Here is a 72,089-nt window from a genome sequence, read left to right on the forward strand (position 1 = left end):
TGTTATGGTGTCTTACGCATTGTTACTTTGCAAATTCCCATCATGATCTAAAATACGCACATGAGAAGCTGTATCTAAGCCTTGCGTAAATTGCATTTTCCCTCATTAATTGCACCTAACATGCCCAAATCTGGTCTGTGTGTTTTTCTGGGTTGCCACTGGAGAGCAGTGTTGGCTAAAACAATGGTGTTCGTTTTATGATTCTATATCTATGTGCAGAGGTTTTGGGGTTGAACATTTCAAACGTTCGTCCTAATTTCCATGTTCCTTTTCTTGGAATTTAGCTACACAATCTACAAAATAATAATACAGATAAATCTACATTCCTAGGTTTTCACCTACGCTAAGAAGTGGGTTTGTCAATGCTTTAGAATTCTCAAAAGAACCCAGGAGTACTCCTGGAAGCTGTGGCTGTCACTACTTTCCAAGAGACCGAACACATGCAAGTATTACTCACATGTGAATGTACATGGTGTATTTTCATGCGTTTGTAACTTTTAATAAAAGTGCCCTTGCACATGCTACGTTTTTTTCCACAGGAAAATATTGTTCGCTCCGAGTTCTATTTCTGTAAACAGATTCACTTTTGCCCTTGCAGGAGCAGATCTCAGTTCATATTCAGGGCGGAATTCAGACCTTGCAAAAGTTTGTGACTGCTCAAGTGTTATACCTCAGTAGAAGTTCACATATTTTACAAGACATTCACAACCTGGAACTTAGATGTGCTTAGTATCTAGTGACTCAGAAAATTGGTCCTTTGGTCCTTTGTGCTGGATGCATTCATTCACTGTGGTCAGGAAGGCTTCTTCAAAGGGGGGGGGCTACTTATCAAAGTTTTGCATCGCATGCAAGGGCGACGCAATACCTAGATCAGATTTACCAACCCACGCAAGGTCACCTTGGTGCTTGGTAAAACTGGAGTAACGCAAACCATCTTCCACCAGCTTTGAGTAGGTGGAAAATGACAGCTAAATTTACGCCCAGAATTGATGAAAAATGCATGGAATTGGATGCAGAATTCCTGGATCTGTGTAATTGTTCCCCATTGCAGGCATAACTCATATTTGCCAGTTTTAATGAAATCGGGGCAGTTTATCTTTTTATATATTAAGCTACATTCTGATTCCAGAGGGTGTTTGAAGGAAATAAGTTACAAATTGTAAATTTTAAAGCATGCTAGTCAAACCTGAAGATAATTGAAGGAGAGTTGAAGGGTTATGCCAGATAAGTTCTCTGAAGAGTGGGAAAATAAAAATATCAGGCATCTCACAATCTCATGCATACATAGCAGAGACACGTGATTGACAGGCTCATACACAGTACTAATAAATACCCAAGCTCTTACAGGTCTAAAGAACACATTGTCAAAAAAAATTCTGAGATGGTACCAGCTATTGCTTCTAAAGAAAGTGAAACTGTTCCTTTCAGAATGCAACTTTATAACTGCTGTTCAAGCACCCACACACCTGCGTCTGGACAGTGGTAATGCCCTGCTCCGTGGCTTCCCTTACCCCACATTGGCACTCCCATCCCACATGCTGCAGCACATCTCATCCAAGGCCTGAAGATATATGATCACATCATCTCCAAAATGATGGTACTCCACTGGCTCCCTTTACTGGCCTGCATCATCTTTAAAACTAGATGCAGCGTTTACAAAGTCATCATTGCCACCACCCCCACTAATCTCGCAGAGCAACTCACCATCTCTCTGGTGGTTCTCAGCCATTGCAACCCAAACACGACCAGGCTTCAGACTAAGAAAGGTCAAAAAGAAACAAAAAATATCAGGGCTTTTCCATCTATGCACCTTGGATCTAGAAGTTCCCCTTATCCTCGCTAACCTCTGGCACGTTGCTTCAATTTAGGAAAGAGTTGAAGACTCACCCCTTAAACTTACATCACAATGTGTTAACCATCCACAACCCACCTATCACTCATATCACTCATTGAGTTTATGGTTGTCTTTGGTCCCTGACATCACTTTGCTGCTTATTGGCTAGGTTTGCACTACAGAAATATCATACACGTGCATACGTAAAAGTTACATCAGTCATTCAGCCTATGTTCTTAGAATGCAGTGGTGATTGTTACTTAAATATTAGTTTTAAATGTATCATTGACAATACAAACACCCTATCCCCACACCTCAGTTTTCAAAGTTTATATAAAATATGCACACTTTTCCTATTAACCCCTTCGCTGCCAGGCCTTTTCCCTCTTCCTGTACTGAGCCTTTTTTTGGCTATTTAGGGTAGTTCGTGCTTAGGCCTTCATAACTTTTTGTCCACACAAGTTATCCATGTCATGTTTGCGTCCTTTTTTTTCAACATCATAGGGATTCTGAAGGGTACCTAGAGTTTGTGGGTTCCCCTAGAGGAGACCAAGAAATTAGCCAAAATACAGCAAAATGTTCTTTTCGGAAAAATGGCAAAAAGGGCTGCAGAAGAAAGCATGTGTTTTTTCCCCTGTAAATAGAATCAACAAAGGATTTCTTTTGCTAAAATTACCATCCTCCCAGCTTTCAGGAACAGGCAGACTTGAATCAGAAAAACTAATTTTTCAAAAAAAGGGGAAAAGGGCTGCAGAAGAAAGCTTGTGTTTTTTCCCCTTAAAATGGCATCAACAAAATGTTTGCTGTGCTACAATCACCATCTTCCCAGATTTCAGACACACTTGAATTAGAAAACCATATTTTTCAACACAATTTTGGCATTTTACTGGGACATACCCCATTTTTCCAATTTTTTGTGCTTTCAGTCTCCTTCCAGTTAGTGACAGAAATGGGTGTAAAACCAATGGTGGATCCCGGACAGCTAAACATTTCTGAAAAGTAGACAAAAATCTGAATTCAGCAAGGGTTCATTTAGGTAGATTCTACAAGGTTTTCCTACAGAAAATAACAGCTGAAATCAAAAATATTGAAATTGAGCTGAAAAAAACAACCATTTCTGTCCACATTTTCTTCTGTAACTTTTTCCTGCTATGGCAGATTTTTAAAAGCAATATACCGTTACATCTACTGGATTCTTCTGGTTGCGGGTATATATAGGGTTTGTAGGTTCATCAAGAACAGTATGTACACAGAGCCAATAAATGAGGTGCAGCTTGCAATGGGTTTTCATTGTAAACCTGGTATACAGCATTTCATTTGGTAAAATATAAAGAGTGAAAAATAGGTATCAGGGAAACCTTTGTATTTCCAAAATGGGCACAAGATAAGGTGTTGAGAAGCAGTGGTTATTTGGACATATCAGAATTCAGCAGTCCCCAGACTAGCATGTGAATTACAGGGCATTTCTCAAATACACTTCTTTCTTACACACTGCCTTACATTTGGAAGGAAAAAATAGAGAAAGACAAGGGGCAATAACACTTGTTCTTCTATCCTGTGTTCCCCCAAGTCTCCTCATAAAAATGGTACCTCACTTGTGTGGGCGGGTCTTGTGCCCCATGGCAGGAAACACCCCCTAAAAAAACAAGGACACATCACATTTTTACATAGAAATCTAACGTGTTTTTTGAAAAGTGACTGGCTGTGGATTTTAACCTCTAGCTCAGCCAGCACCTAAGGAAACCTAGCAAACCTGGGCATTTCTGAACACTAGACACCTTGGGGAACCCAGGATGAGGTAACATGTGGTGCTCTCTCCAGGTTCTGTTACCCAGAGTCCTTTGCAAACCACACAATTTGGCACAAAACACTTTTCCTCACATTTTGGTGCTGCAAAGTTATGGAATCTGAGGGGAGCCACAAACCTCCTTCTACCCAGCATTCCCCTAAGTCTCCTAATAAATATGGTACCTCACTTGTGTGGGTAGGCCTATTGCCCACGACAGGAAATGTCCCAAAACACAACGTGGACACATCACATTTTCCCAAAGAAAACAGACCTGTTTTTTGCAAAGTGCCTGGCTATGGATTTTGGCCTCTAGCTCAGCCTGCACCTAGGGAAACCTAGCAAACCTATACATTTTTCAAAACTAGATACCTAGGGGAATTTAGAATGGGGTGACTTGTGGGGCTTTCACCCAGAATCCTTTGCAAACCTCAACATTTGTCTCAAAAAACACTTTTCCCTCCCATTTCGGTGCTGCAAAGTTCTGGAATCTGAGAGAAGCCACACACTTCCTTCCACCCAGCATTCCTCCAAGTCTCCCAATAAAAATGGTACCTCACTTGTGTTGGTAGGCCTAGTGCCAGCGACAGGAATTGCCCTAAAAGGCAACATCAACACATCAAATGTTTACATTAAAAACTGATGTGTTTTTTGGAAGGTGCCTAGCTGTGGATTTTGGCCTCTAGCTCAGCCGGCACCTAGGAAAACCTACCAAACCGGTGCATTTTTTAAAATTAGACACCTACGGGAACACAGAATGGGGTCACTTGTGGTGCTCTCACCAGGGTATGTTACCCAGAATCCTTTGTAAACCTCAAATTTAGCAAAAATAAATCACTTTTTCTTCACATTTTGGTGATGGAAAGTTCTGGAATCTGAGAGGAGCCACCAATTTCCTTCCACCCAGCATTCCCCCAAGTCTCTGAATAAAAATGGTGCCTCGCTTGTGTGGGTAGGCCTAGTGCCCACGACAGGGAAGGGTCCACAATACAACATGGACACATCACATGTTTCTTATGAAAACTGATCTATTTTTTGCAGAGCGGCTAGCTTTGGATTTTGGCATCTAGCTCAGTCGGCACCTAGGAAAACCTACCCAGAATCCTTTGAAAATATCAATATTTGGGAAAAAAATACTTTTTCCTCACAATTCAGTGCTGCAAAGTTCTGGAATCTGAGAGGAGCCACAAACTTCCTGCTACACAGTATTCCCCCACATCTCCCAATAAAAATGGTACCTGACCTGTGTGGGTAGGCCTAGTGCCTGCAACAAGAAATGCCCCAAAACACTACGTGGACACATCAAAATTATCAATTACAAAACTACCTGTTTTTGCAGTGGTGGCACCTGCGTTTTTGGTCCTGGGCTCAGCAGCCATGTAGGCAACCTACCAAACCCAGACATTTCTGTAAACTAGACACCAAAGGGAGTCCAGGGAGGTGTGATTTGCGTGGATCCCCCAGTGTTTTCCTTCCCAGAATCCTAAGCAAACCTCAAACTTAGCTAAAAAAAAAATCACATTTTCCCCACATTTCTGTGTGGGATCACCGCACCAGCACAAATTTCCTACCACCCAACGTTCCTCTCAGTCTCCTGATAAAAATGATAACTCACTTGTGTAAGTGGGCCAAGTGCCTGTGACAGGGAAGAGCCAAAAACCTTTTGAAATTAAGGGGTAACCAAAGAGGGTCCAAAAGGGCAGTTTGAAAAAAATCATTTTAAGGCTGACAAATGGGGAAGAATTTTTATCGGTATAGATTCGACAATGCTGGGTGGTAGGAATTTTGTTGATTCCTGCAGATTCCGAATTATTCCATCTCCAAAATGTGGGGAAAATGTGTGATTTTAAGTAAAGTTGAGGCTTTCAGGGCATTGTGGGTAAGAAAATGGTGCAGGGTGCATGGGAAGCACACCACCCAGGATGTTTAGTTTTCAGATGTGTCTAGGACTCGTAGGTTTTTCTAGATGGCAGCGTCCCAAGTTCAAAAAGTGTAGCCCTCACCATTCCAAGTGGGACAATTTTGAGAGTTAGCCAAGCTCTCATGGCCCAAATGTAAAATCAAACCCAAAATAATAAAATGCCATTGGGATAAGATATTTTAGTGTGCAGGGTGAGAACTAAAAGACTGTTACCCCCTTCAGTTGGGGTGGAGGCATAACCATGCCCATACTGGTTGGTAGCCACCAACCCATAATTTATTTTTATTTTTTTATTTTATTTCCTGGCATCTAGTAGGCTTTCTGCACCCCTGGGAAGTGGATCAGGGGTATTTGCCCCTTCTGCCCACTGGTGGGCAGAATAACGTTGTCCCCATTTATTTGGGGTGGGGGAATGGCCATACCGCCACCCTCTTTTAAAAAAAAAATCTTCCCTGGTGTCTAATGGGCTTTCTGACCCCCTTGGGTGAAGATGGGCCTTACAAAAATAGGCCAATCTGCCCCCAAATGGGGCAGATTGGCCAACAGTAGTCTGCCCACATAGGGAGCAACCCTTACCCAAGGGGCTGCCCCCCAAAACAAAACGCACACGCACAAATCCCTGTTGCCTAAGTGGTTTCTGAACCCCTGGGGGGCAGGTGGACCTAATAGAAATTGGCTGATCTGCCCCCAAGTGGGAAGAAATGGCCTAAAATATTTTGCCCCCATGAGGGACGGCCCTTGACCCGGGAGCCGCTCCTCTTACGTAAAATAGTAAAGAAAAAAAAATCCCTGGTGTCTAGTGGTTTCTGCCCCCCTTGGAGGCAGATTGGCCTAATAAAAGTAGGCCGATCTGTCCCCAAGGGGGGCAGGAATGGCCTCAAATAAAATTACCCCCAGGGGAGCGACCCTTGCCTAAGGGGTTGCTCCTCTTGCGTGAAATTGGCAGAAAAAAAATCCTTGTGTCTAGTGATTTCTGCCCCCCTTGGGGCAGATTGGCCTAATGAAAATAGGCCAATTTGCCCCGTAGGTGGGCAGAAATGGCCTAAAATAAAATTGCCCCCCAGGGGAACAACCATTGCCTAAGGGGGCACTCCCCATCTGTAACAAATAATTTAAAAAAACATCCCTGGTGCCTAGTGGTTTCAGCCCGCTTGGGGCCAGCTCGTGCTAAATAAAATATGCTGATCTGTCCTCAAGGGGGCAGAAAAGGCCTTTAAAAAATGCCCCTCCCCCAGGGCAGCGACCCTTGCTTAAGGGGTCGCTCACCTGGTGTGAAATTGGCATTAAACAAATCCCTGGTGTCTAGTGGTTTCTGCCCCCCTTAGGGGCAGATTGGCCTAATTAAAATAGGCCGATCTGCCCCCAAGGTAGGTAGAAATGGAATAAAATACATTTTCCACTCAGGGGAATGGCCCTTGCCTAAGGGGTCGCTTCCCACCTGTAAAAAAAAAAAACAATGTATCTCTGGTGCCAAGTGGCTTCTGGGCAAATTAAAATAGGCCGATCCGCCTCCAAGGGGGCAGAAATGGCCTTATAAGAAAATGCCCCACTTGGGGAGTGACCCTTGCCCAAGGGGCCGCTCCCCTCATGTCACTTTAGAAATAAAAAATAAACTCTCTGGTGTCTAGTGAGCATTTCTGCAGCATGATCGCTATGCAATATCCGCTATGCTATCGGAGGAAAGGAAAGGCATTTCCTTTCCTCCAATGCCTCTCTGACCTGCCCCTTCCCCTGTTCGGAAGAAAAATACTTTTGTTTCTCTTCCGATCTTGTTGGAAGCTGAGCTTCCAGCGCGATAGGGGTGACCTCCGATGAGGTCAGCACCCGATTGCACGCTGATATCATCAATCGCTTCCCCTGCCATCCCTGACTGGGGGGTGTGGGTGGGCCACAGGGGGAGCACTAGCGCTCCCCCCATGGGCCAGGTGCAGGACGAACTGGTCTCGTCCTCAGCACAAGGCGACTGTGGCCAAAGACGAGACCAGCTCATCACCCGGCACAGAAGGGGTTAATAACATGCTTTTCATTGTAGGAAAATATACTCAATCACTCAAAACAAAGGTTTATACGTGTTATGAAAAACACGTTTTTTTTTGTCCCAAAGTACTAGTCTTTTATTTTTAGCAATTGTATGTTTAGTGTCTCATCACTGGTTTGTCATTTTGATCAATTCCTCACATATACTAGTGTCACACATGGATAGATTATAAATGCCACATCCACTAATCATCCTGTCATGCCATGTCTGCACATAATATGTCAAGAATCAAGAATGTATGCCAGGACTATTATTACACTAGGTAGGTACAGCACAAAATCACCCTTACACATACTTGCAAGCACTCATACTCACCCCAAACATCATGCACACACTTACACAGACAGACACACACCGACCATTCAAGACATATACATATGGAAATTAGTTTACGGTTCCCCGTGAAATATGGATTTCAGCATCATATTGACAAGCCCCAAACCACTCTGCAGAGTTTTAACACTGTCAGCACGACTAGGATTATATGGAAAGGTTATATAAATTATGCTACAATGCAATCCAAATTATGCTACACACATTTTAAATTATGTGGCATATTCTCTGCCAACATTTGTCATCTGTTGAAGCTAGAAATATTTTTTGAGAGAAATCTCCAAATCATGCATATCGTGGGGCAAATTACATGGCTAGTCATATAAAGCTACCAACCCCCATTATTGCCCATTGCTTTATCAACAACTAATTAAAGATAAACAAAACCTAAACATTCTATTTCCAATCAGTACCCACTGTTAGCTGCATTTTGAATAAAATGGCTCAATAAATAAAAAGCTAAATCCTGCCAAAATAATAAGCACGTAATATAAAAACAACACATGAAGGGAAACATTTAAAATGGCCAAATATTGCCATCTCCAGATGCCAGTCAGCCATCAAATCTGTGGTTTATGATGTCACACGATATCTTTTGATGGCAATATTGGACTAAGTCACAATTTGCCCTATTATATATTCTCTCTCTTTTTCTCTCTCTCTTTCTCTCTCACATACACAGACACACACATATACACTGTGACACATAATAAACCACCCAGCTGAAGGATGAGTAGTTTGTAAATTTTCTCCAGAACCCCCAAGATAACAGCATAGGAACATATTACACGTTATCCGTTATGCATTTGTTATTATCATCTTTATTTTGGGGTAGTAAGTTTGAAATTTGAAAAAAATGTGTTTTCAAAGAGAAAAATTTTGAAAATAGTAAGTGAAATACTAAACCTTAATTGTTTGGTTAATTCCACATCTGATTCACTGATTGATGTCTCCGGAGATTGCATCTTCTTCTCTAAAACATTAGGATTTTGCTGTTTCAATGTAGTAAATCTTTTAGCAAAGGTTAGAATTCTCCCAGTTTCATAGTCAATCTCCTCTCTTCTAAGCTTCCTTTGCTTACGTTCCTCAATCATCTTTTCATACTGCCTTGGACTTGGAGATATTTCAATATTTAATCATTCAACTTCTTTTTTGATGTTTAGTAGTAATAGTGAAGTTTAGTGAATTCTGATTATATTATAATTGTTATAAGTTTTTATAGGGGACTACGTGTCCCATAATGCACTTGGGTGGTGGTAGGAAAACAAACTATAAATAGAGACTCATGGGAAGGCTTTTTTGTAAACTGTGATCAAGACCGAGAGGTTGAAACGCGTTGGTGGTGTCTTCTTACACTTTTCTTGAATAGAAGCAATAAAACTCTCCTGGAGTGCATACGAATCAATTGTTTTTCAATTGTTGGTGTTGGAGATATATATATATATATATATATATATATATATATATATATATAGTGTGTGTCTGGACAAAGTTACACCTCGCTGATAAGCTCTAATATTAGTAAAACACGTGTCAGGGGTTGCTTTTTTCCTATCAATTTTTTCCTTACCAATCCAAATTTGTAATACTGTGCCTGGAGTAGGTAAAGGGTTTTGCCATTTTCAGCTCAGCATGGATGGCACTAGCTAATTCTTGCTTAAAGCCTTTGCCACAAAAATGGCAACGCCTTTGTCACTTTCTACTTTGGCCTAAATGGCACAGCTTAAAAACTTTGCCTGAAAAACAGACTTTTGATGTAAGTGTCAGTGGTCTTGTAGGATTCTCTGCATAGGAGTTGCTCTCCACCAAAATTTGGGGGCTACCCAGAGTTCCCTGCTTTCGTTTTTGCATAATTTATACTCTATTTAGCACTCTAAGCCTGAAAGGGTATTGTTTGGAGTAATACTGGGTGCTCCCTAGTGTCTGGACAAAGTTATACCTCTCTGAAGAGCTCCAATAGGAGTGAAACTTATGTCGGGGTTCTTTTGTTCATTCCTGGTTGCCTTGGATGGTATTTACTAATCCAAAGGGATAATTCTGTTCCTTGAGTGGTAAAAGGCTTTTGTTATTTTTCACCTCCGCATGGATGGCACTAGCTAATCCTGGGCTTAAAGATTTTGCTGTAAAAATAGCAAAATGCTTTATCAGTTTCTAGCTCAGCGTGGATGACCCTCCCATAATCACCTGGCTAAAATCTTTGCTAGAAAACCAGACATTTGAGGTGAAGATATTCAGTGTCAGTGGTGTAGTAGGGAGCTTTATATAGGAGCTGCTCTCCATCAAAACTTGAGAATTACTCAGATTATTCTGCTTCCTTTTTGCATAGTTTTGTGGCGCTCTCAGCCTTAAAATCCATGTTAAGAGTCCTGCTCTGAATGCCTCATGGTTCCCACTTGGCTCCTGTTCATGCCATGTGGGACCCCCTGTATTATTTACAGTGTGACCGACAGTGACAGGGCCTATAAAACAGCCAGCCACATACATGTGGCTTGAGCTGCAGGGTGAATGGCTGTGTAACATGCCCTACGCTGGTAATCACCCTGTAAACATGATGCAGAGTTTGTAATTGGCTTTCAATTGCTGTCACACAGTGCTCTCCTCGAGTGCTGCAGGCTGCGATTGCAGGCCCCTGATCGCTAACAGAGTGCAAGTGGGTCAGTGATCTATGCAACACAAATAAGGCTTGTGTGATAGACTGAGCATAAACTGTCAACCATTCACACATTCCCTTTTTATTCTTTCTTCTCACTCTGAGGGTCTTGTGTTGTGGTGCTGAAGCAATTTTACAGAAAATTAGACAATAGAATAAAATGGGAAGAATTCTAATGATGCACTGCATGAACTCCCATGAAGCGAGCCATCTCTGTGTTAGAACCTGTGGCTGGAGTATCTCAACAAGGACAGTGTGGAAATATCTGCTTTGCAAAGTGTGCAACCTCTCCCAAAGTTGTCTCTTGATGCTTATTGCAAGGTGTACTGTTAATGAACTGAGGGGTGCTCATTTTATAGACTTGGGAGAGATAAATGTTAGGCCTGGGCAAAATATAGTTTATGAAGGTGTAATCTCACAGATTTTCCAGCATTTCACTGTAAATTTTTTACACAAAATGCCTAAGAGTACAGTATTATACAGAGTTGTGTAATTCAGATTTAATTTATGTAAAAATGTGATTGTAGGAGCATGGGAACAATGAGAACGAATAGAACATAAGTAGCTGTTTTTAAGTCTCATACAATTGTTAACTTTGATTTTGTGAAATGGACTCTCATTTTCAAATTTAATTTATGTACCCATTTCATGCTAAAAATAGCACAAAATGCCGGATCAACACTTTAGATAATTTTGTTTAAATTCCGCAAAGACAATTATGCGAATTTCACACAGGCCTACTGACTCCCTGGAACGTGGCCACATAACTAGACAGAGGCTCTAATAGTGGTCAAATTACTGCATTGAACTACCGACTGAAGAATGTTTCCAAGATAATATTTTTTTACATAGGGCCTCTTACCACAGTCTGCAATTTAGAAGGATTGTGAAAAAGAGGTGATTTAATAATACCCAATTTATCAAGCTCAGAAAGCTTAAAGGTTGAAATGGCCCTGCCAGGGATTCAACACTATGACCTGAAGCTCCCAGAACTCTTGAAGTGCTCAAGAAATACTGCTTTATAGAAAGGGCAATAAAGACATAGGAATGTCTGCCTCGAGAATTATCATATCAAATATAGCCTATTTAATTAGAAAATCTTGCGCCCTTTCACTTGCCTCCCCCTTTCTATTGCTCTCATTCATTCCATTAGCTTCTTCCTTTTCTTTCATCCCACTAGTTTATAAATATGAAACTTGAATCTGTGGGAACAGGTGATCTTGGGGCTGGCCTTGATTCACTGACCAAGGATTCCACATTTACGAAATAAGAGTCCTTACGCTGTAAAGCAAAGGAAGAAGCACCTTCATAACGTGTTAAAGGCAAAGAGGGACCCTAAAGTAAATGAAAATAATGAGTGGAAAAGTAAACTAGAACTAAGGCTGGAGAGGGCTGAAAGAGAGCAAAAAGCAGACGAAACACCTAAAACTGAACTGGTGACAGGAGGGTGGGATTAAATCAGATGTAAAGCTTGGGGTACTGTCAAATAGATCAACCAGCTTCGGAAAGGTATACAGATTAAAATTCTTTATAGATTTGCAGGGAATTCAAACGAGTGTAGTGTTTGAGCTCAGAGGTCTTTCAAAGGGCCACTAAAACAGATTAATAAATGGGATTAAATGGAGTATTCTTCAACAATGTATTGTTTAAAAGCAAGTTGATATTAACGGAAGTTGTAAAATATTCTGAATACTCCTCCACTCCTCATCATAGTTGACTGCAGGTGGCCTTACCACTCACCTCAGAGACATTAAAGGATTTTTGTTGCCCCATGCTAGCAATATGTTGGGGCTATCTCTTGGCAAAAATTTATTTATTACCATTTCAGCTACCTCAAAGCCTGATGATACCAAAACATACTGAATGGTATCTTAACTTTCAGAAAAGGAGGTATGCAAACATAGCCAAAAACAGAAGGTGACAGGAAACCATCATCTCAATATAACCAAAGGAAACATGCTTTGATAAAGGCATTCAGTTTTGTGCTTGGAATTACATTTTTGTGTCACAATAACATTTTACATGAGATTTACTAGCAAACCAACAATCTCTTCCTCTCATTATAGGGAACACACAATAAATGTTGATGTGGAGGATATTTAGGAGCATCGTGAACATTATTATACTAAGACATATGCACAAGCATATGTGCTGGATATACATAATCACAATTAAATCCACCCCCTCAATTGGCATTTTCGCTGCAACTGATTAAGTATTTTCCCTATTCCATGCAATGAAATCTGATAACATAATCCTTAATTCTCTTCCCTGCCTGTCCTCTTTCTCTCTGTTACTGTTTAGCTAGCCAGTGACCTTCGACTCTGGTGAAGAGGGGAAATGAAAGGGGATGGTAGATAGGAAAAGATCGAGAGGTAGAGAGAATGGTGTAGTAAAAGAGGCAAAGTAAAGGGAGGAAGAGACTGAGAAAGAGATGATAGAGAGTAGTAGGTGAGGTGGTGAGGAATGTAAGGTAAAAAGAGAAAGGCTGGGTAGCCAGAAAGAGGTGGGTACATAATGTACAAAATGAGAGGTGGAGCGACAGGCATGGTTTTCAATGAGGTGTTGAGGTAGCTAGAGATGAAGAAAGGGAAAATTGGAGAGAGGAAGAGGGGTGGCTCACACCAAGGGGTGACATAGAGAGTGACGTAAGGAAGAAAGAAAGGTAAGTTACACATAAAGGAAAAGAGAGATAACGGTAGATAATAGATGAGGTAGTGAGAGGTGTATGAAGAGGCACAAGGTAGAGAGAGTGGTGAGAAAGGGAGCGTGACAAAATTAGAAGAGGTATATGGAAAGGCAGGTCAAGTAAAGAAAGCAGTAAGAAAGAGAGAGAAGGGAAGAAAGGAAAGGCGTGAAGGGTGGAAAGTGAGGTGTTGCAATATAAGACGTAAAGTAGGGATACATAAGTGAGGCACAGAAAGAGAGGTGAGGTTGATACAGCGATAGGGGAGAGAGTGAGAGAAACGGAGGGTGAGAAATGGAGTGTGTTGTGTGAGAAAGAAAGAAGTAGAGACAGATGTGAGTCATAGATATATACATAGAGGGTGGTAGAGAGAGTGAGGTGAGGTAGGAAGGGTGAACTGAAAAAGAGAGGGAGATGCAGAGAAAGATGAGGTTCTGAGGTGGTACTGATAGAGACAAAAGATAGAGAAGGAAGGGTAGCAAGACAGAGTAAAATATTGAAGGCACAGGGCTAGGAAGAAAAAGAGGAGAGGTGGAGAAGTTGTGTAGCAAACAAATGGTAGAGGTTTAGTAGTGATAGATCATGGGAATTTACATAGAGATAAACGAGATTGTGAGAGAGATGTGAGACAGAGAAATTAGGTGGAGTCAAAGGTGTGAGAACGATAGAGGGTTAAGATTGAAGACAAAAGAGGTTTCGTATATAGAAACTGAGTGAGCATCAGAGGTGAGGTTAAGGGATTGATACAGTTCAGAGAGACGTCAAGTATGGAGGAGAAACACAAGGTGTGAGATAGAAACAGAACAGTACGTGCAGAGAGGTGGTTCAGATAGAAAGTTGTGTAAGATAGAGGGGTAAGGAGGTACAGATGTGGAGGTAGGGGTAGAGACTAGTGGAGAGGTAGAGGTGAGGTCTTGAGAGAAAGCTAGCCAGACATATGGGGTGAAAGAGGTGTATTTATAATGAGGTTGGGTAAATCTAGGTGATGGGGTGAGTTCAAATAGATTGAGAACTGAGATACGTGCATACAGTTATAGACAATGGTAGAGAGGTAAAGAGAGATTGATTAGAAAGAAGAGGTTAGGTGATACTGGAAAAGGCAGAAATTGTATTCTTCAATGTAATTGTCACAAAGAGCCTGAAAGCGTGAGGGTTAAAGTTGGGCAGGACTTTGCCCATGCCTTAAAACGGTTCTGCAACAAGTACCACAAATCCAAGAGAGATCAGATTGCTCTCACAATGACATGGAGCATGAGTGCACCCAAGAGTACTGGCGATAGGCAACATGAGCCTCAAAGATGATATGCAGCAAGGCACTACATGGAGTTTGGCAGGATGGAAGTGTAAGATAATGTGCTTCAGTTTAAGGACCTACAGGCTGATGTACACTGGGAGCATTGAATGTTTTGCATCTGGGAGGGCAGGGTGATATACAGCTAGAGGCATGAGTGGTGTACAGAGGGATACTTCACTTTATGCATTAGAGGACATTGTGTGATGTGCAGCTGCGAGCACAGACTGATTTGCACATTCTTGATGCCCATTACTAGATGAGCACATGGTGATGTCAAAGTCCTCTGTAGTACAAGACTATGTATGAGTGTTGTTCTGTGCACACGGGAATCTGTGTGTCTGCTCGCCTGTGTGTATGAGTGTCTGTATGTTTGTTGATCAACAGCAAGCAAAATAACCACCTCTCATTGACAGCAAAGACCTCACCTCCCATCCATGACATCTGTTCGATTTTCACAGAGGAGATAATTTATCTCTAGGTGTTTGTAAAATCTAAATCAGTAGATAGGCAAAGTGACCTCTAACTGTAATATAACACTTCCTTTCACTAGTAGGGCATTCTTTCAAAACAAAAGTTCCATATGTTTATTACAACAACAAGGTTTGTAAATATTACTTCCAGCTCCAGAAAGAATTGCCTGTGTACAGAGATTACTAACAGAGGCACACAACATGCAGCCACTCTGGCACAAATTGCTCACACTGTTAGCTGGTGTGCATGGGTGCCTGTATGTGTTAGTCTGTATGCACGGGTGGTAATGTTGACCATATACACTGCATGTTGAGCCTTGTGCATGGATGCCTTTATGTTCGTGGTTCTGTCTGGATGGGTGTCTCTATGTCTGTGCGCATATTTGCCTATATGTCTGTTTTCCTATGTGTGTGAGTGCCTGTATTAACTCGTGTCTCTAGGGATGTAATTAACTCTATGTGGGTTTGTGAGCTCTATATGTGGGTGAGTCCCCATATACTGTAGTCTACTGTGTACATATGTTATGTAAACCAGGCCTCTTGGCTTTGCCACACTTGTTATGAGAAGAAAACAGATGCCATTGGTGTATTCTTCTTGGCTCTCCTTTCTTACAATTAAAAAAAAACATAACTGCAAAAGCATTGTTAATCGTAGGTTCACGTCTCATGATTTCACCCAGGCCTGAATTCACCCTGGCGATGGGGGCAGCAGACTGGAACAAAATGCTGTGGAGGAAGTTTCAAGAAAGGCATCATAGAAAGACAATCAGGATATGCTGGGAACGTAGAGAGATTACAGTTATTACCGGATTTGTCATTACAGGATTATGAAAGAAGGCCAGCACCCAGATTGATATCTTCTTTTTCCATATCATTCTTTTGCACGATAAGGAAGTAGCATTAACAAATGTCAGGCACAGCTCCTGGTCAAGCTGGCATAGCATGTTGAGCTGAGGCCTGTGCCCCTACCCAACAGCCTGACTGGGACCCTACTGCTACTGCTGCCCCCTGATGCCCTGTCGCATCAATCAGAATGAAACTAATATCCCAAACTGTTAACGCTTACAGCACTCTTGCAACAAGACAAGGGCCAGGCTGCGAATATCAGCCACAAAATGTTGTTTGGTTTTGTTTTAAAAGCACATAAAAAATAAAAAAAAGCACAGCTGTTAAATAGAAAACTGGTGCTGTGGGACTGTCGCGATCATATATCAGGTGACCTGGGGAAGGTGTGGGCTCTGGGCATGTGCCCATTTTGCCCGTGCCTTACAATGCCTCTGACTCACCTACTATCCGTGTCTTTGCAGTCAGTACTTCTATCCCGCACAGATACGCTGGCGGAGAGCCCCAAAAGCAGGGCGTTCACGCTTCATGTGATCTTGCTGGAGTGTCCACATGGATGGTAGTGAGGCTTTGGCTTGTAACTATTGATTCCAACTCCATGCACTCATGAGTCATATTAGTATCTTTCTGTGCGCCCGGGTGTGCACAGTGACCTCAGCCCTGCCCGCTTGCTTCAGTCTCTTCGCTTCCCTCAATTCTATGTCAGGACTAGAGGCTCCGATTATGCTTCTCTTTCTTCAGTTTTTATTTCCAGCAGCCAATCAAGTGAAGTTTAAAAACACTGCCTATCCCACGAACATAACAGTCACATGACCAACCACAGAGCCCTAGCCCTATATAATCCTGCTGCAATAACACCACTTCCTCTTTCTTTGCTGCTTCACAGTGAGTTAAGTGCAGTGCATGTCTCTTACTCTTTCAATATTACCCTGTTACACTGTTTCGCTTTGTCTGAAATCATACACATGTGCTTCATATTTACTTGCTTTGTTGCATATTGTTTGTTATTTCAGAATTGTGCATTTTTTTCTTGGGAGCATTTTTCCACTGTGCGCGGTGATTTCCACTGTGCGCGGTGATTTCCACCTCCCTGGTTGCTGACTTTGTGGAGCAGGAACTGGGGAGCAAGGACGCGTGGCGCCTGCTGCACCTTTTTTCTATTTTTAATTCTTCAGGGCCAGCGTGCATGCATGTGCAATTCGGCTTCCTTCTGGACTCGAATCGCCAGGAGTGAGATGCATGCCTGTTGTTTCAGCCCTTCAAGCCTCTAATCTCCCCGTCTACACCCAGGTTAACCCTATTTCCAGGGCTGCAATAATTTCTATAGGTTTTGCCTAGAGTATTATGCCGGTCTCCATTCACGTTTGAAGTTTGTGCTGAGCCTTTGGTTCTTGCTTTACCTGCCTTGAGGTTTTGTTATCTTACTCCCCCTTATTAGCTCCTGGATTGGATTGGCCCTGCCTTTCCTTGTTTTGTCTGGTCCTTATCCCTGAAACCATGGCTGAATATGATGATTGTTAGAAATGGGGTATTTGATTGGCAGTCTGGACCCTCACTCTAGTCGGGGCAAATGAGAAACATACCTAGTTAACTCCCACTCACCCCCTTGGTAGCTTGGCACGAGCAGGCAGGCTTACCCCAGAAGCAATGTGTAAAGTATTTTTACTAACACACACAGTAATACAGTGAACACACTTCAAAATGGACACCACACCAGTTTAAAAAAATAGGCAATATTTATCTCAATCAAACAAGACCAAAAAGACAGAAATCCAATATACACAAGTCAAAGTATGAATTGTCAAAAGAATAAGGCCCTCATTACGAGCCTGGCGGTCTTAGACCGCCAGGCCCGCGGTTGGCGGGAGCACCGCCGACAGCCTGGCGGTGCCCCGCCGGGCATTCTGACCGCGGCGCTTTGGCCGCGGTCAGAAATGGAAAACCGGCGGTCTCCCGCTGGTTTTCCGCTGCCCGTTGGAATCCTCCAAGGCAGCGCAGCTTGCTGCGCCGGCGAGGGGATTCTGACACCCCCTACCGCCATCCTGTTCCTGGCGGTTCGGCCGCCAGGAACAGGATGGCGGTAGGGTGTGTCGCGGGGCCCCTGGGGGCCCCTGCAGTGCCCATGCCAATGGCATGGGCACTGCAGGGGCCCCTGTAAGAGGGCCCCGCTTGTATTTCACTGTCTGCTTAGCAGACAGTGAAATATGCGACGGGTGCAGTAGCACCCGTCGCACCTTCCTACTCCGCTGGCTCGATTACGAGCCGGCTTCATCGTGGGAAGGACGTTTTCCCCTGGGCTGGCGGGCGGCCTTTTGGAGGCCGCCCGCCAGCCCAGGGGAAACCTCAAAATACCCACCGCGGTCTTCCGACCGCGGTACGGTATTTTGGCGGCTCCCGCCGGGCGCGCGGTGACCGCGCCCGGCGGGAGTCAGAATGACCCCCTAAGAGTCTTACTCCATAGAAAACAATGGAAACTTTGATTTTGTACAAAGTACTTGGTTAGCGTCAAATATAAAGCCACATGGGCGAGCGTGTGTTGGAAAAGGCAGCAATACATCGATTCCTTCCTCGCAAGGGAGGCCGTGCTTCGTTTCTTCTCTCATCAGTCGGCGATGTGTCGTTTTTCACACTCACAAGAGTGCAATCCGTTGATTTTCGGACAGGGCACATCGGATTCATGCAGGGTCGGGATGACTTTGATGCCCAAGGATGATGCATGAGAAATCCAGTTACCCGGTTTTAGAAAACCTCACTGCGCTGGGTTTGTGTCATCATCAGCAGCCACAAGCAGGTGTGGTGCACAGTTTCTCCAGCCGCGATGCATCAATCTCCGCAATGGCCCTGAGACTTCAAAACAGGAGGCAAGCCCTTGGAGATTCTTCTCAAGCAGAAATGCACATCAAAGTCCAGTCTTTGTCCCCTTTCAAAGGCAGAAGCAGCAACTACAGGATAGCCCAACAACACATGGTCACAGGCAGGGGCAGCACTTCTCCTCAGTTCTTCAGCTCCTCTCCTTGGCAGAGGTTTCTCTTGAATCCAAAAGTGATCTAAAAGTCTGTGGTTTTGGGTCCAATACTTATACCCCTTTCTGCCTTTGAAATAGGCAAACTTCAAAGGAAAGTCTCTGTTGTTTACCAAATCCTGCCTTGCCCAGGCCAGGCCCCAGACACACACCAGGGGATTGGAGACCGCATTGTGAGAGGGCAGGCACAGCCTATTCAAGTGTAAGTGACCACTCCTCCCTCCACTCTAGCACCCTTTGTGTCACTGTCTAGAGGAGATTCACAAACAGCCCTACTGTCAAACTGACCCAGACAAGGAATCCACAAACAGGCAGAGTCACAGAATGGTTAAAGCAAGAAAATGCCTGCTTTCTAAAAGTGGCCTTTTCAAAGTAACAAACTAAAAACCAATTTCACTAACAGAAGTATTTTTAAATTGTGAGTTCAGAGATCCCAAACTCCAAATTACTATGTGCTCTCAAAGGGAATCTGCACATTAAAGATATTTAAAGGCAGCTCCCATGTTAATCTAGGAGAGAGATAGGCCTTGCACTAGTGAAAACAGAATTTAGCAGTATTTTCACTGTTAGGACATGTAAAATCACACAAACATGTCCCACCCTTAACATACACTGCACCCTATCCATGGGGCTACCTAGGGCCTTACATGAATAAAAAGGGAAGGTTTAAGCCTGGCAAGTGGGTACACTTATCAAGTCAAATTGGCAATTTAAAACTGCACACACAGACACTGCAGTGGCAGGTCTGAGTCATGTTTACAGGGCTACTAATGTGGGTGGCATAACCAGTGCTGCAGGCCCACTAGTATAATTTGATTTACAGACCCAATGCACCTCTAGTGCACTTTACTAAGGACTTACTAGTAAATCAAATATGCTAATCAGCAAAAAGCCAATCACCAATAACATTTTACACAGGAGCACTTGCACTTTAGCACTGCCCATAGTACCAAAAACAGCACAAACAGAGTCCAGCACACAGTCAAAACATGGGAAGCAGAGGCAAAAAAGACAGGGGAGACCACACCAAGGATGCCAAGTCTAACAATGATGATCATCAGGAGGGATGTTATTATGACAGCCCTTCTGGGTTTTTGGAGCAGGACCTGGCTATGCATTTGGATGCTGGAGTCCAACATTCTGTGAATTTAGCTCTGGTCAAGGCAATTCATCCTTAAAACAGCACCTGTGTGGTTTCACTGAGTAACAAGGCTGGATCCTACCCTCTCATAGCAGAAGTGAATTCTTACCTCTTAAGACCTTTGCAGGTGACAAGAGTACTTGTGACCCACACGTGGCGGAATTTGAAAAAATTATGGGATCCCTTGCTAAGCAGCATCATTATAGCACGTCTTCCACTGCCGAAACTGCGCCCCAGCAAGAAGATGCTAGTTCGTCTTCATCTTCCCATTGTTCTGACCAGGGTGATCAACCCGGTCCTAGTAAATGCAATAAGATGTCTTGCCACTCCAGAGTGGCTCCTCAACCTCAGAAAGTCCTTTTTTTTTTGAGCCAGAGGATATCATCCATCTTAGGTCTACTGTCTGGTTCCCACCACCTGATCCGATTGTCCCAGCCCAGACCTACCTAGTAAGATTATAGATTACGGAGACCCCAGAGATCGACCCCACTCTGGTAACATATTTGAAAAGGAGTTCAAAGGATCCCAAGAAGGGAATTTATTGTGCTCGACAAGGATGCCAGGACAAATTACTAGATGTCTCCGGTCCGCTAACAAAGATCCTCAAACTAGGGTTTCATGCCAAAAAATCAGGCGCCCCTGTTGACCCTGATGTCCTGGTGGGTTGGGCCCAAATAGCCTTTTGTCTCTGAGGGAAAGCAAACTGTGCTATCTCCAGTATCTCCTCAAGTTGGATCTGAAACTGACTGATCTCGCTTCTTCCGAGTCTGGCCCGTTGCCTCAGGGCTTATTTTTTGGGCCCCCATTTATCAAAGAGTTGTCTGCTTTTGTAGCCACCTATAGCAACCTGGATAAAGCACAGGGATCCATCAAGATGGTCCTATGTTCCCTTTTTGACAGGGCCAGATGTTTAGAGGGCGAGCCTTTGGCCACAGTTACTCTCAAGGTCCTCAAAGAGACCTCTACCAGCAATATAGAGGAGGTTATCAGGATTCCGCATCCTCCTCCACCTTCTATTCTTCCAGGTCCCAGGCAGGCCGAATCAGTTTCTGCAAAGAAGATTCAGAGGGGCACAAATTTCCTTCCAGGAGCCCAGCTCTATATGTGACAATAATTTTTATCTCAGAGGTGATACTAGGGGGCAGAACCAGGTTGTTCCTTCACAGCTGGCCAAAGCTTACACAGGACCCCTGGGTTCTGGATACAGTTCAAGGATACAAGTTCGAGTTTTACGATTCCCCTTTTCAACCCTCTCCTCCCCCCGCATTTAAATTTTCCCTCCAATATCAGGAGTTCATCTCCTCAGAGGCGGTAGATATCTTGAGCCAGTATGCCATTGAAGAGTCCCTCCCTCACCCAGGAGGCTTCCTCAGTCCCATCTTTTTAGTAGACAAGAAAGGTGGTGGTTCCCGCCTGGTCCTGAATTGGAAGGTTGTGTCATTTACCGTCACTTCAAAATGGAAGCTATCTATTTGCTAAGAGATGTTTTGCAGGAGGGGGATTGGATGGTCAGAATGGATTTGAAAGATGCTTATCTGACCATTCCTATTTTTTTTCCACACCATCATTTCCTTCAATTCCTTTGGCATGGTTGGTGCTTCGAGTACAAAGTCCTCCCCTTTGGCCTATTGTCAGACCTTTGGTGCTTCATGAAAGTGATGCGGCCTATAGCGGAGGCCCTTTAGTCAAAAGCGGTTCATCTCAGCTTCTACCTGGACAATATCATCATCATGGCAAAATGCCCTCTCTTAATCCTTACCCATTTAGAATGGACTATCTCTCTCCTAAAAGACCTGGGATTTGTCATAAATCCTCAGGAGTCAATTCTGTGTCTTTCTCAACAGATAGAGTTATTGGGTTTCAGGTGGACTTCATTGGGTCCCAACTGATTTTGCCTTCCCTGAAGGATCGCAACATCAAGAAAGAATTGAGGTTGATGTTGTGCAAACAGCCTATATGAATGAGGATGATAGCCTGCATTGTGGGCTTACTGGCATCTTCGATCCAGGCCATCTTCCTGGGTCCCCTTCAATCGGGCGCTGCAGAGGCTCCAAATCCACCATCTCCAAAAGGGCTCAGTTATTCAGAACAGATTTCCCTGTCAGAGGAAGCAAAGAAGGAAATGTCTTGGTGACTAGATCACATGAAGGCCTAGAATGGGAGAGCAATTTTTGGCTCCTCCCCAGAAGTAGTGATCGAGTCTGACGCCAATCGTTGGGATTCAGGGGCACATTGCGGCCTGATCTTCTTGGGGGCCGTTTGTCCAGGGAGCAACTGAACCTCCACATCATTTGCTTGAACTCCTGGTGGGTTCTTTTGCAATTTTGAGTCTTTCCCCTCAGAAGTCGAATTGTTGCATACTCGTTCATACAAACAATATCTCAGCAGTGCGTTATGTGAACAAGTTAGGCGAGATGAAATCTCGCCTCCTGGCAGAGATAGCCAAGGATTTTTGATACTTCAGTCTTCGGCATCGAATTGCAGTGGTGGCGGAATGCTTCACGGGCTGGAACAATTCAGTGGCGGATTGGCAGTCTTGCCATCTCTGGGACTACAGTGATTGGAGATTACATCAGAAAGTCTTTCACCACATCCATCCCCTTTGGGGCATGTGGTTGATAGATCTCTTTGCATCACGCCTCAAAAACAGCTCCCAAAGTTTTTCAGTTGGCCTCCGGATCAGGAGGCTCTCTCCACTGACACATTTCTTCAGGATTAGTCCCCGTTCCAGGATTACGCCTTTCCTCCATTCATGATGATCCTCAGAGTACTGGTGTAGGCACATTGTCAGAAGGCAGACTTACTATTGGTGACTCCTCGCTGGAGGGCTCAGGCCTGGTACCTGGTGATCCTGGAAATTAGTTATGCCTGTCCGATCCTGATTCCCTTTTAGTGAAATCTTCTGGATCTGCTGGGCCTTCCTCATCATCTAATCCTATCTGTATATCTATCTCTCACGGCCTGGAGAGTTTCAGGGAAAGGTTGGAGTTTCCCAAGACTTTTGCAGGAGTCTCTAGTGACTTCATATCCCAAGCCTGGTCAGCGGGTAATCTCCTGTAAGCGTGTTCTAAGCTCACCATGCTCTTGTGATTAATCTTGTGCAAGATTGTTTCTGATGTTCAGCCCTAGATCTAGCAGGGAGTCTTCTCTCCAGAAGGGGTAACTTTTTCTACTTCCCTCCATACTAAATGTAATTCTAGATCTGTTTCATACCCTAGTTTTCCTGATAAACCTAAGCTCTATGTCATTCAGTGCCTAAAAGCATATGAGGTGAGTACAACTTAGTTTGGTACCGACATGGGGGCCAATTGTTGATTGCTTTGCAAAAGCCTTTTTGTCCGGTTACACCAGCTACTTTGGCCAGGTGGATGCAATGGCTATTGAGTGAAGCAGGTTTTGATATCCCCAAGTTTGGGGATCATTCTGCTAGGGGAGCTATGGCTTCCAAATCTTATGTGCTGGGTTCTCGTCTGGAGGATATTTTGTCCGAATTGGACCAGTGTTTACGGCTTGGGTGTTTTTTCCCTTAGTTTTCCGTAATGAGGACAAGTGATTATTTGGTTCTGCACGTCTACGAGTGCAGTATTCATCCTTCCAGGCTCTTCAGAGAATAGTCCTGCCTTCAGCAATGTGGGGAGGTCATCAGGAATCCTGGTTCTGGAGTTTGAAGTTAGTCCTCCATTGGGGACTTCGAGTGGTTTATCCTTGGAGTTGCCTGTTGTTGCAGTTTTTGAGACTGTTTAACTGTTTTGTTTTTCCTTATGCAAAGAAAGACAAGGTGGTGTTACTACAGCAGAATAATATAGGGCTGGGGTCTATGGTTGTTCATATGACTGTTATGTTCATGGAATATGTAGTGTTTTTAAACTTCACTTAATTGGCTGCTGTAAATAAAAAGTGAAGAAAGAGGAGCATAATTCTTGCCTATGTGTCCTTAATAGCATTGAAAAAATATTGCTGTGAATGCTAGAAAATGATTAACTCTTTTACTCTGGAGACAATCAAACGTTCTTACAGTTTCACAATTGGTAATGCAGGGAGGGCGGAGTCGGCAGATCACATACACTGCTTCAGAAGTCAAAGTTAACTATCTTTTTTAAATAATAGAAACTTAAAGGCCTAGGCCTTTCTGTTGGTATCGGGGGCAGAGCACATTATGCCCTGGTCCCACTCGGCCCACATCCATGGGACCGCCTACCCCTCATGGCTACGGTTTACAAATGTAAACTCTAATTCTGCTTTCTCCACTTAATTAAAATTGTGTGATCTTGGGCAAATCCCGTCACTTTTCTGCACCTCGGTTCAGATATATATCAGCATTTAGAGTGTCTAGAAACATGACAACTACATGCCATAATCGCTCCTTACTATCATCTTAAATGTAATGTCATCCAGAGTTTTCTTTAGCCACGAACTGAGGGAAACAATGTATCCATTATTTATAATTAAATTGGAATGGAACAGCATTGCTCACTTACTCACCTGACCAAGGTGGATAGCTTTCACTTCACGCTGAACTCATAAGTCTCCAGCAAAAATTGTTTTGAAATAAACATTTAAAGACCATTAGTGGGTCTCACGCCCCCTAATCCTTAATCCTTACCCATTTAGAATGGACTATCTCTCTTTTACAAGACCTGGGATTTGTCATAAATCCTCAGGAGTCGATTCTGTGTCCTTCTCAACAGATAGAGTTAAAACCCCTAGAAACCACAGAGAAACCGAAGCACAGTGGTGTAGACGTAATGCTGTTATGCCCCAATAATGTATTACGCATATCAAATTTTGAAGTATATTCAGTTAATGCAATAGTCACAGAGTGATTATAGAAATTCTCTAAAGCACTGTTGGTTGGGAAAATCTGCTGCAGGGATGTGTTAAAATCCTTTTATAAGTAAAGAGCTCCTCCCCCGGTGAAGCAGATGTAATCTTTCATCCTTCCACGTCTGATAGACTGAGTTAATAATTACATTGGCTAAAAATATGTACACCTTGTATTGGCAATTTAAATTTAAATAGTGGTTAAACTAGTGTACTTGTCTCCTATCACTGAAATGTTCGAGAGCAGATTCTCAAGATGTCCTCTGGAGCTGATTAGGATGTGTCTGGGAGCATCTCAGAATTATAACGGCCTTCTATCACCGCAAAGATTAGAACTGGAACAAACGGAGAGATTTCTGGAACTTCCTTAAGGTGCACTAGAGCAAACATTTGAACATACGACGTTTCAATATGCTCCCGGCACTACAGATTTGCTCTCAGGTAAATGGTTGTGAAAATAGTGTAAGACATCTCATATAAATCTAAGTGTCAGGTAGCAGAACAGACACCTGAGTATTAGCGGGATGAACCACTTCCTGTAGGAGGGAAACAGGAAGTAAGAAGGGACTAGGGGAGGATGGTAGTCTAGGGGTGGCCAGTGTAGAGTGGTAAAAGCTCTGTCATTCCTAGAGAACAATGTATCACAGAAGGGTCTCATACTAAGGAATCGTTCAGCTAGAGTTTATCGTAAAACAATTGAAAATGTCTCGAACAGGCAACAAGATTTCTTCATGCATGTCAGAGACAGTTCCACAATTTTCTTCCTTTGCCCATCATGCCTTACAAGGTAGTCTCGGGGGAAACATCTGGAACAACAAACCCAAAACAATGCTGTTGTTTATGTTGGAAGTGGAACAACGCTTGTTGGAAAAATGCAGGGCTTCTTCTCTGCCTTAACACGCATGTGCTGGACAATGCATATGCATGGTTAAGGCAGAGAAAAAGGGAGAGTACATCGCGAGAGGACGTGGTCAGGTAAGTGGGGCTGAGGCAGGGTTGCAGGAGTTGGGCCATTTTTTAAGGGGCAGGGTGGGGGGTCGGGGTAGTTATCTTTTTTAGGGTGGGTGTGGGGTGTCGGGGTAGTTATGTTTTTAGGTTGTGTGGGGGGTCAGGGTAGAAGTGTTTTTAGGGCTGGTGGTGGAGGGTTGGTGTACTTGTGTTTTTAGGGCGGGTGGGGGAGTTGGGGTAGTTTTGTTTTTTGGGCAGGTGGGGGTTTCGGGTAGTAGTGTTTTTAGTGTGGGTGGTGGGGGGTTGGAGTACTTGTGTTTTTAGGATGGGTGAGGAGTAAGGTAGTTATGTTTTTAGGGTGGATGGGGCGGGTAGTTGTATTTTTAGTGTGGGTAGTCGGTGTAGTTGTAATTTTAGGGTGGGGGTCGGGTATTTATCTTTTGAGGGCAGCTGGGGGTCAGGGTAGCTATATTTTTAGAGCAGGTGGGGGTTGGGTAGTTATGTTTTTAGAGGGGGTGGGATAGTAGTGTTTTTAGGGTAGTTGGGGGGTGGGTAGTTGTGATTTTAGGGCTGGGGCTGGTTAGTTACATTTTAGGGCGGGTGGTGGAATTTTTTTTAAGGGGCGGTGGTTGGGGAAGTTATAGTTTTAGGGCAGGTGGTGGGGGGTCAGGGTAGTTATGTTTTTAGGGTGGGTGGTGGGAAGTCAGGGTAGTTATGTTTTTTAGGGCAGGCAGGGGGTCGGGTAGTTATGTTTTTTAGGGTAGGTGGCGGGGTGGGGTAGTAGTGTTTTTTGGGTGGGCAGGGGCCAGGGTAGAAGTATTTGTAGGGTGGGTGGGGCCGGGGTAGTTGTGTTTTTTAGGGAGGTTCGGGTAGTTATGATTTTAGGGCGGGTGGTGGGGGGTCGGGGTAGTAATGTTTGGGGCAGGTGGTAGGGGTCAGGTTATGTTTTTAGGGCTGGTGGTAGGGGGGCCGGCGTAGGTATGTTTTTTTAGGGCAGTGGGGTGTTGGATAACTGTGTTTTTAGGGTGGGGGGTCAGGGTACTTGTGTTTTTCAGGTGGGGGTCGGGGTAGTTATGTTTTAGGGCGGGTGGGGGTCGGGGTACTTGTGTTTTTAGGGCTGGTGTTGGGGTTTTGGGTAATTATGTTTTTAGGACGGGTGGGGATCGGGTACTTATGTTTTTAGGGTGGGTGGAGGGTCGGTTGGTTATGTTTTTAGGGCGGGTGGGGGATTCGGTATTTATGTTTTTAGGGTGGGTGGAGGGTCGGTTGGCTATGTTTTTAGGGCGGGTGGGGGTTGGGTACTTGTGTTTTTAGGGTGGGTGGTCGGGGTAATTGTGTTTTTAGGCCCAGTGGTGGAGGTCGGGGTACTTGTGTTTTTAGGTTGGGGGGGTCGGGTAGTTATGTTTTGCACACAGGTGGGTGTGGCATGCTAGAACCATGCATGCCATTCCCACACATGCCTTTACTCACTGTAAAGGCATGCGTGGTAAACACAGGTGTGGAAACAACGCAGTCATTGTTGCAACTGCATTGTTCAGTCATGCGTGGTTCTCACATTACTTTTTCCATCATACATTGGTACTACATGGCTAAAAAAAACATTCACAAAGCCAACAGCTCTCACGCAGGTGAGACTTATACGATTTGGCAATGGCTGCCTTATTTTCCAAAAAGAAACCCACAAAGCAGTGTTCTGTTTGTCTAGGAAGGCCCTCCCTAAATGAGACGGATCTTTAAATGCAAAGACAGCTGGTTGTCCAACAATAGTGAGGTACTTATGAGGATGGAGCCAGTTGTGGAATCCCTCACCTATAAATGATGTAGGAAACCGAATAGTTATGTGAATAGGCATGCACCAGTTTTTGCTGGTGCCACATTACTTTCCATCACTAAAGAAGGCATTAAGTCAGATATTCATTTATTCGTATTATAGCACAACATCCATTATTATGATGCTAACCCGAGAGCTAGACATCTTGCGCCCCAATTAGAGCATAGAAACAAACTGTTATTGTTGAACAAACTGAGTAAAAAGGGATACTTGAAATCTACAAAAGTCATATAGCACACTGCAGAGCATCTTCAGTTTTCACGAGGCAAAGAGAAAGCCAGGCTTCAGGTGAAACAACAAAACATAGGAATGCCAAAATCAAAACAGTTCATAAATAGAACAGTAGAGCTTTTCAACATTTTTAATGATTTTGTAAGCCTGGGCTGCCTGAAACCCATCATCAGGGCCAAGGATGCTGACGACAAAAAAATCAATTACTTCATTTCTGTCTATTAGAGGCTTCTTGTCCTCCCATGAGCCTTCGCGGAAGGTCTGAGCAGCGCTCAGTAAATACTATCCCCCCACTCACATCACTTGTTAATACAGTTAAAGAGAAATCCTCCAGTGAGACACTCCAGGAAATCCAAGTAAGAAAGGAAACAATTGCTGCATACAAATACAGCCAAAGAGGAGTAGAAAAAGCGAAAGTTCGGGGCAAGTACACCAAAGTCAACAAGGAAGCAAAGAGAAGCTTAAGAGGAGATAAGCGAAGATTCATCAATGGTCTTGCCACAGAAGCGCAGGAACCAGCAAGCTATGGATACTTAAAAGAACTCTACGACATAATGGGGAAATTCTTCGGCAGATACAGCAAACCAGAAAGACTTGTTAAAGACAAAGCTGGGAAGATAATCATGGGTAATGAAGGGCAAAAATGAAGATCAGTGGAGCACTTTGAGGAACTGCTGAACCAGTATGTGTTTCCACAGCCAGCCGAAAAGGACTTGCCAATCGACTGCAGCAGAGCAACTAAGGAAGAAATATAGCAAGCTATCAAACATATGGGAAACAGGAAGGTAGCAGGACCTTACAACATTCCTGGGGAGGCACTAAAGGCAGATAATGAAACATCAGTAGACATGCTGTACTCCATATTTGGAAGGATCTGGGAAGAGGAAACTGCCATCAGACTGGAAGGAGGGGTATCTCATAAAGATCCCCAAGAAAGGTGACTTGAGTAACTCCACATACTACTAAGGGATAACTCTTCTATCAACCTCAGAGTCATCCTGAACATAAAAAAGGAACAACATGCTCAGTTGTGAGGCCAGCAAGCTGGCTTCCGTAAAGACAAATCCTGCACAAACCAGATTGCAACACTGTGTATCATCATTGAGCAGTCGAAGGGATGGAACTGCCTCCTCTATGTTAATTTCATCAACTATGAGAAGGCATTTGACAGCGTGGACAGGGATTCCCTTTGGAAAATCTTCCTCCACAATGATGTGCCAGATAAACTCATAAGAATAATCAGGACCTCTTATGAAGGAATGACCTGCAAGATAGTCCATAGAGGACAACTAATAGAAGCCTTCCAAGTGAGGACCGGAGTCCCCTGGGGTTGTTTGCTACCTGGCAACATTTAAATTTTTTGCTCCAGATAGAGGAAGAAGGTAAATGGAAGTGCTTTAGTTATATGGAGGGCCACTGGAAATATATGGTAGGAAAAGACACAACTACAAGGCTGGGTTCACCAATTTATGCAGCAAGAAAAGTCCAGTAATTAATTTACAATGCCAATGGGTCTAACTCAAGAACATGTGTGACCTATTGCACTGCAAATGCTTTTTTCTTTTTATTGAAGCCCTCTGCAAGTGTATGCAAAGCAACACTGTGGCCACAGACGTATTTAATGGTTAAACTACTTTAATCAACTTCACTTTTGATGGTGGACAGACCCATATTTTTTGGTATTTCTTCCCTTTTCCAGGTTTGTACTCTGAAATATCAAGTACAAGAATATTGTGGCACACGAATATTCAGGAGAAAATCGTAAGGGACAAAATAGTGAAAGGTAATTGCATATAGGGAAGTACAGATTTACTATTCTTAACTCCACATCTATGTACCTTGACAATATATACCGTCAAGATTTATAGATGTGAAGTTAGGTATAGAAAATCTATGCATACTTACTTTTCGATATTTTGTACGATGATACTCTATCTACGATTTCAGTGTCCCATGATATTCTATAGTTTGTATTTAGAAATCCCATGCTTTTTCAGTTCTGGCCGGGAGCTGAGCATTTCCACCTCTTCATCTCTATCCTGGTGGACTACATGTGTTGCTCCATTGTCGAGAGGGTCTCTGGTTTGTTGTCTTTGATAGTGGCTCTTCAGGCCATGGAGCCCTTGCACAAGTCCCTGTCATGCACCTGCATCCACTGTCCAGCAAGTGACAAGCCACTCACCACACTGTCCCCCACCCCCTGACATGACCACTGTGAGCCTCTCTAACAGCCACCTTAGATTTCCTCACACCTTCTCCTGTAATTCTTTTACTACACCCATCTCTGCTTTTTTTCACAGAGCTCCTGATATTCACTCTGCCCATCATATCCTCTCAATTGTGACGGCTGTCCTCAAAAGGCATTGACAAGCCAATTGATCTCATGTACGTGAGAACTGTTGGTTTGTTAATGTTTTTTAGCCATGTTGTACATCAGCACTTCTGCTGGCAACATGGATGAAAGTAAAAAGAAGTGCTATGACATGGGTAGCACCAAACCTGCCATAGTGCTTTTTATTTTTATTATCAGCCATGCTATGTAGTAGCCGCACTGCTGTACTACGTGGCTAATTAACATTCACAAAGCCAACAGCTCTGATGTAGGTGAGGCTCATATGATTTGGCAACGGCTGCTTTACTTTCTGAAAATAAACCCACAAAGCAGTGTTCTCTTCATCTAGGAATGCCCTCCCTAGAGAAGACAGGTATTTAAATGCAAAGAAAGCTGATTATCTAACAACAGTAGGCTATTTATGAGGATGGAGCCAGCTGTGGCATCCCTCACATCTAAATGACGTAGGAAACTGAACAGTCGTGAACGAGCAAGCACCAGTTTTTGCTGGTGCCACATTACTTTTCAGCGCTAAAGAAGGCATTAAGTCAGATATTAATTTATTCGTATTATAGCACAACATCTATTATTATGATGCTAACCCTACTGCTAGACATCTTACCACCCAATTAGAGCATATAAACAAACTGTTATTGTTGAACAAACTGAATAAAAAGAGATGCTTGAAATCTACAAAACCCCCATAGCACAACATCCATTATTATGATGCTAAACCTAGAGCTAGACATCTTGCAACCCAATTAGAGCATAAAAACAAACTGTTATTGTTGAACAAACTGAGTAAAAAGGGATGCTTGATATCTACAAAAGTCATATAGCAAAATGCCGAGCACCTTAAGTTTTCACGAGCCAAAGAGAAAGCCAGGCTTCAGGTAAAAACAACAAAACATAGGAATGCTAAAATCGAACAGTTCATAAATAAAACAGCAGAGCTTTTCAACATTTATAATGATTTTGTACAATGAGGCTGCCTGAAACCCATCATCAGGGCCAAGGATGCTGAGTACAAAAAAATCAATTGCTTAATTTCTGTCTGTTAGAGGCTTCTGGTCCTCCCATGAGCCTTTGGAGGGTCTGAGCAGCGCCCAGTAACTACTATACCCCTACTCACATCCCTTGTAAAATATAGTTAAGGAAAAACCCTCCAGTGAGACTCTCCACAAAATCCAAGAGAGAAAAGGAATGAATGCTGCAGTCGAACCAGACAAACAAGAGCGCAAAAAGCCAAAGTTCAGGGTGAGTACACCGAAAACAACAAGGAAGCAAAAAGAAGCTTATGAGCAGATAAGCAAAGATTTATCAATGGTCTTGCCACAGAAGCCCAGGAACCATCAAGCCATGGATACTTAAAAGAACGCTACGACATAACGGGAATATACTCTGGCAAATACAACAAGCCAGAAAGACTTGTTAAAGTCAAAGCTGGGAAGATAATCATCATTATGAAAGACAAAAATGAATATAGGTGGAGCATTTTGAAGAAACACTGAACCAGTTTGTCTTTCTACTGCCAGCCGAAAAGGACTTGCAAATCAACTGCAGCAGAGCAACTAAGGAGGAAATACAGCAAGCTATCAGACATATGGGAAATATGAACGCAGCAGGACCTGACTACATTCCTGCGGAGGCACTGAAGACAGATAATGAAACATCAGTAGACATGCTGTACTCCATATTTGGAAGGATCTGAGAAGAGGAAATTGTGCCATCAGAATGGAAGGAGGGCTATCTCATCAAAATACCCAAGAAAGGTGACCTGAGTAACTGTGCAAACTACAGAGGGATAACTCTTCTATCAAAGTGAGAGTCATCCTGCACAGAATGAAGGAACAAGTAGATGTTCAGTTGTGCGTCCAACAAGCTGGCTTCCATAAAGACAGATCCTGCACAAACCAGATTGCAACACTGTGTATCATCATTGAGCAGTTGATGCAACGGAACTCCCCCCTCTATGTCAATTTAATCAACTATGAGATGGCATTTGACAGCGTGGACAGAGACACCATTTGGAACACTCCTGCCACAATGGTGTGCCAGGTGAACTCATTAGAATCATCAGGAACTCTTATGAGGGAATGACTTACAAGATAGTCCGTAGAGGACAACTCATGGAAGCCTTCCAAGTGAGGACCGGAGTCCCCCAGGGTTGTTTGCTATCGCCTTTTCTCCTTCTGCTGATCATAGGCTGAACACGAAGACATCCACAGCAGGGAGAAGACATGGGTTTCAGTGGACCCCTAGGATGCAGCTTGACAACCTGGACTTTGCAGATGACCTCGTTCTATTCCCCCATACCGATCAACAGATGCAAGAGAAGACCGACAATGTGGCAGCCACATCAGCACAACTTGGCACTAATATCAACAGGGGAGAACTACAATCCTGAAGGTTAAAATGGCCAGAACAGCTGCAGTCACTATTACAGGTGATGCACTGGAAGAACTGAGGCCTTCATCTACCTAGGCAGTGTCATAGACAGGCAGGGTGGCACAGATGCTGATGTCAAGGCAAGAATTGGCAAAGCAAGGGCCACATTCATTTAGCTAAAGAAGATCAGGGACCTGATGCAGCTAACCATCATCAAGCTTCTCAACACTAACATAAAATCAGTTCTTCTGTATGGACATGAAACTTGGTGGGCAACAGTGACCAGAACTAACAAAGTTCAGACCTTTACCAACACCAGTCTGAGGAAAATCCTCCAAATCTGTTGGCAAAACACAATTAACAACAACAACTTACGTCAGCAGACTTCCAACCTCCTACCCATGAAGAAATCATGTGAAGACACTGAGGCTGGATAGGTCACACCACCCAGAAGCCCATGTAATACACCACCAGGAAGGCCAAGAAACACCTAGCAGCAAGGCAGACTGCAAGGAGATGGGCTACACTCAGAGGCAGATTGAAAGAAAAGCCCAAGATAGAGATGGCTGGAGAGTTCCTGGTTGAGGGCCTATACCACAGGAGGGGTAATAGGCATAAGTAAGTAAGTATGCCTGGATGAAGAGGGCACATGGTCAATAATTAGGGAATTCAGGGCCAGATGTAGCAAAGTTTTGCGAGTCGCACATTGGCCGAATCACAATTTGCGACACCGCAAAATCGGAAATGGGATGCAAAAATCCCATTTCCGTAGTGCAAATTGCGATGCGAGCCATTACCGACTCGCAAAATTTGCGACCTGATTTTGCGACCCACAAATAGGAAGTCTCAATTTGCGAGTCGCAAACCATATGAAAAAGCCACTCGCAAATTGCGACTAGTCGCAAAAAGCCCATTTTGCACACCCAAATTACCACTAAGTCAGAGCAGGTGGTAACCAGAACCAAAGTATAAAAGAAGACCCAGAAGGCATCTGGGTTACTTAAAATGGCTGAAATATATGTGATAGCAAGGAGGATGAGAGTCCACGCCGCCCAGCAGAGGAGGAAAAGGAGCCAGAGACAGGAGGGGATATACAGAACCAGGCAGACACTTTTCCAACAAACCGAGGAGGAGATTTATGACAAATACAGACTCAGCAGTGCAGCAATATTAGAATTAATTGATCTACTCAATCCGTAGCTTCAGCGCCAGACTGTGTGTGACAGTGCCATCCCCACACATGTGCAAGTGCTATGCTCACTGTACCTCTTGGCCTCGGGTAGCTATCAGGGGGTGATTGAAGTGGCAAGTGGGGTATCCCAAAGTGCACTCTCACGGTTCTTCAGATGTTTCCTAGATGCCATACTCACACACATGTCCGGATACATATACCTACCCAGGAATGAGGCAGAAATTAACAGCACCAAGTTGGAATTCTACAGAATTGCCAACTTCCCTCATGTAATAGTGTGTGTAGACGGGACACATAAACAAATTTGCCATCCTGCAAATCTGGAATATCTGTTCCGCAATAGGGAATGCACCCACTCACTGAACATCCCACCCTGAAGCTATACACACAGGTCACTGTAGAAACCATCCATGCCCTGCTAATATTGCTTATTTTTACCAAACAGGTGACAGTGCATATGCGCTATGACCATGGATACTAACCCTGTAGCTAACACCTAGCAATGAGAATGAGAGGCGATATAACAGTGCACATCGGCGGACCAGGAATGTCATGGAGAGGACCTTTGGAGTGTTTAAGGCAAGATTCCGATGCCTCCACAAAAGTGGAGGTGCGCTCCAGTATGCCCCAATAACAGCATTCAAGATAGTTGGCGCATGCGCAATACTACACAACATTGCCACCAGACGTGGGCTACATCTCACCACTGCAGACCCAGATTCGGAGGATTAGGAGCAAGAGCTACCACATCGGCATCCTGGCGATAGAAGCATAGCAAATCAAGGCAGACAGAGACGGGACCACATTGCAACCCAATACTTTGGAAGGTACGTGGCAACTGACACCACACTCACTAGTGTCACACACAAAGAGCCAAGTTGTGTAGTGGAACAAACAAAACATTTTAATTTGTGAACCTAATGTCGAAAGAACATAACTGTCCGGAAGGGGCTGCACATGTCCACCCTTTATGAGGACACATTAACTGCATGTGCCTCATTAGTCCTGCAGGGTTCCTACCTACATCCTCCTCCTGGTTCACCCAGCATGGCTCGTCCCAGGTGGGTCAGCTAACCCCTGAAGTGCACTTCCACTCCTCAGTACACGTGTGTCAGTGGCAGATACACTGCTGATAGTGGACCCCTCCTCACTGTCCTGAGGGGTCTCACCCGTGCCCCTTGCCACCTGCCTGGCCTCCAACATGTCCACTGCGTGGCTAAGTCAGCCCAGTCCCCGTGCCACATCCCCGGCAAAGTGGCCAAGTTCCACCTGCAGACTCACTGTCCGTCTTGACAGGCCTGTAGTGTTCATGGCAAGACGGCCAATGGATGTTGCCGTGCGGTCAAATCTAGTAACTAGGTGGCGCTCCCGGTGCCTTGCGCTGTGTGTCTCAGCCACCAGTTCCGTCACCAGTTGGCGGATTGACTGTGTAAGTTCGCTAACATTGTCATTTAGTCTTGTGAACTGTGTGGTCACATCAGGCAGGCCTTGTGTCATATTATTGTCCAGTCTCTGCAATGCACCTGATATTATCTGTAATTGCCTTGTTTGCAGGCGCTGACCAGAAAGGAGAGATGCCTCGACTGCAGACATTGATGCCTCCCCTATATCCTCCTGGGGCACCACCTGGACTTGGCCTCTGCGTCTGCAATGCGGTTGTGCTGCTGGCTCTGGATGTCTCACTGTGTGGCTGGGGCCAGGTGTTGTGTTTCCTTCCTCCATGTCCTGTATTTCTTCTGGAGGGGACTGTGGTGGTGTCGTGCTGGGCCCTGGAATGGCTGCTGCACCCTCCTGCACTGCCTGTGGCCTGCTGTCTTCTCCTTGGATGGTGTGGCTGGTGGGGGTGTCGTGTGGAAGACCTGTGGGACATAGGGAACAGAAAATCTTCAGGAGGGAGAGGGACCGGGAGGTTACAGGTCCAGTGTACGGTCTCCCATCTTAGTCATAAACACATACAGGGTACACTGTTCCTAAAAGACAAGAAAGGTCTAGGGAATTTGACGGGAATGCGCTCCGGAGGGTAGGTTCTTCGCTGAGGACCGTGGACAGACAATTTCTGTGCAGTCCTTGGGCTCGCGCTTCCTATGGAGCCATTTCTCCTAACAGGGGGCGACCGTTTTAGATGTAATTTAACAAATGATTAAATGTAAGTGATTTCTCTTCTATTGATAATTGGAGAAGCATTATTCTGGTCCTGAAGAAGCGTCAGCGGATCCATCTGGACCAACAGACCCGAAACATGTCGACCTTTTGGTAGAGGTACCACACTTTTTGGGACCCTCCATGTCTATTTCGAAAGCTGTTGAGCATTATACTCAATTTCTGCTTTCCTTTTGTGTTTTTAACCTTGGTCTTCATTTCCCTTTTCTGATTAAAATTATGATGGAGGTTGGAAGTGATTGACCAATTTTAACAAATTTTTTTGCTCTCCTGTTTTTGGACTGGTGGTTAGCTTCTTTCCACTGTTCTTCACACTAACAATTACGGCTGACAGCTCCCTTCTTGGGAGCACGTCAGGCATTGCAGTGCCGGCCTGACGTGGAGCAATTCCCGATGATGATGCCTGTCATCCAATGTGATGCGTGAGGGCTTTGCTCCTCAATATCTAGGTTCCCTAGACCTTTCTTGTCTTTTAGGAACAGTGTACCCTATATGTGTTTAGGACATAGGGAACACACTGTCAGTCTCTAACATCTGTTGTATGCCTCATAATAAACATTTGCCTATATGCTGACTACTGTACTACATTGCCCATAATGCACCATTCTGGTGGTTGCTAGTCTGGAATGGAGCTAGTCTGGTTGTGCCTGCTGCTGTGTACTAGGAGAGTGTGGATATAGCATTTGTAGGTGTACATGCATATTTCATGGTACTCACTTTTGGATGTCCCTTGCGCAGAAGTGTCCAATGCTCCCATTCCTGACACAGCCTCAGGCTCCAGTGTCTGCTCCACCTATTCCTCCATGGCTGTGGGTGGTGGGATGGTGGATGGGCCTCCTCCTGTGTCCCTCATTTCCCTGAGGCGCTCTGCCACCCTCTCCTTTGTTCTGGAGCGCAGGTCGTACCACCTTTTTTTGATTTCATCAAGGGTTCGGTGACTCACCCCAATGGCATTGATCCTCTCCTGGATTTGCAGCCAGATCTTCCTCTTCTCAGTGTCTGGGACACTCAGTGCTGCAATTGCTAAAAAGTTGGTCATGGTGCTGGCAGCATTCTTCTGTTAGCACCTCAAGTTCTTTTTCTGAGAACTTGAGTTTCCTTTTCCTTCCTGCACTGCCTGTGTCTTCCATGGTAGCAGCAGCTCCTCTCTCCAGGTAGTTGCACAGCAGTTTGAAAAGGGTGTGGTCCTCCCTCCTCCCAGGTGCATTTGATGACTTCCTGGTTCTGATGTCATCAGCAAGAGCCAGGAAGTGTTTTTCCAACTGTTTTGCTGTACCTGCATGCAATTTGCGGGCCAGTCGCAAATTGCGAAACCCGACTCGCAAAATGCGAGTTCGCTTTTAGCGAGGTCACAAAAAGCGACCTCGCTAACAGTGTACTCGCAATCTGCAGTGCGACATCATTTGCGAGTCACAATTTGATGTCGCTTTTTTTTCTTGGATCCCATTTTGCTAGTCGGAAATTGCGAGTCAATGCAAATCGCAATTTCCGACTCGCAAAATGTTTCCTACTTACATCTGGCCCTAAGACCCTCCAAAGTCCAAATAACAACTGATTCTAGCATGGGTGCTCATGGACTGCAAATATTGATTAAGATTTCAATGCACATTTATTTATCGCTAAATTATGTTCATTGTGTTGTCTAAAAGCAGTAGTTATTTCATTACTGAATGTAACTTCATCATGTCCAATAGCACACTGTATGGAATGCTGAGTTTGGCCTATCCAATCAGAAAGCTGAAGAGGCTGACTCTAACAACTGTTGCTGACATGCATTCTGCATTTATTGAGAAACAAAACAAGGGTATATAGCAGAGAAGGACATTTCGGCCCAGTTTATGCAACATATGCTGGCGCTTCATGGTACAATACAGCTGAATCATTTATGAAGACATACAGACCAAGGTAGGGGTGGCCAAGTTTTACAGCACAGAAGAAAGTCAGCCTTCCTGAGAATGAGGCCACTGCACTGATATCACACAGAATGTTGGAATCAAATACCAACACTTAATTCCAACCTTTCAAGTCGGATGTCACATTTCCCCTCTACTCAACATAGTCATCAGATACATTTACAAAGCAATACATTACTAAGAACTACATCTGACAGCGATTGCAGCCTTGGTTTACATGACCGTTTACCTGAGGTTCATGTATCTTTATGCTGTCTTTCATTGTGTAACTAGAAGTGTTCGAACTCCTTGTAAGCATATAGGGAAAGTTGTTCATGGCTCTGACAACCAAAACACATTCCAGCAAGTTTACCACCTTGCCAACATTGCACATATTTCCATCAGACATGTCAACATTCAGGCTCATTACTCCTACCACCCTCAAGAGATCAGAGAATTTAGACAGGCCTGCTCTCAACATTCGCTCTTTCCCAACTTTTACCAAATCACTCACTTGAAAATTGACACATTTTGTCCTACTCAACTGGTTTGTCCCTTGATATTTCTCCACAAAACAGTTATTTTCTTTTACACAAATCCCTTTATTTTCCTCCACAATTACATTAAATAATTCAGCCACTATGATATTGTGCATTGCTACTTGTACTCTCATCTTTTCAAAAGGCTATTGTCAACCACATATCTGGGAGTGGTGCAGTACGTCCATACCAATTCTTTGATGGCCTCCCTGCAGTTAATTCCCTTTGCTTAATTTAACACCAAACCACTTTTCTATAATGCCATTGCTTATTTTAATATACTGCTCTTTGTAGGTGTTCTATATCATTATTAGACAGAAACCTATTCCAAGCTCAAGACAATGATAGCTGGAGAGTCCTAGTCGCACTCCATTGTCTGTTATAGGGTTCTTTGGGAAGACTTCCTTAAGAAATCCACCTTTTCTGCATGGTCACCCCTGATTGTTTGCCTTTTGTTGTGCACTGTATTTTGGCTGGCTTTAGAACTCTGTTTACCCCTGCTAACCAGTAGTAAAGTGTCTGTGCTACTCCTGTAAACATGATTGAATTGGCATACTCTGAATTTATATATTTAACTTGCCATTTAAATTCTATTAGTGGACAGCAGCACCAATTGTGCCATCCACTAGAGTAGAGTTGTAAACCGGGTTTCAGGCCTACCACCGCAGCCTGACTGCAGCAGTGTAAAAATTGCAATTCGACCTGTCAAAATAAACCTTTTTGTGAGGTTAAATATTAAAAAGTCACCCATATGCAGGCCTTATAGACCATAAGGCAGAGTGCATGGTATTTAGTAGTAGGCTATGTAAAGATTAAGGTCTGCATTACAAGTTTGGAAGAATAAGTGAGGTATTTACCAAACATGATAAATAAACTTACTCTGGAGTGTGGTAAATAGATCCTGTTCCGACTTCTTAACCTGGAAATGATGCATTATCTGTGGAATCGTATTTAACAGAAAGAATTCCTGAATATCTTATCTTTTTTGTGGAACGTTTCCCCAATAAATTTTAGCGGGTTTGACTTGACTGAATTTATCAGGGGAAAACTGTAAGGGTGTGATAATTATAAAACAACTTGTGATTCTGATCCATGTTTGCAAAGTGATCAGAAATTAGCCTTACACATGTAATTAGGACCTTATTGTTAAACATGCCCTTATAGTGATTAGCAACTCAAACTATTTTCACTGTAGGAAAGCTGGCTGGCCAATAGAGAAAATCTGAGTGCAGATTAACATACTGATAATGTATCTCAGGAATAGCTGCAAAAATGATTAAACAACTACTTTAAAATATATATATATAGATATATTTATTCAATTGTTGCAGTTTGATACAGGAAAGAAATATAAGTTCAAAAATAAATCAATTGAAATCACGACTACAGTGTTCATCGCTGGGGAAGATTCGACACAATATACGTAGAGCCAGCGTACATCAACATATTACTATTACCCCAGGGTAGAAAATACTGGAATCCCTCTTTATGCGGCTAGAGCCCTACTTGCTCCCCAGATACCCTTGAACCTACGAGTTACACTGATTCGTTTAGCATACAATTATTCCTTGATACGTACTGTCTGCATTTTAAGTTCCCATGTCTCGTAGGGCAGAGGTATCAATGACTTCCATGCCTGTAAAATTAATGATTTAGCGACTAGGGAGGCAATAAAGAAAATTTGCTTTGAATGAGTCAATAAGTCTGTATTGCTGGAAATACTAAAAGGTGCTCTTAACCCCTTCTGTGCCTTGGACGAGGTGATCTCGTCCAAGGCACCGGTTCCCGGGTGCCTTGGACGAGATCACCTCGTCCTGCACCCGGGAGCCAGGGGAGCACTAGCGCTCCCCCCATGGGCCCCCCACCCACACCCCCCAGTCGTGGATGGAAGGAGAATCCCTTCCCTTCCAGGCCCGACCCCACCCACCCCCGTGACGTCAGCGCGCTATCATGTGCTGATTGTCACAGAGACCTCCTCCTTCGCGCTGGAAGCTCAGCTTCCAGCGCGCTCACAAGAGAAATGCAAAGCATTTTTTCTTCCGATCACGTGGAGGAGGCCGGAGATGAATTTCCTTCCCTTTGAAGTCTCTCTGAGCGTTTCAAAAGCCAGATTGTAAAGCAATCCGGCTTTTGAAACGCTCACTAGACACCAGGGAATTATTTATTGTTATGAAACTGCCCTGGGGGCAGAAATCTCTAGGCACCAGGGATAAAAATATATATATATATATATATATTTTTGTTGTATTTTTGAGGTGGGGAGCGACCCCTTAGGCAAGGGTTGCTCCCCTAGGGGCCAAATTATATTTATGCCATTTTTGCCCCCCCTGGGGGCAGATTGGCCTATTTTTATGAGGCCAATCTGCCCCCAAGGGGGACAGAAACCACTAGACACCAGGGAGTATTTTTTTTTTTTCTTTGAATTTCACGTAAGGGGAGCGACCCCTTAGGCAAGGGTTGTTCCCCTGGGGGGGGGGAATTTATTTTAGGCCATTTCTACCCCCCTGGGGGGCAGATCAGCCTATTTTAATTAGGCGATCTGCCCCCAAGGGGGGCAGAAACCACTACGCACCATGGATTTCTTTTTGTTTGTTGTTGTTTTACAGATGGGGAGCGACTCCTTAGGCAAGGGTCTCTCCCCTGGAGGGGCAAATTGTATTTAGGCCATTTCTGTCCCCTTTGGGGGCAGATCGGACGATTTTAGGTCAATCTGCCCCCAAGGGGGGCAGAAACCACTAGGCACCGGGGATCTTTTTTTTTGCTCCAACGTCACGCAAGAGGAGCGACCCCATAGGCAAGGGTCACTCCCCGGGGGAGTGCGGGGCAAATTTATTTTAGGCCATTTCTGCCCCTCCCGGGGGCAGATCGACCTATTGTAATTAGGCCGATCTGCACCCAGGGGGGCAGAAACCACTAGGCGCCAGGGCAAAAAAAGAATTGTGTTATTTGTTTTGTTTGTTTGTTTTTTTAGAGATGGGGAGCAACCCATTAGGCAAGGGTCGCTCCCCTGGGGGGGGCAAATTGTATTTAGACCATTTCTGCCCTCCTTGGGGGCAGATCGGCGGATTTCAGGTCAATCTGCCCCCAAGGGGGGCAGAAACAACTAGGCACTGGGGATTTTTTTTTTGCGCCGATGTCACGCAAGGGGAGCGACTCCGTAGGCAAGGGTCCCCCCCCAGGGGGGTTGGGGGGCAGGGGGCAAATTTATTTAAGGTCATTTCTGCCCCCCGGGGGCAGATCGGCCTATTGTTATTAGGCCGATCTGCTCCCGGGGGGCAGAAACCTCTAGGCGCCAGGGGTAATTTTTTTTGTGTTTTCTTTTTCTTTGTTTGTTTTTTTTAGAGATGCGGAGCGACCCATTAGGCAAGGGTCGCTTCCATGGGGGAGGGGGCAAATTGTATTTAGGCCATTTCTGCCCCCCTTGGGGGCAGATTGGCGGATTTTAGGTAAATCTGCCCCCAAGGGGGGCAGAAAGAACTAGGCACCGAGGATTTTTTTTGCACCAATGTCACGCAAGGGGAGAGACCCCGTAGGCAAGGGTCGCTCCCCAGGGGGGGTTGCGGGGTTGGGGGGGTGGGGGGAATTTATTTTAGGTCATTTCTGCCCCCCGGGGGCAGATCGCCCTATTGTTATTAGGCTGATCTGCTCCGGGGGGGCAGAAACCTCTAGGCGCTAGGGGTAATTTTCTTTTTGTGTTTTTTTTTTTTTTTTTTTTTTTAGAGATGGGGAGCGACCCATTAGGCAAGGGTCGCTCCCCTGGGGGTCAAATTGGTTTAGACCATTTCTGCCGCCCATGGGGGCAGATCGGCCAATTTTTGTTAGGCCAGTCTGCCCAAACCACTTAGGCACCAGGGATTGGTGTGTGTGTATGCGTGTGTTTTCTTTAGGGAGGCAGCCCCTTGGGTAAGGGTCTCTCCCCGTGGGAGCACATTACTGTTGCCCATATCTGCCCCCCATGGGGGCAGATGGGCCTATTTTTGGAAGGCCCATCTGCCCCAAGGGGTGGCAGAAAGCCCACCAGAGTCCAGGGAAGTTTTTTTTCCAAAAATAAGAGGGTGGGGGTATGGCCATGCCATAAATGGGGCCAAAGTTGTTCTGCCCACTAGTGGGCAGATGGGGCAATTACCCCTGATCCACACCCCGGGGGGGCAGAAAGTCTACTAGATGCCAGGGAATTTAAAAAAAACAAAAAATATTGGGGTGGTGGCTACCAACCTGTATGGGCCTGGTTACGCCGCCACCTCAACTGAAGGGGGTAACAGTCTTTCAGCTCTCCCCCGCACTCTAAAACATCTTATCCCACAGCAAGCAAGAAGGCATTTCATTATTTGGGGTTTTAGTTTTACATTTGGGCCATGAGAACTTGGCTTACTCTCAAAATCGTCCCACTTGGAATGGTGAGGGCTGCACTTTATGGACTTTGGGACGCTGCCATGTAGAAAAATCCACAAGACCTAGACACATCGGAAAACGAAACATCTGGGTGATTCCAGACTGGTGTGTTTCACATGCACCCTCACCATTTTTGTACCCACAATCCCCTGCAAACCTCCAACTTTGCTGGAAATCACACGTATTTCCCACGTTTTTGTGATGGAACCTTCCGGAATCTGCAGAAATCCACAAAATTCCCACCACCCAGCATTGTCTCATCTATACCGATAAAAATTCTGATGCACTTGTCAGCCTAAATTTTTTTTTGCAAACTGCCCTTTTGGACCACCTTTGTTCCCCCTCAATATCGACATGTTTTTGGCTCTTCCCTTTCACAAGCACTTGGCCCACCTACACAAATGAGGTATAATTTTTACCGGGAGACTGAGAGGAACACTGGGTGGTATGAAATGTTTCCCAGTGCGGTGATCCCACACAGAAATGTGGGAAAAATTAGATTTTTTAGCTAAATTTGAGGTTTGCTGAGGATTCTGGGTAAGAAAACATTGTGGGATCCATGCAAGTCACACCTCACTTGACTCCCTCGGGTGGCTAGTTTTCAGAAATGTCTGGGTTTGGTAGGTTTCCCTAGAAGGCTGCTGAGCCCAGGACCAAAAATGCAGGCGCCCCCCTGCAAAAACAGGTAGTTTTGTATTTGATAATTTTGATGTGTCCACATTGTGTTTTGAGCCATTTCCTTTTGTGGGCGCTTGGCGTACCCACACAAGTGAGGTACCCTTTTTATCGGGAGACTTGCGGGAACGCTGAATGGAAGGAAATTTGTGGCTCCTCTCAGATTCCAGAACTTTCTGTCACCGAACTGTGAGGAAAATGTGTTTTTTTAGCCAAATTTTGAGGTTTGCAAAGGATTCTGGGTAACAGAACCTGGTCAGAGCCCCACAAGTCACCCCATCTTGGATTCCCCATAGGTCTCTAGTTTTAAAAAATGCACAGGTTTGGTAGGTTTCCCTAGGTGCCGGCTGAACTAGAGGCCAAAATCTACAGGTAGGCACTTTGCAAAAAAAAACCTCTGTTTTCTGTCAAAAACTGTGATGTGTCCACGTTGTGTTTTGGGGCATTTCCTGTCGCAGGCGCTAGGCCTACCCACACAAGTGAGGTATCATTTTTATCGGGAGATTTGGGGGAACACTGGGTGGAGGAAATGTGTGGCTCCTCTCAGATTCCAGAACTTTCTGTCACCGAAATGTGAGGAAAATGTGTTTTGATAGCCACATTTTGAGGTTTGCAAAGGATTCTGGGTAACAGAACCTGGTCAGAGCCCCATAAGTCACCCCATCTTGGATTCCCCTCGGTCTCTAGTTTTAAAAAATGCACAGGTTTGGTAGGTTTCCCTAGGTGCCGGCTGAGCTAGAGGCCAAAATCTACAGGTAGGCACTTTGCAAAAAACACCTCTGTTTTCTGTCAAAAAATTTGATGTGTCCACGTTGTGTTTTGGGGCATTTCCTGTCGCAGGCGCTAGGCCTACCCACACAAGTGAGGTATCATTTTTATCGGGAGACTTGGGGGAACACTGGGTGGAAGGAAATTTCTGGCTCCTCTCAGATTCCAGAACTTTCTGTCACCGAAATGTGAGGAAAATGTGTTTTTTTAGCTAAATGTTGAGGTTTGCAAAGGATTCTGCATAACAGAACCTGGTCAGAGCCCCACAAGTCACCCCATCTTGGATTCCCATAGGTCTCTAGTTTTAAAAAATACACAGGTTTGGTAGTTTTCCCTAGGTGCCGGCTGACCTAGAGGCCAAAATCATCTACAGGTAGGCAGTTTGCAAAAAACACCTCTGTTTTCTGTCAAAAAATGGGATGTGTCCACGTTGTGTTTTGGAGCATTTCCTGTCGCGGGCGCTAGGCCTACCCACACAAGTAAGGTGTCATTTTTATCGGGAGACTTGGGGAACATAGAATAGCAAAACAAGTGTTATTGCCCCTTGTCTTTCTCTAAATTTTTTCCTTCCAAATATAAGAGAGTGTGTAAAAAAGACATCTATTTGAGAAATGCCCTGTAATTCACATGCTAGTATGTTCACCCCGGAATTCAGAGATGTGCAAATAACCACTGCTGCTCAACACCTTATCTTGTGCCTATTGTGGAAATACAAAGGTTTTCTTGATAGCTATTTTTCACTCTTTATATTTCAGCAAATGAATTGCTGTATACCCAGTATAGAATGAAATCCCACTGCAGGGTGCAGCTCATTTATTGGCTCTGGGTACCTAGGGTTCTTAATGAACCTACAAGCCCTATATATACCCGCAACCAGAAGAGTCCAGCAGACGTAATGGTATATTGCTTTCAAAAATCTGATATTGCAGGAAAAAGTTACAGAGTAAAACGTAGAGAAAAATTGCTGATTTTTTACCTCAATTTCAATATATTTCTTTTTCAGTTGTTCATTTCTGTAGGAAACCCTTGTAGGATCTACACAAATTACCCCTTCCTGAATTCATAATGTTGTCTACTTTCCAGAAATGTTTAGGTTTCTGGGATCTAGCAATGGTTTCATGCCCATTTCTGTCACTGACTGGAAGGAGGCTGAAAGCACAAAAAATCATAAAAATGGGGTATGTCCCAGTAATATGCCAAAATTTGTTGACAAATTGGGATTTCTGATTCAAGTCTGCCTGTTCCTGAAAGCTGGGAAGCTGGTGATTTTAGCACCACAACCCCTTTGTTGATGCCATTTTCAGGGGAAAAACAACAAGCCTTCTGCAGCCCCTTTTTCCCATTGTTTTGAAAAAGACTGAATTTTCACTGTATTTTGGCTAATTTCTTGGCCTGCTTCAGGGGAACCCACAAAGTCTGGGTACCTCTAGAATTCCTATGATGTTGGAAAAAAAGGACGCAAACTTGGCGTGGGTAGCTTATGTGGACAAAAAGTTATGAGAGCCTAAGCGAGAATTATTCCAAATAGGCAAAAAAAGGCCTGGCACAGGAGGGGAAAAGGCCTGGCAGCGAAGGGGTTAAGGAGTCTGGAACAAGAGAGACATGCACTTTGGAACTAATTCACCAAACTATTCTCTCCCAATATTCCACTGGACATGGGAAACATATATGTAGCCAGTCCCCCTGATTGCATCTACAATGCGGGTATTGCCCTGAGGCTGTTGGGAATGGTTTTTCTCATACAACAACACGGCAATTGTAGAAGCTAGCGGATCTATTGTTTTCTCAAATTTCTGCAAAAAATGATGAATCTGAACTTAGGAAAACATAAGACGATCTGAAAGAAATATTCCATCTGCTCTGAATTGGGTCCATGTTTTGGCTTGGTTGCCCAATAGAAAATCGGAAAGCCTGAAAAATCCCAACTTTTCCCACTCTCTGAGATGAGTCGGGCTCAGCTTGAGGCCCAGCATTCCCGAATTGCGAAGCTTAATTGATTGGTGAATACTCAGAACTTGATATTTTTCAGAAAATTGCAGAGCCCTGAGTGGAACTAGACTAGGAACTTTGTACTTAGTACATTTTGGAAGTTGCAGTACCTTAAGGAAATGTGGGAGCTGCGTACCGCTTCCTGCAAGCATTTGCTTTAAATAGAGATTGTAGTCTTATTTGTAGGATAAGGCAACTCTTATAGCCCAGTCCAAGAAAGCAGCCTCATAATTTTTACCGCAATGAGGTAGAGCCAGCCACCCTTCATCTACTGCTAAAGAAAGCGTATCAAGCTGAGTATGAGGTTTTTTATTTGTCCAGATAAGCTGCTGAAGCATTACCTCTATTGCCTTAGAATTTCATTGGAAAAAATAAACAGAAAGGGAGGACGGATCCACTAATGGTTCGTGGCAGATTTTGCCATTTCTGCAGAAGACCTTGCACTTTATTTAGGGGGAGACATGTAGTTGAGCTGATAAAGGTCGGGGAAGTTATGGGATACATAAATGCCAAGCCGGAAATGAGCCTGCATAATGTAAGGAAGAACGGATTTGGTGCTATTAAACAACAAAGCCTCTGACTTAGCCCTTCATTTCAACCCTGGCGGTCTTAAGACCACCAAGGCCACAGTGGCGGTCGAACTGCCGGCAACATAGGCCGCAGTTCAACAGCCACATTATGACTGTGGGGGGTGCGCCACGGTCGGACCGCCAGCACCACCAGGTCTCCTCCACTGGAGGGGCTGGTGATGCTGGTGGTCCTAATCCACCAAGGCAGCGCTGCAAGAAGCGTTGCCCTGGGGATTACGAGTCCCTTCACTGCCAACTTTTACATGGTGGTTGCACTGCCAAGTAAAGGACTGCAGAGACAGGGTGCAGGGTGCCCCATGGGGGCCCCTGCTCTGCCCTGCACTTGGCATGGGCAGTGCAGGGGCCCTCATGGCCTTCCCTGTTGCACTTTTCACTATCTGTTATGCGGACAGTGAAAAGCGAGATGGGTGCTGGTGCACCCTACGCACTGCAACATTATGCAACTATTATGAGCCGGTTTCAATGTTGTGGCCTGTTTCCCACTGGGCCAGCATGCGAAAACTCTGTTTCTACCCACTGACTCAGTGGGAAACTCTTAATAGGGGCCGCTGAAATCTTAATGAGGGGCTAAGTGTGGTTAACCTTATAACCACCCAAATCTGTAAACACCTTAATGTTCTTGAAGGCCCACTCTATATTCTGTGGCTTTCCTAGAAAATAGAGAATCATATTGTCAGGAAACAAGTTCAGTTTTGAAGCATGAGGTAATGGTGCTTGGATAGAAGTATCTTGGTGAAGAGTGGCTGCCAGGGGTTCAATAAAAAGCACAAACAGCACAGATGAAAGATGGTACCCCTAGCGAGTGCCCCGACAGACTTGCAAAGTCCTTGATTTACATGCATTGACTAAGATCTTGACTTCCACCTTAGAGTACAAATTGCGGATTGTTTGAATAACTTTCATAGGAAAGTCAAATCTATCCAAAATCAAGAACAGCACCTCCCACTGAATTAGATCAAATGCTTTCTCTGCGTCGAGCATGAAGATTGCCTCCCAGATGTTGTTGTGGGGGAAGTAATCAATAGTGTGTAGCAAGAAGTTAGTATTAGTTGATATAGATCGACATGGAAGAAAACCACACTGATCGCCATTGATTACCCCTTGGGCCACAGAGGTAATTCTAGTGGTCAAGATCTTTTTCAGGAGTTTATAGCCATGATTTAATAAACTAATCTGACAATAACAACCTGGTTTCTCAGGTGACTTACTCTTTTTTATGAAGCTGACAATGACAGCCCTTGAAAAAGACGCTAGAATCTCCGTCCCGTTCAGTATATCATTAAAGAGGATAACCAAAAATTCTGCTATTTGTTCTACCAATGATTTATACACCTCAGCTGACAGGCAGTCCTCACCACAGGCCTACCCATTTGGTGAGGTGAGGATTTCAACTTTCACCTCAGTCAGTGTAATGGGGGCTATTAAAGAGGTCTGTGATTCTTTTCCAAGAATTGGTAAATGGACTGATCTTAGGTATAGGTTTACCTGTCCCACATTAGCTGCAAGTGTGGTAGTATAGAGTCTTGAATAGTGGGACATACAAACCTCCTCTGCAGCCTTATAATTGTCAACTAGAATCCCCTGGGCCTCATCGAAAATTGACTTAACAGTGGCATTTTTTCTTTACAGACCAGGCCAACAGCTTGCCCATATGCTTGTTCTCTTCATACTGTTGCTGGAAGCATGTTAGCTGATTAGCTATTTTGCTTGATAAATAATAATCCCTTAATTTATCCTGGGCCTCCTTTAGTTTATGGGTGGCCTCTGAATCCTAAATAGTCTAATAGCTCTGAGCTGTCTTATCAAGCTCCTGCTGGAGGCTGGAAGCTTATTTCCCCCTTGTGAACGCCTTACAGGCTTCCCATATATCAAATGTGGAGGCTGACCCTTTGTTGACATGAAAAAACGCAGTGACCGATGATTAAAGGATCACTATCCCGCCTTCATCTGTCAAGAGTGATTTGTCAAAACTCCATCGCAGTCGCCCAGCCCCGGTCCAGGCTCGGGCTATATAGAGAGATTGAGGGAATCAAATGATCAGAAAAAGGATTGGAGAGAATACTATAACAACCCCTGGCCCACTGAAATAAGAGTAAGATGTAATCTATCTTAGAGGCTGTATTATGCCTTTTAGAAAAGTAAATTCTAGTACCTGGAGATGATCCACTCTCCAGACGTCAACTAACGCCAAGTCATTAATAAATTTTGCCAAAACGGAGGAGACCCTAGGTTTATTCTGTAGCTTATACTTACGCAATGTACCTCGTCGAATGTCTGGTATAATATTAAAATCTCCTCCTACAATGAGCAAACAAGGCAGTGTAATCAAAACATCATACAGGCCCTGAAGAGAGCTTACTTCATCTTCGAGAGAACCGTTAAACTTGGTTTAGAAATATTGTGCTAATTATAAGCCATCTTGCCTGTGTATCTTTAAACATCTGATAGACCTCCCCGGTAAATTCATGTGTTACTAAAATGGCCACCCTGCGTACCGCAGCATTAGCTGATGCAAAGAAGGACTGAGAGATAAAATTAGGCAGCTTGGGAATTTCAGCCTGAAGTTTTAAATGGGTCTCCTGCAAAATAATTATCTGAGAATGTGATGACCCTATCCAATTAAGTATTGCGTGAAATTCCACCTGATTATTAGCCCCATTTACATTGCATGCAGCTACCTTTAAACTCTTTCCTTCCCTTTATCTAGCTAAATAGCACACAAACTGGCAAACGTGGCCTCCCTATCCTGAGGGTGCCCTCTCAGTATTGCACCATCTTCAGCTATATTTACTTTTCAAATCTTAACATGTCCTCTCAATACCACATTGTATTTCCCAGCTACCCTCAGACTGACATAGCATACCTCAAAACAATCCGTGAGCATATCACCTGCTATTTTTCCCCACCCTGCCACCCCACACTCAACCCTCCAGTGTGCTCCCCCCTTTCTCTTTGGAGCCCTACACGTCATAGGCTCAAATCTACCCAAAAAAGCTCCGTCCCTTGGGAGCCCAAGACCCACCCCCAACCCATCCCACCTTCCTCCTGGGATGGAATGCAGTGATGTGGCACTCCTGGGTTACGTCTATGGAGTAACAGCAGCACATGGTTGTGGGTGAGTTGGTTAATCAAGATTAATACAGGAACAAATTAAACAAAGTCTAAATCATCTAAGATCAAAGATCTCTTCTAATTGATTGCAATAAATCTCTAGCATGAGCAACTGTCTAAAAAATTTGTGTCTGTCCCTTAAAGAATACTCAAAAACACCAGGAGCCTTATCCGGTAAAATGTGCTTGATGATACGGTTGGAGATCACTTTATTAAAAGAAGTCCAGGCCTCATACTCCTCGGGCAGACCTACAAATCTTAGGTTGGAGCATCGTGACCTGTTTTCTGATTCATCCAGCTTACTCTGTAGTTCTTCCAATTCCGCCTACATCCTTACAATTTCATTGACGTGCTTGGTATTAGAATGTTCCAGATCAGAAACCTGCTGCTTCACATGTGATATACAGGAAGAAAGTTGAAGAAGGTTGCTATTAATTTGACTCAACTGTTCATTATTTTCCTTGCAAGCTTCTTCCTGGGATAGCTTTATATCCTATAGTTTTTTAAGACCTCGGAGTGTATTGCTTTCAGTGATCAAATCTTGAGAGGCAGACATGATATAGGCACACTCGGTGATAAAGGCATTGAGGCTAAAGACTGTGTCACTGGTACAACACATAATGCTTCCATGAATAAAGAAGAGTACCCCTGACTGAGAATCTCCTTTCGTACCCTCAGAGTTGGATTAAGCCTGGAAAAATGCCTGATTAGAGCCTTCCAAAGCAGGGTGGACCGGCTGCCTCTGACACCCCAGATTGGACTTCTGAGGCTGGCACGCAATTTTGGGGGAAGCCCTCTCGGTTCCTGCACACTTTGGATTAGTGGCAGTAAACCTGGGATTTGCTGGTTTGTATTTAACACTTGCACTTTCATTTGGTTGAGAAGTATTACTGTTTGTTTCCCTTAGCTGGCCCCCGGAAAGGAGCTTCTCATGTTCTATTCTTAGAGACGTTTGGCACCTATATTGTTGACTGGTGTATGTAGTCTTCAATAATGGCAATTCAGCAGAGTTTTGGGGCTTTTGAATATCCAATGAAACACCAGTAGACTTAGACTTTGTCGGTTGTAGTGCAACCCCCTGTTGTGGCACCATTACAGAATCATTGAGATGAGCCTTTTTATTAGAAAACATGATAGTTTTCTGGGTCTTTGTAGTCACTGAAGGGGACAATGCACAAGCTTTTGCACTTTGAAGGGTTTAGCCGCTAGTTGAGATTTGGGCAATCCATCGCGTAAAAGACGCTTCATCCTCTTCACGTGTGATAGTCTGTAGCATGAAGAGCTTGGCAGGGGATGCCAGCGACTCCCAAGGCAGCAGCAGGTCACATCTATGCTACACAGACCACTTCCGCTACTCCCCTTGATCATCTCCACCGGCAGGTCGACATAGTGTCACCCTACTGGTTGCTTCTACCCCATATGAGCTTATAGCCTCAAAGATTCTTAGAGTGAACTGCTTGCTAATTCTGATCGGTGTGCAGGCCCCTAAAAAAGGGAATCACAAATCACGAAAAGACCTCACCCCTAACTCCCTATCTTGGCGCTGATTATTCTGATATACTGAAAGGTATCCTTTTGATCCTCATTTGCTTCCTGGTCTCTTCAACATATGTCATAGACAGAAAATCTTTTTTTTTTTTACTCTCCCCTCAATATGCAGTGAGAAGTTCCTGTAGTCGGCTGTAAAGAGGAGAACAAGTGCCTGGTTGCTGGCCCCCCTCACCCTCGCTCAACTTGCCCCCATTGTAGTGCTTTGAATGGTTAGCGAGATGAAGCCAGACTCACCACAATGTCTACCTGGGTGTCTGCGATGGCTGTCCCTCAATCTCAGCTCCTTCTGCTTGAGATGCTTGCAGTCAATATGCCTTTGTGGCATGTCAACCATGGCGCTTAAGAGGGCGACAAGCGCAGCTGTGCTGGTGCTGCACCAGTGCTTCCTGAAGGGGGTGCAATAGAGGAACGTTGCCTTGCTCGAGACGCGCTGCTGCAGCGAGATCTCAAGGACACTGGATGAACACTGTGCTTGAATACGCTATCCGCTCTTCGCTCTCGCAGTACCATGAACCTCTCCCCGCAAATGCCGTATCATTGTGGAGACATGCAACTCACCCTACGGCCATGTTAATGATAGATCCCAGACGCAGCTAGTCACTGAGCATGACGAGAGCTCCACGTGATGTCAACCGGTACATGGTCACTCATCGCAGCAAAATAAAACTACTTTTAATAATTATTAAAAATCAATTTCAACTGTGAAGTCAAATTTTAATAAATATTAAGAGAAAGTAACTTTTAGAAAGTTACTTTTTTCCTGCCTGAAGTTCCTGGATGCTACGTTTTGAATTGCTCTCCAAACGTCTGTGAGCTAGTAATTAGCACTTGAATAAGTGTGAAAATGTGTGAAATGACTCTCATAAGCAAACATTAGACTGTCCTTAATGAGTAAATGACTCCTCTGAATCTCATTAAACATGTAGTGTAGGGGCAGTGACACTGCAGTGTCCAATTCTGCTAAAGTATCAAATCCTGATTGACAGGTCTGCTGGGTCTACATATAAAAGTGAGGTTGCACTTGAAAAGACTGATACCAAGGCATTTTTTGTGTATCTACTGTATGGTTGCTGAAAGACACTGCTTTGTTCCACTTCTGTCTCTGGGTTTATTGGGGTATACTGGTTGCTTCATGCTGGATTTTGGTGTTAGATGTATGAGGATACTAGGATGACCATAGTGTACCCCCCATACTTTCCCAGCCCTTAAAGTCCATGTTAAGTGTGGCTGTACACATTTGTCATCTTGAAAATGCCCCTATTGGTTAGGATGTGCCCAGGTGTCATTACCCTTCACTGGCCAATGCCAGGCATAAATGTGGCACTTCAGAACACGTTCTAGACCTGAGGAGGAATATAGGATGACTGAACCTGCTGTCTGTGACCTGAGAAGAGCTATACAGGATTGGACTTGCTCCCTATATTGTACCCATGACAAAGAAGTGTACTTACATGGTCATAAGGATGGCCCTTTGTTTAAGCTACAGAAATACCAACTGAAAAAAGGCACAAACAAGGTACAAGTAAAAAATTGCATGAAATTGCTAAGCTTAACGTGTAATTTGCACAGCACTCTAAAAACTATAATCAAAGCAGACTGGGGTCGCAATGAGTACAGGGTAAGCCTAATTTAAATCTGTCAGGTAAGAAATCTAAGATAAGTAAAAGATCACATTGTGAAGGACAGAACTTCTGGGACTCATAAGAGGGACAACAATGTGGACAGTGTAGTTTAGAACAATTCAGATTAGAAGGCCTTCTGGATAGTTAAAGAGCACCTGCCACCTCAGTTGGCATACCCAAACAAATCAAAGCTAGACATTTAGATTCCATGCTGTCAGTCTTCACCTCAATCAACCGAGAATAGGACATATCAGCATAGAAGGTGAAAGTGTGATCTCTTATTCCAGACCTACCAATAAGATATGTAAAACTAGAAATCAAGTCTGCTTTTTCCAACATAGAACTAGCAGATTTATTGATTACCCCTACCTCCTACTTTTGATAAATATTCTGCAGAGCATAGGTATCAAGGGAAATGCAAACAATAATCCCATAATGACAAGGCATCCACTACCCAAGCTCCTTGCTTCCTCCTCTGTAAGTAGAGCAGAGTGGACTGATGGCATGCTGTCAGACCCTGTTCAGGACGTTCAGAGGGCAAACAGGGACTACTGTGACATAGATGTGGGTGCAGCAGTCATTTGCCTTTGATGTCCTGGAGTCCATCTTACTATGGCTTTGCAAACTGGGCCAAGTACAAGACCTTCAGTACTTGACGCTCAGTGGTAGCAATGATGAGCAATTACAGGCTTCTCAGGGAGGTAGCAGGGGGGTGCATCAAGTTCAAAACTCATCAATAACCCTACAATAATTGATTGTCCTTCTTAGTGCTTACCTTTTATAAAATGAAAATACTTTAATGCCCTCAAAAACAAAATACTACACACTACCATATGCAGGTATGAATAGGCACTGGGCCACAGGACCCAGAGTTCAAGGTCTCCTTCCCACCTCCTTTCCCTAAGTAAGTGCAAGATATGGGTGCAGTTTTCATGAACACGTGCATTGCTACCCCTCTCGTTCAGAGTTTGTGTGCTCAGTTTTACAGTCTTAAGTCCTGATTATGAGTGGGTTGGTGTGAACCCCTCTTTGTATAGGGGATCAGATTTACAATTTGTGTGATTTTTACTACACATACAGCTGCTAAAGGCACTTCTCAGGGTGGTAATGTAAGATAAGTCCAGAATTTAGGAAAATAAAGCATCACCACCATACGTTGTCTACTACCATTGTTGTACACCTTGATATTTCTGCCTAGTCGAGTAAAGTAAAGTCATTTTCATTATATTGATATTTATGTAAATAAGCCCAGAACTGAGAAAAGTGGAGCATGTCAGACCATACATTTGTCTGTCAAGCTCAAAGTATGCCTGTTTGTCACTACCTAGCCAATTTAGCACACTTTACAGTCGAATGAGTTGAAAAATGAAGTGGTCCAGCATAAGACTGCCATCTTGAATGATGCAGTCTAGTCTTTAGGATACCCAGAAGTGCGGATGTAGTGAAGGATGCAGTCCATGTTTTACTTCATATAAAAGCTCCTCTAAATGAGACACAGAAAAAGATATGGACCCCGATGTGGGGAATAGGTGAAATCACCCAAACGGAACCTTGATGTAGTGAGTACAGCATAGCTGGAGGAGAGGGCACGTTAGAGGATAAATAGCGTTCCTTTCTAAATTACATTAATTGTATTAATTATGACCCTTAGAGTATGACTACATGGTTGGATGGAGGATCCATGGGCAAAAGCCCATTGTTCTTTACTTATATGTATTTGTCATAAACTAAGGGCCTTATTATGAGCCTGGCTGTCCAAGTACAGTCAGACTTGCGGTGACTGTTGGACCGCCACACTCCAGGCGGTGAGACCACCACTTTATGACCATGGAGGTCAGACTGCCAGGGGACCGCTGTCACTGCTGTGACCATGGTTCCTGACAGGCTGATGGAGGTTGGGGTTGTGCTCAGCCATGGCGGATCTGAACTTAGCGTTTCAGTGCTGATCATAACCCCGCCTCTCCATGGCACAGACCCCATCTTGGAAAGACTGGTGGTAAACCGGTGCTGAGGGCCACGGGGGCCCTGCTTTGCCCATGGCTTGGGCAGTGCAGGGGCCTCCCTAACCAGCACCATTGGAAGGCACACGGTGTTCTTTGCTGGGGTGCTACGGTATTGGCCTTGGCTCCCTTAAGGCAGCCGAGGCCAATACCAGTGCACTGTCCCTGCAGGTCAGCCCAGTGGAAATGTCGTAATACAATTTTCCCGCCAGGCAACCCAGCTGAAACATTTAAATATGACTGGTGGGGGATGCCACTGGCATGGTGGTGGCATCCTCCATGCGGTATTGGCGGTCCTGTGGTGGGACCATCAATGTTGTAATGAGTTCCTAAGTGTTGTTTTTGTTTTTATATTTTAGTCTGTTACCACAGAGTTTTTCTGAACTCATGGTTTGCTCACCATTTTGTGTTTAAAAATATGCACTTCAAGCACTATGACAGCCCGATGTTTCATTGGAATTGCCCACAGAGTGGGGTGTTGTGGGCCAGAGATTACTTTTATCCGTTCTTGTGACACAATTATGAGTAGTTGTTTTCATTGATTTCTCCTCATTTTCCAGGTTTGGAAGAAGTGTCTACCAACTTGGTATAATTTCTTTCTACCTATAGGGAGAGAGTTTTTTGTAGCATGCAGATTGTGTGCAGTGTCTATATGTTATTATAAGAGTAATTTAATGTATATCGGAGAGAGGTTATAAAAATCATTTCAGTTGGTCCTGATGACACCCACAGGGAGAGTGGCCAAAAACAGATCGCCCAATAGAAAAAGGGGCCATTGAAACCACCAGTTTCTAGTATATCTTCCCCCTTTATTTTAATTATATCAGATCAGGACTGGAATAAAAGTAAAGGTAGTCCATCAGGCAGGCATTTTAAAATTTTTGTTGAAATAATCCCTCTAAACTTACCATCTACCATTATTTGGGACTGACCACCAAGTGCTCCTGGGTTGCTCATTGGTAGTAGCATGCCCTGTTCCATAACGGAACAGGAAAAAACCCTATGATGAAGCATGCCACCAAGGTGTAACCCTGGTGGGTGAGGGTTTAATATCATGCAAAAGTCAAGCGCTTCTTACCTGTAGGAGAAGAAGGGAGAAAAGGATAAACAGATTTCAAGTAAATAAGACAGTGATAGTATTGTTTTGTATACTGATCAGGTAGACAGCACATCCTGCACGGTTGGAACTCTCCTTCCCTCTTCTTCTTAGGCAAGTCACTCTCAATGCTTCTGAGGACAGGGATGCAGCTCTTCCTTCCAGGTTAGACTGCAGGCAATATCCCTTCACCTCAGGAAGGAATTCTGGCTGCAAGGCAGACATCAGCTTTAATTGCACAGCAGTATTCAGGGTAATCTCCAGTGCGCCTCCTTCCTTGGTCAAAGAGAACATGAAAGAAGTAGGTTAGCAGCTCCCACTTTCACACAAATTAAGCAGATATTGGATGTGGACTTTCTGTTTGCCGTCTCAGAACTGGTTTAGCTTGGTTCTTCTTTTATGTGCAGTTTCCAGGCTGTTTTCCAGACACCATATTTATGTAGAGTGATGCTCCTCACAGCAAGGTTGTCTCCACTTAAGAGAACAGAGGCACACAGAAGCATGAGCTACTTCATCTATGTATCAACATCTGCTCTGAACAATGACCATGAGTTATAGTTTCTTCAGTTAACAAGAAATGGTGAATTCCAGTGTTTTTGTTTAGTTTGAAATGTTACACTTTAACAGACACTTTCACCTAACTATAACGTCACTTTAACCCATGTTTTTTCAGTGAATTCCTAAGGATTTTTAAAAAAATGTAAAGTAAGATATTAGGATCATACCTAATTATAACGCCACTTTAATCTTTTTTAGTGAAAAAAAGGGTACACAAACACAGGGTACAGAAACAGCACACAGAGGTCAGTGCCTTCAAGGGTACTGGTCTGCGTGGGGCTTGTTTATACTTTGTTTACTTTTTGCCTGAGGCAGCACATGTGTTGTTCCTTGAGTCTATTGCTCTTTAAAAAAACTAAAAAGAGGCTTAGAGCCCACCCATTACTTAACATTGGCAGGTACGCTCGTTACTCTCCTTTCTCTTTCTTACTATTGGTAGGCCTGCTCGTTTCTCTTACTAAACTATTAGTAGGCTTAATCATCACTCTACTTTCTCTTGCTTGTATTGGTCTGCAGCAACTGGTTTCATTTTGCCAGTGTTTTATTCAGACAGCTTCGGGAGGATTTTTATTTCAATTCTTTAGGTTCAACACACAGGGAAAAAAGCATTATTAAAGCTAATAGGTCATGAATATGCAAGATCGATTACATTTGTCAATTTTTTTTTTTTACAATTAATTTGTCCAGTATTTTCCTAAAACTCCCTTTTATGTGTTCCCTAATCCTAATAATACCTGCGTGTCCAATGTTCACTCTTGGTTGCATTCATACCGCTTTCCTGGCAGTCTTTGAAGCCTAATCATATAGGTCACATATTGAGAGCCCCTCAATCAGGCCCGCTCTTGGCAGGCCTTTGTCCTCTCATTCCTAATGTTCGTGGACATCTCGATGCTCGTACCTCGCCACCTCTCTCCAGGTCTCGCGCTTCCTCTCTCTCCCCGGCTGCAACTCTTGCTTCCAGAGAGTCTCACCAGCTCAGCCCACATGGTCTTGGCGATCCCTACCTACTGGGAGGAGGAAACTTGTGCTTGCTCCCAGGACACAGCTCCGCTCTGGCCCTGTATTCACTACAGAACAGTGTAAGTGGTAGGGGTTTGATTGTGTGTGGCGAGCAGCAGCTCATTCTGTGCTGTTTAACGAGACCTTTAACTTGAATATCGCCATAATAAAAGCCAATAAACCATGGCTGTTGTCTAAGCGGTCTCGTGCGTTATTCAGATAGAGCAGGCTAGAGCCAACATGCTCTCAGAACAATCAGCGCGTTTTCAGATGTCAAACAAAGTGGCAGAAATATGACAGAAAATGCTATTCAAATATGCAGTTCTCCCTCTCAGACCCGTACTTTAGGCAGACTTGTTGACACGTGCCATTGATGCAAAAGCCTCCACTGTCCAGATTTCTTGTATAAGAAACTGGCAAGCACACATGCTATTATCGGATTGTATAAATTGTGTTGAGCCAGGAGTGCACAGTAGGGATTCAGCATACAAATGTGCCCTTTAAAGCCGTGTAGGCTTATTTTAATTAAACATACTTGTTGCTAAAATACACGTTGTGGCACGTTTCTTGCAGGTGGCTTTCGGGACATACATACATGACACTCTTTTGGTGTAAAAGGTCATTTATTTTAGGACAGGTTTTAAACACAAACATCATTTAACATTTAACTGCATATCGTCCTTTTAAACCAGACCTTAACTTTTACAAATTCCTTTGCCTTCATTCTCCCCTCAAATAGCTCCCTTCAATTGTCCTACCGTATACGCTCCCCTATTCCTCCCTAACAACCTTAGGGTGGTCACCCCTAACTTTTTGACTGCCTCCCTCCACTTTTTGGACACTGTTTTAGCTGGTTTTTAGACTCTGCGCACTTTACCACTGCTAACCAGTGCTAAAGTTCATATGCTCTCTCCCCTTAAACATGGTAACATTGGATCGCACCCAATTGGACTATTTAATTTGCTTAGAAGTCCCTAGTAGAAGGCACAATGTACACCGAGGGCTTATAGATTAAATGCTACTAGTGGGCCTGCAGTACTGATTGTGCCACCCACTTAAGTAGCCCCTTAACCTTGTCTCAGGCCTGCCATTGTAAGGCGTGTGTGTGTGTGTAGTTTCACTGTCAATTCGACTTGGCATTTAAAAGCACTTGCCAAGCCTAAAACTTCCCTTTTTCTACATATAAGTCACCCCTAAGGTGTGTCCTAGGTAACCCCTACGGCAGGGTGCTGTGTGGGTAAAAGGCAGGACATGTACCTGTGTAGTTTACATGTCCTGGTAGTGTAAAACTCCTAAATTCGTTTTTACACTACTGTGAGGCCTGCTCCCTTCATAGGCTAACATTGGGGCTGCCCTCATACATTGTTGGAGTGGTAGCTGCTGATCTGAAAGGAGTAGGAAGGTCATATTTAGTATGGCCAGAATGGTAATACAAAATCCTGCTGACTGGTGAAGTTGGATTTAATATTACTATTTTAGAAATGCCACTTTTAGAAAGTGAGCATTTCTCTGCACTTAAATCTTTCTGTGCCTTACAATCCACGTCTGGCTGGGTTTAGTTGACAGCTCCTTGTGCATTCACTCAGACACACCCCAAACACAGGATACTCAGCCTCACTTGTATACATTTGCATTTTGAATGGGTCTTGCTGGGCTGGGAGGGTGGAGGGCCTGCTCTCACACAAAGGACTGCCACATCCCCTACTGGGACCCTGGCAGACAGGATTGAACTGAAAGGAGCCCTCATGCACTTCTAAGCCACTCTTTGAAGTCTCCCTCACTTCAAAGGCACATTTGGGTACAAAATCGGGGCCTCTGCCCTACCACCTCAGAAACTTCCTAGAGAAGAAACTTGTAACCAGAACCTGCATCCTGCCAAGAAGAACTGCCTGGCTGCCCAAAGGACTCACCTGACTGCTTTCTCTGAAGGACTGCTGCCTTGCTGTTGCCCTGCTGCCTTGCTGCTCCCTGGCTGTGGTGAAGAAGTGCTCTCCAAGGGCTTGGATAGAGCTTGCCTCCTGTTCCCTGAGTCAGGATCAAAAAGACTTCTCTCTTGCAAGTGGACTCCTTGTGCGGCGAAAATTCAATGCACAGCTTGCCAAAAACGACGCACAACCTGTCCCACGGTGAAAAATTCACTGCACACCGAACCGGAACGACGCCGCTCGACTTCGCAAGGAAAAGATCGACACGGCGCCTGCAGCGCAACCGGAGCGTCGACGCATGGCCCACCAGATGGACGCACAGCCGACCTGGGACGACGCAGCCCAACCTCCAGGGGAGAAATCGGCGTGGCGCCTGTCGTTCGGGAGAAATTTCCCCGCTCCGCCCACCGGAACGACGCAGAGTGTGTCACAAGCCCAGGTTTCCACGTACCGAACCCGGGACGTCTGAAAACCCCGCAACCCGATGAGGATCCACGACCAAGCGCTGGAAATCGACGCACAGCCGTCCCTGCGTGGAAACTAAACGACGCATCGACCGTGTACGGCCCGAGAAATCGACACACACCCTCTTTGCTTCCCCGCTTCTCCTCCTCTGAGGCCCTTTGCTGCGATTCTTCACGCGAACCAGGATCTTTGTGCTTGAAAGAGACTTTGTTTGCTTTTAAAAGACTTAAGACACCTAGGGGGTCATTCTGACCTCGGCGGTAAAAGGCTCTTACCGCCGGTCAGAAGACCACCATTCTACCGCCGCGGCCGCGGTAAACCGCCACAGTCATTCTGACCCACAACTGCCAAACCGACAAAAACCCGACATCCACGGAAGGCCGCCTCATCAGCGGTCAGCGATAAACTGGAGATGACCAAACCTCCACCGTCACGCCAACAGAAAAACGCCCATGCCATTACGACCCACGAATCCACGCGGCGGTCATTTAACCGCGGTATTCCATTGGCGTTACACACCGCCGCGGTCAAAATACACACCCAGCTCCAAAACACAGCCACATTGGACAATTTGAAATATACACACCTGATACACATACAAACACCACTCCCACACATCCAATCAACTATAAAACACACACCCACATCACCCACAAACCCCCACTACTAGAAATTCGGAGAGAAGGCGAGAGAGAGAGAGAGAGCACAGCTATCGAAAACCCCAACACACAGAGGAACACAACATCATCACCCACACTACATCCACGCACAAAACACCACACATCACCACACACACCACACTCATCACCACAAACACCACCCCACACCACCCCATGGCACCCCAAAGACACCCCAGGTTCTCGGACCAAGAACTCAGGGTCATGGTGGAGGAAATAATTAGGGTAGAGCCCCAGCTATTCGGCACACAGGTGCAGCACACCACAATAGCCAGGAAGGCGGAGCTATGGCAAAGGATCGTCGACAGAGTCAACGCTGTGGGACAGCATCCCAGAAACCGGGAAGACATCTGAAAGCGCTGGAACGACCTACGGGGGAAGGTGCGGTCGATGGTGTCAAGACACAACATCGCTGTGCAGAAGACTGGCGGCGGACCCCCACCCACTCCACCCGAATTCACAGCATGGGAGCAAGAGGTCTTGAATATCCTGCATCCTGAGGGCCTTGCTGGAGTAGGCGGAGGAATGGACTCTGGTAAGTCTAATCTCAACTACTTCACCCCCCAAACCACCAGCATGCCAACCCACACCCCCACCCTCACCCCCAACCCCCCAGCACACATCCTCCCTGCCAATGTCTCACCAGCACAACCCACCCAACACAACACCAATCCCTGAATGCCAACACAAACCATGGACACCCATCACCTAAGCATGACCACTGCACATACCCATCCCCCCCCACAAACCACCCTCACAACTCCTCCCACAAGGGAATGCCAGCACTGGGGGACAAGGGCACCCACAAATCGCACGCCATGGCACACACAGAAGCAATAACCATACTCTTTTACCCCTGCAGGGCCCGAACACCAACACACCGGCCAGGAGGGTCCAGATTTGTCCATCCCGCCCCCAGAACAGGCCCCCAGTGATGACAGCAGCTCTGTCGACCTAGAACCTGATGACCAGCCCGGACCATCGGGGACCTCTGGACAGTCGGTTCCCCACACACAGACACAGGCCACAGCAGACCCATCCCCCTCTGGGAATACCAGCACAGCTCCCACCCAGTGGGCCCATGCCTCTGTCTCCAGGACGCGTCAATCAGCGGTGTGTGCGCCACTACAGGGCACCCAGGCTGACCCACCACCCCAACAACAACAGGGACCCGGGGGTAGTGGTAGTGGGCACACCGTCCAGGGGACAGAGGCCCGGGGAAACAGGGGAACTGGGAGGGCTGCTGTGCGAGAGGGGGTTGACCGGCCCAGGGAACCCACTCTCCAAGAGGCCCTCCCCACCATCATGGGAGCATACCACCACTCCCAGGAGACGATGGCGACGGTACTGGACAGGTTCCAGGAGATCCAGGCACAGCAGGAGGAACGGTACATGGGGTTCAGAGACGAACTCAGGAACATCGGTACCGCAATGGGGACCATCGTCCTGGCCCTCAACCAGATAGTCACCACATTGCGGGACCATGTGGCACCCCAAAGGGCCCCTGTCACTAGCCCGGACGACGAACAGCCTACCACCTCCGCCGGCGCTAGTGGACAGGAGGCCCCCACACAACGACAGGCCACCAGAACCCCACCTCCTGCTGAAGATCAACCACCCCGCAAGCGGAACCTGAGATCACACAAGAAGACAGAGTAGGATGCCAAGACCCCCGCCAGCATAAGATACCCCTTGATGTCATCCCACTGTCCCACATTGTCACCCTGTCCAACCTTGAACTGCCCCTGCTCCATCCTTCCACAGGCATATGGACAATGCACCTGTGCTACTGAGAACTGGACTCTGCCATGGACATTACTCCACCCCCACCCATCACCGTTTTACTATCATGGACCTATATGCAGCACTTAAAATAAATCACCAATTGCACTTCAAATTTCAGGAGTCTGCTTGTATTCTTTACAAATGTATTACACATAACGGTGCAATAATGTGCAGTTACATTGTGATGACAACATACCAATGTCAATAAGCATTAGTCCATGGGCAAACAAAGCAGAAGTCACGCTGTGGGTCATACAGCTCTGAAAAGAGAAGGGAAAGTCAAAAATCAGTTAAAAGGAACTGGGGGGAAACACAGAAAGTAGAGATGCAGGAGGCCAGAAGTAAATGTAAAATGGCGTGGGTGATTCTTACCTGTGTGCTACTGAAAATACTGTTGTATAACTGTGTCCCTGTTGCCCGTGTCGTCCCCGTCGTCTTCCTCCTCTTCACTCTCCAGAGGCTCCACAGCTGCTACAACACCACCATCTGGACCATCCTCCTGCAGGAAAGGCACCTGGCGTCGCAATGCAAGATTGTGAAGCATACAGCAGGCCACGATGATATGACACACCTTCTTTGGTGAGTACATTAGGGATCCACCTGTCATATGCAGGCACCTAAACCTGGCCTTCAGGACCCCGAAGGTCCGTTCTATAATCCTCCTAGTTCGCCCATGGGCCTCATTGTACCGTTCCTCTGCCCTGGTCCGGGGATTCCTCACTGGGGTCAATAGCCAAGGCAGGTTGGGGTAACCAGAGTCACCTATTAGCCACACACGGTGTCTCTGTAGCTGTTCCATCACATAAGGGATGCTGCTATTTCGCATGACATACGCGTCATGCACTGACCCAGGGAACTTGGCATTTAGATGGGAGATGTACTGGTCAGCCAAACAGACCACCTGGACATTCATCGAATGGTAATTTTTTCTATTTCTGTACACCTGCTCATTGTCTTTTGGGGGTACTAAAGCCACATGGGTCCCATCAATGGCACCAATGATGTTGGGGATATGTCCAAGGGCATAGAAATCACCCTTCACAGTGGCCAAATCACCCTCCTCAGGGAAAACAATGTATCTCCGCATGTATTTCATCTGGGCAGACAACACTCTGGACAAAACCTTAGAAAACATAGGCTGAGACATCCCTGATGACATGGCCACTGTTGTCTGAAAAGACCCACTTGACAAAAAATGGAGTACTGACAGAACCTGCACCAGAGGGGGAATCCCTGTGGGTTGGCGGATGGGGGACATCAGGTCTGGCTCCAGCTGGGCACACAGTTCATGTATAGTGGCTCAGTCAAGTCGGTATCGAAGTATAATATGTTGTTCTTCCATTGTCGACAGGTCCACCAGCGGTCGGTACACGGGAGGATTCATCCTTCTCCTTGTAAGTCCCAGCGGACGGTGCCTAGGAAGGACAACATGGAGCACAGAGTCAAGCAACCCACAGGTACGTTCACCCAGCTTGCACAGTACACGAATCGCTATGCATTGAAAGGCTTGTATGAGTGGCAATGCAAGGCCTAGGCCTGTGTGACGCAGTAGCAATTAAGCCATGTGGGCCCTTGTAATGGCGGCTGCCTGACCTGAGAAGTGGGACAGTGGGATGTGAGGTCAACGTGCTGGCGTGGCACACCGTGGCGGTAGGCGGTCGAAGACCGCAGTGCGAAGGCGCATTGGTTAACATTGCACCCTATGGGTCTCAGGAGCCAATGACGATGTGCGCCGGCGGGCGCGGTACGCACCGCGCCGGTACGCACCACCGCGGGCGTGACCGCCATTTTCTATCTGCTTAATCACTCGAGACCTGATCATCCACAGGAGAGGACCTATACTGCAAGTGCTGCTGTGACCTCGGCCTGGAAGAGACAATGGCTGCTGCGACTGGGGAAAGGGCCCCTGCCTTCACTTCAGAAGAGTTGGAGAAACTTGTGGATGGGGTCCTGCCCCAGTATGCGCTACTCTACGGTCCTCCAGACCAACAGGTAAGTACACTGGGTGCACGTTGAATGGGCTATGCCTGGGTTGTGTATGGTGGATGTAAGATGGTGGGGTAGGGAGCGAATGAGGAGTGCAAGGCACGACAGATGAGAGCATGTGCCACATGGCAGGGTTGGGGAGGGGGGGGCAATCACATCTAACATGCAGAAAAATGTTGAAATTTCCTTTCCCACCCTGTACATGTCAAATAGGTCAGCGCCCATCAGAAAGTCGACATTTGGCGTGCCATCGCCAAGGAAGTCCGGGCCCTGGGGGTCCACAACAGACGGGGCACCCACTGCCGAAAGAGGTGGGAGGACATCCGCCGCGGGACCAGGAAGACCGCCGAGTCACTGCTGGGGATGGCCTCCCAACGAAGGAGGGGTGCCAGTCGTACGTTGACCCCCCTGATGTCCCGGATCCTGGCGGTGGCCTACCCCGATTTGGATGGGCGCGTGAGGACATCACAGCAGACACAAGGGGGTGAGTACCAGCACATTCTGCTATCTTTACGCGCAGTGGAGGTGCCTGGGTGGGGGAGGAGGGCTGTGGGTGACATTAGGCCAGGGCGCGTTCTGTAGTGTAGTCCCCTCCTTTAGGCATGGCCCTGTGCCCCCGCCCCCCACCTCTGTAGGGTGCCAAGTACAGCAATCCATGGTCCAGCATCACCCATGTGTGCATTTGTTGTCCATAGACCTGTAGGCCTAGTCACAAGTAATGAGTAGTGTACCCCGATTGCGCGGCGTAGTGCTGGAGGCTCCTGTGTCTGTCCTCTCCGACAACGGTGTTGACAATGCATGCACTCAACCTGTCTTTATTTCTCCCCCCACCCTTTTTCTTTATCTTCTTGTGCATGTGTGCATTAGCATCATCAGGCGGAGGAGAATTGGCATCGGAGCACGAGGGAGCTGCAACTCACAAGGCCCCGGTGGGCCATGCTACAGACACCGAGGTCACCAGTGATACGGAGGGCGAGGGGAGCTCCACAACGGGGACCCGTGGTGACACCAGCGACACTGACACGTCCTCGGAAGGGAGCTCCCTAGCGGTGGCGGCAACATCCGTGCCCCCCGCCTCAACAGGTACAGCCGCCACCCAGCGCACCAGCTCCGCCCTCCCAGCAGCCCCTCAGCCTTCGCTCGTGCCCGCTCGCCCAAGAAGGCGGGCATCTCCTTCGCCCCAGGCATCTCAGGCCCTGCCCCAGTTACCCCTGCTGCCCTCAGTGAGGAGGTCATTGACCTCCTACAGACCATCATTGTTGGGCAGTCTACCCTTTTGAATGCCATCCAGGGGGTAGAGAGGGAGGTGCATCGGAGCAATGCATACCTGGAGGGCATTCATTCGGGTCAGGCTGCCCATCAACGATCGTTCAATGCTCTGGCCTCAGCACTGACGGCAGTCATTGTCCCTGTTTCCAGCCTCCCTCTTCTAACTGGCTCCACCGTCTCCCAGTCTCCTGTTCCTCAGCCTATCCCATCCACAACATCAGACCAGCCTGCACACACCTCAACACCCAAGGGCAGCTCATCCAGACATAAGCACCACAGATCCCACAAGAATTCACCCAAGCAACATCCAGATGCAGCCATGGCAACAGTCACTACCACCTCTGTGTCCCCCTCCTCCTCGTCTCCCTCCCCCCTCCCTGTGACGTCTCCACTCACACCTGCATGCACACCACCATCAGCCAGTACTTCCATCACCACCACACCCTCCAGTACAGTCCGCACACGTGCAGTCACCACCCCCACTGCCATTTACACGTCCCCTGTGTCCTCTCCCACTGTGTCTGTCACCCCCTCTTCCAAAACACACAAACGCAGGCAGCCACCCACACAACAGCCAACTACCACACGACAGCCTACGTCACAAGCACCTGCACCCATAAACAGCACACCTGACTCTCCTACAACCACATCCTCTCCCTCCACTCCCATACCCACTGCACCTACCCTTCCCATTGCTCCTAAAAACCTTTTCCTCTCCAAACTTGACCTCTTTGCACCACCTGACCCACCCCCTCCATCTGGTAAGAGTCCGAAGAGCACCTCAGCCACCACCAGCCCTGCATCAAGTCTGACCATTGTGCACGGGTTTTGGAGTCCACCCTTTCCCAGCACAGATACATCAGCCAGCAGCAAGGGAACAGCCAGCCCCCCCCCTGGAAAGAGAACCCGTAAAACCAAGGCCCGCCGTGAGAAGGCTGACACGGCTGCCCCCAAGGAGCAAAGTCGTGGCGCGTCACCTGCCACAACATCAAGGGCAGGCAAGGGCCAGAGAGCCTCATCGAAGGAGGGCAAGGGCAGCAGGGCGGAGAAGTCAGCCAGCAGGGGCGCGGACCAGGAGGGCCCCACAAGCCCCATCCCGGGTGTGACGGAGGACACCCACGGGCCCAGGACTCCGTCACAGGAGGGTCCAGCAACTGCACGGTCGGAGGGCGACTAAGCAGGGAGTCCTGGCCAGGTCTGGCTCCCTTGATAGACAAGAAAGGCACAGCTGAACAGGGCCCCGCCGTGAAGACAGGCACCGCTGAACAGGGCCCCGCCGAGAAGAAAGGCACCGCTGAACAGGGCCCTGCCGTGAAGACAGGCACCGCTGAACAGGGCCCCGCCGTGAAGACAGGCACCGCTGAACAGGGCCCCGCCGAGAAGAAAGGCACCGCTGAACAGGGCCCCGCCGTGAAGACAGGCACCGCTGAACAGGGCCCCGCCGTGAAGACAGGCACCGCTGAACAGGGCCCCGCCGTGAAGACAGGCACTGCTGAACAGGGCCCTGCCGTGAAGACAGGCACAGCTGAACAGGGCCCTGCCGAGAAGAAAGGCACCGCTGAACAGGGCCCCGCCGTGAAGACAGGCACCGCTGAACAGGGCCCCGCCGTGAAGACAGGCACCGCTGAACAGGGCCCTGCCGTGAAGACAGGCACCGCTGAACAGGGCCCCGCCGTGAAGACAGGCACCGCTGAACAGGGCCCCGCCGAGAAGAAAGGCACCGCTGAACAGGGCCCTGCCGTGAAGACAGGCACCGCTGAACAGGGCCCTGCCGTGAAGACAGGCACCGCTGAACAGGGCCCCGCCGTGAAGACAGGCACCGCTGAACAGGGCCCCGCCGTGAAGACAGGCACCGCTGAACAGGGCCCCACTGTCTCAAGCACCGCTCCGCTGGGCCCTTCCTGTCAAGCACCGCTCCGCTGGGCCCTTCCTGTCAAGCACCGCTGCGCTGGGCCCTTCCTGTCAAGCACCGCTCCGCTGGGCCACGCCGTCTCAAGCACTGCTCCGCTGGGCCACGCCGTCTCAAGCACCGCTCCGCTGGGCCCTTCCTGTCAAGCACCGCTCCGCTGGGCCCTTCCTGTCAAGCACCGCTCCGCTGGGCCCCGCCATCTCAAGCACCGATCCACTGGGCCACGCCGTCTCAAGCACCGCTCCGCTGGGCCCTTCCTGTCAAGCACCGCTCCGCTGGGCCCTTCCTGTCAAGCACCGCTCTGCTGGGCCACGCCGTCTCAAGCACCGCTCCGCTGGGCCACGCCGTCTCAAGCACCGCTCCGCTGGGCCCTTCCCGTCAAGCACCGCTCCGCTGGGCCCCGCCGTCTCAAGCACCGCTCCTCTGGGCCACGCCGTCTCAAGCACCGCTCCGCTGGGCCCTTCCTGTCAAGCACCGCTCCGCTGGGCCCTTCCTGTCAAGCACCGCTCCGCTGGGCCCCGCCGTCTCAAGCACCACTCCGCTGGGCCACGCCGTCTCAAGCACCGCTCCGTTGGGCCCTTCCTGTCAAGCACCGCTCCGCTGGGCCCTTCCTGTCAAGCACCGCTCCGCTGGGCCCCGCCGTCTCAAGCACCGCTCCGCTGGGCCACGCCGTCTCAAGCACCGCTCCGCTGGGCCCTTCCTGTCAAGCACCGCTCCGCTGGGCCCTTCCTGTCAAGCACCGCTCCGCTGGCCCATTGACAGTGCCGGTTCTGTGTCGAGCTAGTGTTCACGCTGCACTCTGGGCACCCTGCCTCCTTCATGACCAGTGGAGTCTGTAATCCACCTGATGGACTGTGGCTTTGCACTCCCCAGGATGGCACAGTGGGCATGGTGGCCCCTTCGTGGTTCTGGCGTCGTGGACTCCTGTGGCTGAGGTGCCCCCCCTTCCCTTCCCCCTGAGGTGCCTGTAGTTTTGTCATCTGATGCCCCAGCAGTGTTCTCTCCAACGGACTCAGGTCTCCTGTGTGGGCTTTGCCCATGTGTTTGTTAGACATTGGCCCACGGAATGTGGATATTTGACACACTGAGCAGGACTTATTGACTATGTAAATAGCTTTCGCACTGTTCATGATTTTTGCTTTGATATTTCATGACGATAATTTTCCATGACTTCAATGAACCTAATTTATACATAAATTTAAATTAAAATTTTATTGTGTCTTTGCATTTTTTAGGGGGGTTTGGGGGTGTCACTCAGTTGTTGCTCTGCATTGGTATGTTGATAGTTGGGGGGGGGCGTATGTGTGTGCCCGTAACCTTTCGTCCTCCCCCCTCCCCTGTGTCGTCGGTGCAGTACTCACCGTTGTCTTCTGCGCCGGAGTTCGTACTCGTGGTAGATGAGCAGGTAGACAAGAGCTGGTAGGATGTTTAATTCGGGTTCCATGCTGTCCTCCGTCCTCGTGGAGTGTATAGAGGTGAGCGTTTTCCCGTTCGTAGTCTGTTTCCGCCGTGTTTTTATCGGCGGGGCTCCCGCCCCGGAAAAGGTGGCGGATTGGTGAGTTGTGATACTGTGGGCGGTACATTGTCTGCCGCCTGCTTGTTGGCGGTGACCGCCGCGCTGTTTGTCTGTCCTGCCGTGGCGGTCAGAGTGTTAAAGTGGCGGCCTGTGTTGGCGGTTCCCGCCAGGGTCAGAATTAATTTTTTTTGACCGCCTGCCTGTTGGCGGGTTGGCCGCCGCTTTATCACCGACCGCGAGGGTTGGAATGACCGCTTTAATATCACTTTTCAGTGATATCTTTACATTTTCTTATTGCATCTTTTATCGTTTTGACCTGCAAATATCCAGATAAATATTATATATTTTTTTCAACACTGTGTGGTGCATTTTTGTGGTGCTATATTGTGTTATTGTATGATTTATAGCACAAATACTTTACACATTGCCTTCTAAGTTAAGCCTGACTGCTCAGTGCCAAGCTACCGGAGGGTGGGCACAGGATAATTTGGATTGTGTGTGACTTACCCTGACTAGAGTGAGGGTCCTTGCTTGGACAGGGGGTAACCTGACTGCCAACCAAAAACCCCATTTCAAACATTGGTGATCAGCGGTGAGGATAGGACTTGTATTTGTGCAGTGACATACAGTAGCTAAGTATTCCACTACCTACCCACAGTTGAAGGTCAACTTGATTTTTGTTTTAATCTCTTTTTGCAACTCTGTTTTTCTGTCAATTTTTGACTGAAATCCTCACTCAACATGTCTCAGGCTGGGTCTCAAGCAGGAGATTTTGACCTAGCCCTGTTGGACACATATACTGTCAAAAAACTGAAAGGGTTCTGCAGGGATATGGGAGTACCCACCCAGGGTGCCTCCAGAACGGAGGAATTTCAAATGGCGCTGAGGGCCTGGGCAGAAGCCCATTCAGAGGAGGATGCTGAGGAGGAGGGTCCAGAAGATGGGCCCTCAGAGGATTTCTTTCCATTAATGGATAATGATACCGCTGCAATTGTGCCCCCTGCCAAACCAGGGAGCTGTGTCTCTGATCAAAGCCTGACCGCAGAGGAAAGGAGAGAGGAGAGAGAGTTTCAATTGCAAATGGCAATATTAAAAATTGAGGCTCAACAGGAGGAAAGGAGGGCAGAGAGAGAGAGAAGCCAAAGAAGCTGAAGTTGAAAGAGCAGCCAAGCAGATTGAAGCTGAGAGAGCTCTGGCTTAGAAAAAACGTTTGTTAGCTCATGAACTGAGTCTCAAGGAGCTGGAGATCAAGTCAAGACAGTCTGAGTCCAGCAGTGATGGTGGCAGCATACATACAGGACCTGTTGGAGAGAAAAAGGTTTGTATACCCAAGATGGTGGTGCCTAGTTTTGTGGTGGGAGATGATATTGACAAGTGGCTGGCTGCCTATGAAGTTGTACTAAGGACTCATGGGGTCCCTGAAGGGCAATGGGTGGCAGCCTTGTGGTTTTATCTACCCCCAGAGGGGAGGGATACACTCCTTACACTAGACCCACATGATCACTGTAACTATCCTATCATGAAAACCGCTTTACTGGCCAAGTTTGGACTGACCCCTGAGAGATACCGTCAGAGGTTTAGGGACAGTACCAAACTTTCCACACAAACCTGGGTTGACTGTTTTGATTTCTCCAATAAGGCACTGAATGGTTGGGCACGGGGCAGCAAAGTAGATGATTAAAAAGGGTTATATGACTTGATTCTGAGAGAGCATATGCTCAGTATTTCTTTTACAGAGTTGCACCAGCACTTGGTAGATAGTAAGCTGACTGATCCCAGGAAGCTTGCTGAGGAGGAAGACCTCTGGGTTAGCACCAGAGTGTCCCGAAAGGTATCTGGGGGGGACACCCACAAAGGTGGTCAGGGTTCCAAACAGAAGAAAGAGGGGGGAGATAAACTTACAGATAAGGAACTCTCAATGGGCCCCCAAAAGAGTTCCCAGGGAGGGGGTGGCAACTATTTCTCTTCCAGACTTGGGAAAAAGACAGGGTATTTTGATAAGTCATTAGGGAAATTCATCCCCAAATGCTTAGAGTGCTACCAGCATGGTCACTCTAAGGGCGACTCCCAGTGTTCCAAAAGAGAACCGTCCACTACGGGACAGACACCTGGGTTGACTAGTGTAGCGCTCGGGGGGGAGACAGACCCAGATAGCTTTGGGGAGCAGGCAGAGGTTTTCCTCGTGTCCCTACGAGAAAGAGAAACGGTGCCCAAAGCTCACATGCCACGAAATACTTCCAAGAATAGGCAGTGGGTCACCATTGATGGGTAAAGGGTAAAGGCTCTGCGTGACACAGGAGCCAGTATGACTACTGTGAAGAGTCAGCTGGTGTCAACAGAGCAGATAGTCCCTAATACATTCCACCAGGTCATAGTCGCTGACAATCGCAAGAGTCACCTACTGGTGGCTCTGGTTCCCTTTGAGTGGGGGTCTCTGGTACTCTGAAAGTAGATGTGAGTCCTGCCATGCCTGTAGATTGCCTGTTAGGCAATGATCTTGAACATACTGCCTGGAAGGAGGTAGAGTTCAGATCCACCCTGGAGATGTTAGGTTTGCCTTAGTGGATCTGCATGACCACACGGTCCATGGGAAGGGAGTCGAGGGCGTCTGGAGCCTGGAACCATGGCCCGGCCCAGACAGCTGCAAAAAGGAAGGGCAAGAGGTGCGGGAAACCCGCTTCAAATGTTCCCACGGTGGTGGACGGGGCCCTTGAGGAAGAGGAGGCCCCTGAGCCAACTGAGGAGGACATAGCTGACCTGGGCAACCGGCCTGAACTTGCTGGTTGGCAAGAAGAGGGTGGGCCAACCAGGGCAGATTTCTGCACAGCGCAGAAGGAATGCCCCACACTGGAGG

The sequence above is a fragment of the Pleurodeles waltl genome, chromosome 3_1 (assembly GCF_031143425.1).
Source record: "Pleurodeles waltl isolate 20211129_DDA chromosome 3_1, aPleWal1.hap1.20221129, whole genome shotgun sequence".
NCBI classification, from domain to species: Eukaryota; Metazoa; Chordata; class Amphibia; order Caudata; family Salamandridae; genus Pleurodeles; species Pleurodeles waltl.